The sequence below is a fragment of the Mustela nigripes genome, chromosome X (assembly GCF_022355385.1).
Source record: "Mustela nigripes isolate SB6536 chromosome X, MUSNIG.SB6536, whole genome shotgun sequence".
NCBI lineage: Eukaryota > Metazoa > Chordata > Mammalia > Carnivora > Mustelidae > Mustela > Mustela nigripes.
Genome location: NC_081575.1, coordinates 76,337,954 through 76,410,042, shown reverse-complemented (window position 1 = coordinate 76,410,042; position 72,089 = coordinate 76,337,954). Strand labels below are relative to the sequence as shown.

The 72,089-nt window shown below is 37.4% G+C and overlaps 1 protein-coding gene across 2 annotated transcripts; it reads left to right on the top strand.

The window, feature by feature from the left end:
• Nucleotides 1–11,957: 11,957 nt before the first annotated feature.
• On the top strand, nucleotides 11,958–61,318 carry NBDY (negative regulator of P-body association). 2 transcript variants are annotated; one of them, XM_059386332.1, is made up of 3 exons: nucleotides 11,958–12,341; nucleotides 14,072–14,191; nucleotides 61,192–61,318. In XM_059386332.1, the coding sequence occupies exon 1, from the start codon at nucleotides 12,106–12,108 to the stop codon at nucleotides 12,310–12,312; it is 207 nt and encodes a 68-aa protein (XP_059242315.1). In that variant the 5' UTR covers nucleotides 11,958–12,105; the 3' UTR covers nucleotides 12,313–12,341; nucleotides 14,072–14,191; nucleotides 61,192–61,318. The 2 variants fall into 2 exon arrangements, with proteins under 2 accessions (XP_059242315.1, XP_059242313.1); XM_059386330.1 differs by lacking the exon at nucleotides 61,192–61,318 and adding an exon at nucleotides 14,845–15,733.
• The last annotated feature ends 10,771 nt before the right edge of the window (nucleotides 61,319–72,089 follow it).

The following is a 72,089-nucleotide window of genomic DNA, read 5'->3' as shown; positions in this document are numbered from 1 at the left end:
CCATTCTGATTAAAATTCCACCGCTACTTTTCAAGGAGCTGGAGCAAATAATCCTAAAATTTGTATGGAATCAGAAGAGACCACAAATCGCTAAGAAAATGTTGAAAAAAAGCAAAAATGGTGGCATCATGCTACCTGATTTCAAGCTTTACTACAAAGCTGTAAAAATCAAGACAGCATGGTACTGGCATAAAAACAGACACACAGACCAGTGGAACAGAGTAGAGAACCCAGATATGGACGCTCAACTTTATGGTCAAATAATCTTCAACAAAGCAGGAAAAAAAAATCTAGTGGAAAAAAGACAGTATCTTCAATAAATAGTGCTGGGAAAATTGGACAGCTATGTGTAGAAGAATGAAACTCGACCATTCTCTTACACCATACACAAAGATAAACTCGAAATGTATGAAAGACCTCAACGTGAATCAGGAATCCATTAGAATCCTAGAGGAGAACATGGGCAGTAACCTTTTCGATATCAGCCACAGCAACTTCTTTCAAGATATGTCTCCAAAGGCAAAGGAAACAAAAGCAAAAATGAATTTTGGGGACTTCATCAAGATCAAAAACTTCTGCAAAGCAGAGGAAACAGTCAACAAAACAAAGAGGGAACCCACCGATTGGGAGAAGATATTTGCAAATGACAGTACAGACAAAAAAAGCTGATATCCAGGATCTATAAAGAATTTCTCAGACTGAACACACACAAAACAGATAATCATGTCAAAAAATGGGCAGAAGACATGAACAGTCACTTCTCCAATGAAGACATACAAATGGCTATCAAACGCATGAAAAAATGTTCATCATCACTAGCCACCAGGGAGATTCAAATTAAAACCACATTGAGATACCACCTTATACCAGTTAAAATGGCCAAAATTAGCAAAACAGGAAACAACGTGTGTTGGAGAGGATGTGGAGAAAGGGGAACCCTCTTATGTTGTTGGTGGGAATGCAAGTTGGTGGAGCCACTTTGGAAAACAGTGTGGAGATTTCTTAAGAAATTAAAAATAGAACTTCCCTATGATCCTGCAATTGCACTACTGGGTATTTACCCCAGAGATACAGATGTAGTGAAAAGAAGGGACATCTGCACCCCAATGTTCATAGCAGCAATGGCCATGCTCACCAAACTGTGGAAAGAACCAAGATGCCCTTCAACGGATGAATGGATAAGGAAAATGTGGTCCATATACACTATGGAGTATAAGGCCTCCATCAGAAAGGATGAATACCCAACTTTTGTATCAACATTGATGGGACTGGAAGAGATTATGCTGAGTGAAATAAGTCAAGCAGAGAGAGTCAATTATCATATGGTTTCACTTATTTGTGGACCATAAGACATAACACGAAGGACATGGGGAGATGGAGAGGAGAAGGGAGCTGAGGGAAGTTGGAGGAGGAGATGAACCATGAGATACTATAGACTCTGAAAAACAATCTGAGGGTTTTGAAGGGGCAGGGGTGGGAGCTTGGGGGATTCTGGTGGTGGCTATTATGGAGGGCACATGGAACACTGGGTGTGATGCATAAACAATGAATTCTGTTACGCTGAAAAAAATTAAATTAAAGTAAAGAAAGAAAGAAAAAAGAAAAAGAAGAGCCATTGATATGCTGATTACAAGGGACTCATTTTAGACCCAAAGACACCTCCAGATTGAAAGTGAGTGAGTAGAGAGACATTTATCATGCTAATGGACATCAAAAGAAATCTAGGGTAGCCATATCCATATCAGACAAGTTAGATTTTTAAACCAGTCCTGTAATAAGAGATGAGGAAGACCTCTGTATCAAAAAAGGGGGCCTGTCCAACAGGAAGATCTAACACTTGTGAATATTTAAGCCCCTACCTTTGGAGCAGAAAATTAGATAAACTAATTAAGAACGAAATTAAAGAGACACATTGAAAATAATCCAATAATAGTTGGGACTTTAAAACCCCACTCACAGCAAGGGACAGATCATTTAAGCAGAAAATCAACAAGGAAACAAGGGCTTTGAATGACCCACTTGACCAGAAGGACTTAACAGATTATTCAGAGTGTTTCATCCTAAAGCAACAAAATCCACATTCTTCTTGAGTGCAGATGGAACATTCTCCATAATAGATCACATACTAGGTCACAAATAACGTCTAGCCAATACCAAATGATTGGGATCATTCCCTGCACATTTTCAGACCACAATGCTTTAAAACTTGAACTCAATTACAGGAGAATATTGGAAGGAACACCAATATATAAAGGTTAAAGAGCATCCTACTAAACAATGAATGGGACAACCAGGAAATTAAAGAAGAATTTGAAAAATTCATGGAAAGAAAATGAAAACACAAGAGTTCAGAACCTTTGGGATGGAGCAAAGGCAGTCCAAATAGGGAAGTATACAGCACTACAGGTCTTTCTCAAGAAACAAGAAAAGTCTCAAATACACAACATAATCTTACACCTAATGGAGCTGGAACAAAAACAGCAAATAAAACCTAAATCCTGCAGAAGAAGAGAAATGATAATGATTAGAGCAAAAATCAATGAAATACAAATTAAAAGAACAGTAGAACAGATCTACAAAACTAGGAGATGGTTCTTTGAAAGGGTAAGATTGATAAACCCCTAGGAAGATTTTGAAAAAGAAAAGAGAAAGAATCCAGACAAATAAAATCATAAATGAAATAGGATAAATCACAACAAACACCAAGGAAAAACAGAAAATTTTAAGAACATATTATGAGCAACTATATGCCAACAAATTAGGCAATTTAAAGAAATGGGTGCATTCTTAGAAATATATAAACAACCAAAACTGAAACAGGAAGAAATAGGAAATCTGAACAGGCTAATAAGCAGCAAAGAAATTGTAGCAGTTATCAAAAATATCCCAACAAAAAAGAGTCTGGGGCCAGATGGCCTCCCAGAAGAATTCAACCAAACATTTAAAGAAGAATTAATACCTATCTCTCTGAAGCAGTTTTTAAAAGAGAGAAATGAAAGGAAAACTCCAAACTCATTCTGTGAGACCAGCATTACCTTAATCCCCAAACCAGGCAAAGACTCCATCAAAAAGGAGAATTTCAGACCAATATCACTGATGAATATGGTTGCCAAAATTCTCAACAAGATCCTAGCTAATAGGATCCAACAGTGCATTAAAAGGATTATCCACCACAACCAGGTGGGATTTATCCCTGGGATGTAAGAGTCGTTCAACATCTGCAAATCAATTAACGTGATACACCACATTAAGAAAAGATATGAATCATATGATCCTCTCAATTGATGCAGAAAATGCATTTGACAAATTATAGCATCCTTTCTAGATTAAAACTCTGTGGAATGTAGAGACTGAGGGAACATAGCTCGATATCATAAAAGCCATAAACAAAAAACCTATAGCAAATATCATCTTCAACAGAATGAAACAGAGCTTTTCCCCTAAGGTCAGGAACACAGCAGGGACGTACACTCTCACCACTATCGTTCAACATACTACTGGAAGTCCTAGCCTCAGCAATCAGGCAACAAAAAGAAATACATGGCATCCAAATCAGCAAGCAAGAAGTCAAAGAGTCCACCAAAAGACCAAAAGAGTCCACTCCAAAACTGTTAGAATTCATACAGGAATTTGCAAAGTGTCAGGATATATGATCAATGCAGAGAAGTCAGTTGTATTTCTATACACTAACAATGAGAGAGAAGAAAGAAATGAAAGAATTGATCCCATTTATAATTGCACCCAAAACCTTACTATGCCTACAAATAAACCTAACCAAGTTAAAAGATCTGTACTCTGAAAACTATAGAATACTTATGAAAGAAATGGAGGAAGAGGGAATCCTGGGTGGCTCAGTCATTAAGCATCTGCCTTTGGCTCAGGTCATGATCCCACATCCTGGGATCAAGATCTTTGTTAGGTTCTCTTCTCAGCGGGGAACCTGCTTCTCCCTCTACCCCTCCCCACTTTCACTCTCTGTCTCTCTCTCTCAGATAAATAAATAAAATATTTTTAAAAAAGAAATGGAGGAAGACACAAAGAAATTGAAAAACATTCTATGCTCATGGAATGTAAGAACAAATGTTAAAATCTGTATGCTTCCCAGAACAATCTACACATTCAATGCAATACCTATCAAAATCTCATAAACATTTTTCACAGTGCTGAAAAAAATAATCTTAAAATTCCTATGGAGGGGTGCCTGGGTGACTCAGTGGGTTAGGCCTCTGCCTTCAGCTCAGGTCATGGTCTCAGGGTCCTGGAATCAAGCCCCACATCGGGCTCTCTGCTCAGCAGTGAGCCTGCTTCCTCCTCTCTCTGCCTGCCTCTCTGCCTACTTGAGATCTCTCTCTCTCTCTCTGTCAAATAAATAAATAAAATCTTTTTTAAAAAAATCGTATGGAACCAGAAAAGACCCCGAGTAGCCAAAGGAATGTTGAAAAAGAAAATTAAAAAACTGGGAACATCACAATTCCAGACTTCAAGTTGTATTATAAACTGTAGTGAGAAAGACAGGATGGTACTGGCACAAAAAAAGAGACATAGATCAATTGAACACAAAAAAGAACTCAGAAAAGGACCCTCAACTTTATGGTCAACTAATCTTTGGCAAAGCAAGAAAGAACATCCAATGGAAAATAGTTCTTGAAGAAATGGTGTTGAGAAAATTGGACAGCCACATGCAGAAGAATGAAACTGGACTATTTTTGTTACACTATACCCAAAAATAAAATCAAGATGGGTGAAAGACTTAAATGTGTGACAGGAATCCAACAAAATCCTAGAGGAGAACATAGGCAGCAACTTCTTTGACATTGGCTGCAGCAACTTCTTGATAGATCTCAAAGGCAATGGAAATGAAAGCAAAAGCGAATCACTGGAGCTTCATCAAGATAAAAAGCTTTTGCACAGCAAAGGAAACAGTGAACAAAACTAAAAGGCTACCTACACACTGGGAGAAGATATTTACAAATGTATTATCGGATAAAGGGCTAGTATCCAACATCTATAAAGAACTTATCAAACTCAACACCCCAAAAACAAATGAACCAGTCAAGAAATAGACAGAACACATGAGCAGACATTTTTCCAATGAAGACATGCAAATGACCAACAGACACATGAGAAAATGTTCTACATCCCTTTGTATCATGGAAATAGAAATCAAAACCACAATGACACACCACTGCTACATGAGTCAGAATAACTAAAATTAACAAGTCAGGAAACAGCAGATGTTGGTGAGGATGTGGATATAGAGGAAGCCTTTTATACTGTTGGTGTGAATGCAAACTGCTATCACCACTCTGGAAAACAATATGAAATAGAGTTACCATACAACCTAACAAATTTACTACTAGCTATTTATCCAAAAGATACAACATAGTGATTCAAAGGTACACATGCACCTCAATGTTTATACCAACAATGTAAACAATAGCCAAAATATGGAAAGAGCCCAGAAGTCCCTAGACAGATGAACGGATAAAGAAGGTGTGGTGTGTATATATATATACAATGGAATATTACTCAGCCACCAAAATAATGAAAACTTACCATTTGCAACAACACGGGTGGAACTAGAGGGTAATAGGCTAAGAGAAGTATGTTAGAGAAAGAAAAGTGCCATGTAATTTCAGTCGTATGAGGAATTTAAGAAACAAAACAGCATAGGGGATGGGAAGGAAAAATAAAATATAGGTGAAATTGAAGTAGGATTAAAAACCATAAAAAAACTCTTAACTATAGGAAATAAACTGAAGATTTCTGGTGGGAAAGTGGGTAGGCAGATGGGGTACGTGGGTAATGGGCATTACGGAGGGCACTTGATGCAGTAAACATTGGGCGTTACATGCAATTGATGAATCACTTAATTTTACCTCTGAAGCTAGTAGTACATTGTATTTTAATTAATTGATTTTAAATTTTAAAAAAGCAATTTAAATAAATTTAAAGAACTTGAAACTAACTAGCTAACTAAAGTCAGTCAGTCACTCAGTCAGTCCTGGGTACATAATGTATTACTTGTCGACTATACTTTAATGCTGTAGTACCAATTTGAGTATTGTTAAATGGAGTAAATCTCAGTTCTCATGACAAAAAAAATTAATTCTCTAAATATTTATGGGGATATTTTTAAATTTCTTAAGATTTATTTATTTATTTGACAGAGAGAGAGAGAGAGAGCACATGTGTACAAGCAAGCAGGGGGAGCGGCAGGCAAAGGGAGGAGCAAGCAGAGGGAGAGGGAGAACCAGGCACAGTGAGAGGGAGAACCAGGATCTCTGCTGAGCAAGGAGCCCGATGTGGGAATTGATCCCAGGACTGTGGGATCATGACTGATGTTTAACTGACCGAACTACACAGGCACCCTAATCGTGCTTCATTTTTCAAAAATGATTGTGAAGAAACAGCAAAAAAAGATGCATATCAAATAATAATAAATAAAAATATAATAATAATAATAATAATAATTAATCCTTGGCAAGGTGATATTGCCCTGGTGATATAGAAGCCCTTGTGCACTCGGTGAAAATGTCAAAAGGTGCAACCACTGTGGAAAATATTTTGGTGTTTCCTCAAAAAATTACATATTGAATTATTACTGCATGATCCATTAATTCCACTTCTGGGTCATATCCATAAAACTTGAAAGCAGGACCTTCGAGAGATATGTGTATACCCATGTTCTTGGAGGCATTATTCTCAATAGTCCAAACAAGGAAGAAACCCTAATGTAGAATAACAGGGGAATGGATGAATAAACTGTAGTATATACTTCCAATGGAATATTATTCAGCTTTTCAAAGGAAGGAAATCCTGGTACATATTCACCTTTTAAAGGGAAGATAATTCTGACACATGCTACAACATGAATGAACCTTGAGGGCATTATAAAAGCAAAATGAATCCTTCATAAGAAGACTAATATTGTATGATTCTATTTTAATGAGGTACTAGAGTAATTAAGCTTATAAAGACGGAAAGTAGAAAGGTGGTTGCTAGGGGTTAGGGGAAGTGGTGAGTGAGGAGTTGTTGCTTAATGGTTATAGCATTTCCATTTAGCAAGATGAAGACTTCTGGAGATCATTGCATAACACCTAATACTTCTGAGCTGTACACTTCAAAATTATTAAGATGATTAAGATTTTTCAAAATAAAAAATAAACTTTGTTATGTGCATGTACCATAATAATTTTTTAATTTTAAAAATGAAACACTGATTCATTGTACAAAATCATGAACCTGAAAAATATGCTTAGTGAAAGAATCCAAATGCATAAGACCATTTATCATATGATTCCATTCATATGAAATGTCCAGTATAGACACATCCATAGAGAGAGAAAATAAATTAGTAGTTTCCAGGGGCTGGGGTGGGGAGGATTAGAAGTGACCATTAAAATGTACATGTTTTCTTTTTGGATTGATGAAAATGCTCTTGAATTAAATAGTGGAGATAGATGCACAATTTTGTGAATATACTTAAACATGTCAAATTACATACTATAAAAAGGTGAATTTTATGGAATATGGATAAAAAATCAACGTAAGTGCATATAATGGGATTGTGTACAGCCATTAAAAAAATTTAACAATGAGAAGCAAGATTATGTGGAAAAAGCAGCAAACTATATGGTGAAGTTAAAAACACCAAAAACCTATGTTCAAAAGCTGTGATTATATGATCCCCTTTTTGAAATAAAAAAACAACACATATACAGGTACATACATCTCACACACATGCATCTGCATATGTCAACATATACAAATTTACACTCTGTTCATCTCCCCCCAAGCATTTAAGGAGGTTTTCTAGGCAAAGAGCTAAAAGATCTTTTTGCTTCATTATTTTTATTTTATAGAATACTTTAAAAAATTCTAGTTTAACATTATATTAAAAACATAAAATAAAACAAAATAAATCATATGTCTAGTCTCACTCCAAATCATTCTTATTTTCCATTTTATGAAAATCTTACAAAAACTCCATGGTTTTTTCCTGAGATTGGTACTTAAAAACAATTAAGAAATTGCACATGTAAGAGAAAACTTCTTGGCCTTAAGATGAAAGTTAATTTCCAAAAGAAATCAGAAAATGTCTATTAGGATCCTCTGTCCATTTTTTAATCAGATTTTTGTTTTTGCTATTGAGTCGTATGAGTTCTTTATACACTTATGGATATTGGCTCCTTATCAGATATACAATTTGCAAATATTTTCTTCCATTGAGTACATTGCCTTTTTATTTTGTTGATGGTTTCCTTCACTATGCAGAAGCTTCTTAGTTTGATGTAGTCCCATTTGTTTATTTTTGCTTTTGTTCTCATTGCCTTTGGAGCCAGATTTAAAAAAAAAAAAAAAAAAGGTATCACCAAGACTGATGTCAAGGAGCTTATAGCCTATGATTTCTTCAAGGAGCTTTATGGTTTATGGTCTTGCATTCAAGACTTTACTCTGTTTTGAGTAAATTTTTGAGTATGGTGTAACAGTGATCCAGTTTCATTCTTTTTTTAAGTTTATTTATTTTCAGAAAAACAGTATTAATTATTTTTTCACCACACCCAGTGCTCCATGCAATCCATGCCCTCTATAATACCCACCACCTGGTACCCCGACCTCCCACCCCCCCGCCACTTCAAACCCTTCAGATTGTTTTTCAGAGTCCATAGTCTCTCAAGATTCACCTCCCCTTCCAATTTACCCCAACTCCCTTCTCCTCTCTAACACCCCTTGTCCTCCATATTTGTTATGCTCCACAAATAAGTGAGACCATATGATAATTGACTCTCTCTGCTTGACTTATTTCACTCAGCATAATCTCTTCCAGTCCCGTCCATGTTGCTACAAAAGTTGGGTATTCATCCTTTCTGATGGAGGCATAATACTCCATAGTGTATATGGACCACATCTTCCTTATCCATTCGTCCATTGAAGGGCATCTTGGTTCTTTCCATAGTTTGGCGACCGTGGCCATTGCTGCTATAAACATTGGGGTACAGATGTCCCTTCTTTTCACTACATCTGTATCTTTGGGCTAAATACCCAGGAGTGCAATGGCAGGGTCATAGGGAAGTTCTATGTTTAATTTCTTGAGGAATCTCCACACTGTTCTCCAAAGAGGCTGCACCAACTTGCATTCCCACCCACAGTGGAAGAGGGTTCCCCTTTCTCCACATCCTCTCCAATACATGTTGTTTCCTGTTTTGTTAATTTTGGCCATTCTAACTGGTGTAAGGTGATATCTCAATGTGGTTTTAATTTGAATCTCCCTGAGGGCTAGTGATGATGAACATTTTTTCATGTGTCTGATAGACATTTGTATGTCTTGATGGGAGAAGTGTCTGTTCATATCTTCTTCCCATTTTTTTGATATGTTTGCCTGTTTCGTGTGTGTTGAGTTTGAGGAGTTCATTATAGATCCTGGATATCAACCTTTTGTCATTCTTTTTCATGTGGCTATCCGGTTTTCCATCACCATTTATAGAAAATACTCCCCTGTTGCACATCTGTTGTCATCTTTTGAGCACTTTAAATTATGAAAGAAATTCAGATCTGTAACACTTTTCAAATCTGGTATGCTAGCCCTTCAGCCTAAAGGTACCTCTTTTGGTTTTATGATTCACATTCACCTATTTCAACAATGTTTAAAAAAAAGTTTAACTTGGAAAAGCTGATGGGGAAAAATCCTTTTGAGACCTAGCTGTAAAAGGTTTTAGTTCTCCATTTTAGTATAACAAAAATAAACAAACAAAATCCAGTTGGGAATATAATGGTAGTAACCAAGGACTGGGAGAGGGGGAAAAGGAAGGCATTGTTTAATGAGTACGACAACATTCTGGAGATTGGTTTTACAACATTGTGAATATACTCAACTACTGAACTGTACACTTAAAAATGATTAAGATGGAAAATTTTATATTTTACTACAATTAAAAATAAAAATAAATAAATCCAGTTGAGATATAAATAATCCAGGTTGATGGCAGCAGCTTTACATTGGGACTGTTTTCACAAGTCAAATGTTTACCATAAATATAACACATCTGGATTTGATACAATTTTTAATTTTCATTATTTTACTAAAATAGGCAACATTTATCTTAATTTACTAAAGTAGTGGCTATAAAACAACTTAATTTCAACTTTTGCTCTTAAAGTCTCTAGTTTTACAGATTGAGAAGCAGATCTGAAAAGATTGCAAAAATGTTACTTAACTTACTTTGGAAAATAATGAAATAGTCTGCAGTATAAAGCATAGTAATAAGGTTTGACTTGTACAACTGGGTAGAAGGGATGACAGTCACTGAAATAAAGAAGACTAGAAAAGGAGCAAGCTTGGTAGATTAGGAATAGGCCAATGGCTCTTAGTGGGGATGACTTTGTCTCCCAGAGGACATTTGGCAGTGTCTGGAGACATTTTTCGTTTTAAAGGTGGTGAGGATGTGCTACTGCCCTACATTGGTACACTGCTAAACATTCTACAAAGCACAGGGCAGGCCCCTCCCACAGACAGGAATCTGGCCTCAAATGTCAGTAGTGCCAAAAGTGAGAAACACTAGGTTAGAGTCCTCTCCTTTGACTTTGGCTACTCTTTCTCAGTCTTTGCAGTAGACTACTCTTCCTCTGTCTATAATTACTCAATATTCTGTCTTTAGCCTGCTTCCTTTTTCTTTATGTTTGTGTAAAGGGCTGCACTGGTACTTAGAGGAAGGCAGTGATGGTGAAGATGAGAGGCGATGATGGTTAACAAGTATTTTAAATACATGAAGCTTGATTATGGCAACAGTTTTAAAAGGAAGAAATTAATATCTCCTGGAAATTATAGCTCTAAGTGTTTAATCGACTACTTAAATATCACAGAGCTTATAAATAACAGAGTATTTTACTTATTTTTATTTTTTTAAAGATTTCATTTATTTATTTGACAGAGAGAGATCACAAGTAGGCAAAAAGGCAGGCAGAGAGAGAGGGGGAAGCAGGCTCCCCGCTGAGCAGAGAGCCTGATGCAGAGCTGGATCCCTGGACCCTGAGACCAGGGCCTAAGTGAAGGCAGAGGCTTAGACCACTGGGCTACCCAGGCGTCCCTAACAGGGTATTTTAAAAGTCAGTTCTATTTTGACATTATAAAACACTAAGGACAATGATGTAAAATTGTGGTCTAGTTTGTGCATAGCCAAAGGTGGATGGACATGAATGAGAAAGGTCTAAGAAGTTCCAGTAGCCTTTTCTTCTAAACCACAGGGCACCCTTTTCTGATTACTTACCATATATCATAGAATATAATACACCGTATAATAAGATGAATTATAATTTTCCATAACTCTGGGAAACAGAACAAAAATATTGCCAATTAAAGTATGACATTCCATCAATTGAGACTGAGATTCATCAACTGAAATTTTGTAGATGTTGAAATATTTTAAAATATTAGACATTTTAAAAAGTAAGCCTTCAGATATTTCTAAATTGTTAAAATACAAAGGAATAAGTGACATTACATTCTATACATACGGTGAATTTATTTTACACATTCAATTACCATGGTCAATGCTGGTGTGCTATTTGGCACTTCAGTCAACTATCAGGTTTGCATATTGCTTTTTAAACTGTCCTAAATAGTTTCATGGCTCTGTGTTGCGCATGGGCAACTCTATAGTAAAGCCCTTAGGTTTTGAATAATTTCTTTGTTCTCCCCCTTCCCCCACACCTGCGCAACTTCCCTCCCCGCTCCGCGCTTTTCCACAATCTATGCAGAGTTTACCGTTTAGGAGTAAATCTAAATTTCTTTTAATCTTAAAATGGCATAGATTGTATAAAACAGAACATAGATTTAGTTACACTTGGGGGGGACGAGCAGAGGAAAAACATTAAATATTAAATATACGCCTCGTCTTAAGACCCTCCCCTGTAGAAACGTTAAAATAGGGTGGAGTAGAAAGGGGAGGGCGGAGGCGGAGAGGGGATATGCGTTTCAGGATACAGGAAATACGGTAAACGCGAAACCGGGAGGAAGCTCTGTGCCTGGAAGGGACTGGCCGCCATCTCAGGTCTCAGCCTCGCAGGGCCCACCAGAGAGAGCTGACGCCCAGTATTATAATCCTTATGGGGGACCAACCTTGCGCCTCCGGGACATCCACGCTCCCACCTGGAAATACGCGGGAAACCAGGCCTCCAAAAAAGCGCTGTCTCCTAGCTCCACGGTGGGATTATCCTGAAGGAACCCCCAACGGAGGTAGTAACCCTCTCCCCTCCGCACCCTCTTCTGCATCACCCGGCCTGAAATCGCACCCTCCTCCTCCGGAGAAGTAGTAGAATATACTTCTCCCACCCCAAACCAGGTCAGAATCTTTCTCATCTTAAACATCCAGGCTCCCTGCAACTTAATTATGCAATTTCCCAGATCTCCCCCCTCTTTCTCTATTCTTTCAACGATTTCAAAGTGGAAAAACAAAACAAACAACAACAAAAAAGGGGGCATTAAATAGCTCTTTCACGAAATATGTTTGGGTGAAATTATGGATATTTATTGACATTAAGTAGTTATTTTAATATATTAACTGTGGTAATTATTATATTTTTTAAGAACTAGATTTAAATCTTTTGATATGCTTAAAAGTAATTCAGTGGGGCCGAAGTGGGGGTTTACAAACAAAATGTTCATGATTTGATCATAACTGGGTGATTCATTATGCTGTTCCCACTATTTTTGTGTATATTTGAAACTTTCCCATTTAAAGATCAATTTCAAGATCAATAACATTTGGAAGGCCTCATTCATGTGCTAACAGACCTAATTCCTGTGGTGACAGAGAGTATTCTTAAAGTCTCAAGGAATGTATGTTGTCTCTGTGTGTGGCAGGAAAATTTACCAAGTTTAAAAAAAAAAAAAAAGTTAACACTGTGTAAACCCAAGTGCTTGTTTGGGGTATGCAGGGATCACTCAGGATGGACAAAGCCATTCTGCCTGGTGGTAATCATGACCCATCAATAAGGAAAGGGGAACTTTGGGTGGGCCTTAAAGGATGAGTGACATCTGTCTAGTGGAAAGCGAGAGAATGCTTTTCAGGCCTGGTGTTTCCAGTACAAAAGCCCCAAAGCAGCCTTCTGTGAAAAGCTTGGAGAAGCAAGAAGCAAGGAGAAAGACTTGGAGGTGCAACAGAGTGTTGCAGGACCTTTAATGTTATGCTAAAGAGTATGTAGTTTAATCCAAAAGTGGTGGTAACCGTTGAAGATTTTCAATCAAATGATGTATTTTAGGAGTCCAGTTTTTACTATCAGAAAAACAACCTTTTATTTAGATGACCTAGAATACAAAAAAGAAAACCAAATCTGACCCAAGCCTCACAGATTCTTGTAATCCAAGGAAACAGGGCATCCTTTCTTCATTCATGCAATAAACCTTTACGGAGCCCTTGAAAAGGACTAGGCATTGTGCGGGAAACTGTAGGGAATGGATGACAAGGCATAATGCCTGGTGAATAGTAGGAGTGAAACAGATATTTGAATAAAAAGGTCAATAAGTGCTAGGTTAACAGTGGAAACTAAGGAGGCTCTGGATTTAGGACTTAGAGATAGTGCATAGAAAAAAAATGAGCTCTGGTTTTGCTTGAAAGCATCATCCAGTCATTCATTCGTTTACACTCTGATTTGCCTCAACTCTACTTCAGTGTCCAAAAGGATAATGGTTGTAGGGGGTAGGACATAGGAATAACAGTGCTCAGATACAAAACAAAGGAGGTTGTGCAAGGCAAAAAGTTCAAGAGCTACATAATTTCCTCTAGTGATTCAAATCATTGAAAATAGTAATAATAGCACATATTTACTGAACATTTTTATGTGCTAGACCCTGTTCTAAAATGCTTCCAATATTTATGTTCTTAATTTACAATAGACCTCTCTTAATAATATCCATTTAACTGTTATACAGGAATATTATTATACAGAAATATAGAATAATATATCTATTATATAGAAATGAGAGCATGGTGGATAATAAGGACTTGAGGCCAGGGGAAAGAGATGGACCATAACAGAAGAAACCATTTTGCCTTACTTTATTATTTTTCAGTCTCTGAGGGATTGAGGAATGACTTCATTTCCTTGGTGCATTCATAAAATGCTTCATCTAGTGAAGAAAATGAAGATTATTGACACTGCTGCCCTGCTTTTTTCTGATGTCCTGCACCAGGTAATTGTGTTTTTTAAGGTTATTTGTTTACAAAAAAACTTAGTAATGGAGGAAGAGGACTAAGAGTTATAAAAAGAAATAGCCAAACAAACAACAAAGCTAGCACCAAATGGTAAAATAGAAACTTACTTTCTACATTATATGAAACCATATATACCATATAATAATAATGTAACTTATAAGCTCCTTTGTTAGATTCACTCCTAATTACCTTACAGTTTTTGTTGTTACTGGGAAATGTATAAATGTATTTAAAACCACATTTTCTGAGGTGCCTGGGTGGCTCAGTGGGTTAAGTCTCAGTCTTCTGCTGAGGTCATGATCTCAGGGTCCTGGGATCGAGCCCCCACCCCAGCCCCCACTCCATCGGGCTGTCTGCTCAGCAGGGAGTCTACTTCTACACTGGGGGGTGGGTGGCGTCTGCTTGTGATCTCTGTCTGTCAAATAAATAAGTAAAATCTTTTAAAAAAATTTTTAAACCCCACATTTTTTGATATTTGGCTGGTAAATGGGAATGATTGATATTTTTGCATATTGATTTTATATGCCACGATCTTTCTGAATTCTGTTTTTTTCTGATAATTTACCAATTTTCTGAGATTATCTATTATATTGTGAATAATGGCAATTTCTCATCAATATTTATTTTTTAGCTTGTCTTACTATGAAGCTAGGATCTTCACTACAATGAGAAAGAGTAACAGTGGTAGCAGATTTCCTTCTCTTGCTTTTGAATTTTCAACGGAATTACACAAATGTTTCACCATTTTTAGATTTGTTTCTTCAGGATAAGGAAGTTCATTTGTAGCCTTAGTATGCTGAGACTTTTTAATTATGAAGGAATATGGAGTTTTTCTCCATTAATTTGAGAGTGTGACCATATGATAAATTACAGTAATCAATTTTCTAATGTATTTTCTGATATTGGTTTCATCACCCTCACCATTGAATATGTTGTTTTTAAAATTTTTGCTTTAATCTTTATTATTTTCTTTATTGCATTATATTTGCTCTTTTTCAAACTTATCTTCTGGACTTTTAGCCCAGTAATCATCAAGTTCTTCTAAAATAAGAATTTATGACTATAAATCTTCCACTGCATATCATGTTAAAAGGATTTCACAGATTTTTATATGTAGTACTTTATTGTCATTCAATTGTAATTTCTCTCATGACTTCTTATTTGACTCATAAATTTGTTTAATTTGCAGACACATGGGGCTCTTTTGTAAAAATCAGACCATGAAATCATTAGTCCAATTATAATTAACTTCATCTTATTTTCCAAAAAAATCCTACAAAACTTCAACTTATTTTCTGCTTTAAAATATATTTTTAATCTTTCTGATAAGAAAAAGCAAAATTATATATGAGCTTCTCATTATAAAAGATTTTAGCCATATAAGTTATTTCTTTCATTAACTACATGGAAATGTATGTGCATGCTATTGAATGATGGAATTATTCTTGGTATTTATATTTGAGTTTTTAAACTTTTTGTATATTTTTTTGTTGTTCTTTTTTTAATCTTAAAAAAAATTAAATTTTATTTAAATTGATTTAATTTTTATTTAAATATATGTTATTTAACATACAGTAAAACATTAGTTTTAGGAAAAGAATTTAGTGATTCATCACTTACATATAATAATACCCAGTGCTCATCACAAGTGCCCTCATTAATACCCATCAACTATTTAGCCCATACCCCCAACCACCTCCCTCCATCAACCCTCAGATTATTCTCTATAGGTAAGAATCTCTTATGGTTTGCTTCCCTCTCTTTTTTTCCCCCCTTTCTATATGTTCATCTGTTTTCTTTCTTAAATTCTACATATTAGTGAAATCAATGGCTAATGGTATTTGTCTTTCTCTGACTTAATTCACTTAGCATAATATACTGTAGCTCCATCTACATCATTGCAAATGGCAATATTTTATTCTTTTTGATAGCTGAGTAATATTCCATTATATACATATATAGTATATGTGATATATATACATATACCACATCTTCTTTATCCATTCATCAGTAGATGGACATTTGGGCTTTTTCTGTAGTCTGGCTATTGTTGATAATGCTGCTATAAATATTGAGGAGCATGTGCCTCTTCGAATCTGTATTTTTGTATCCTGTGGTTAAATACCTAGTAGTGCAATTGCTGGATCATAGGGTAGATCTATTTTTAACTTTTTGAGGAACCTCTATACTAATTTCCACGGTGAATGCACTACTTTGCATTTCTATCTACAGTGTAGGAGGGTTCCCCTTGCTCCACATCCTCACCAATACCTCTTATTTTCTGTGTTGTTAATTTTAGCCATTCTGACAGTTGAGAGGTGGCATATCATCATGGTTGTGGTTTGTATTTCCCTGATGATGAATGATATTGAGCATCTTTTCATGTGTCTGTTAGCCACCTGTATGTCTTCTTTGGAGAAATATCTGTTCATGTCTTTTGCCCGTTTCTTAACTAATTATTTTTTGGGTGTTGAGTTTGATAAGTTCTTTATAGATTTTTGATAATAGTGCTTTATCTGATATGTCCTTTGCAAAAATCTTCTCCCATAACATACAATGCCTTTTAGTGTTTTTTTGGTTGTTTCATTTACTGTGCTGATGGTCTTTATCTCGATGAAGTTCCAGTAGTTCAATTTGCTTTTGTTTTCCTTGCCTTTGGGGATTTATCTAGCAAGAAGTTGCCATGGCCAAGGTCATGGAGGTTGCTGCCTGTGTTCTTCTCTAGGATTTTGATAGATTCCTGTCTCACATTGAGGTCTTTCATCCATTTTGAGTGTATCTTTGTGTATGGTGTGAGAAAATGGTCCAGTTTCATTCTTCTGCAATGTGGCTGTCCCATTTCCCCAGCACCATTTATTGAAGAGACTGTCTTTTTTCCATTGGATATTCTTTCCGGCTTTTTCTAAGATTAGTGGACTATAGAATTGAGGGCCCATTTCTAGGGTTTCTATTCTGTTCCATTGATGTATATGTCTGTGTTTGTGCCAGTACCATACTGTCTTGACTACAGCTTCATAAAACTCGAAGTCCAGAATTGTGATGTTTCCAGCTCTGCTTTTCTTTTTCAGGGTGTTGTGGGTATTCCGGGTCTTTTGTGGTTCCATAATTGTTCTGGCTCTGTGAAAAATGCTGGTGGTATTTTGATAGAGATTGCATTAAAATTGTAGGTTGTTTTGGGTAGTATAGACATTTTAACAATGTTTCTTTTGCTCTATGGGCATGGAATGTTTTTCCATTTATTTATGTCCTCTTCAATTTCTTACATAGGTGTTCTATACTTTTCAGAGTACAGAACATTTACCTCTTTGGTTAGGTTTATTCCTAGGCATCTTATGTTTTTTGGTGCAGTTGCAAATGGGATTGATGCCTTGATGTTGGTACATTTTTTATTACTGATATAATTTCTTTGCTGATTATGGGTCTATTCAAATTTTTAAATTCTCCCTATTTTAATTTTGGTAATTTGTATGTTTTTAGGAATTTTTACATATTTTCCAGATTGCCCATTTACTGCATATAGCTTTTTATAAATTCTCTTATAATTGTTTGTATTTCTGTGGTATTGGTTGTGATCTCTCCTCTTTCATTTGTGATTTTATTTATTTGTTCCTTTCTCTTTTTGATAAGTCTGGCTAGGGAGTTACCAATTTTCTTAATTCTTTTGAAGAACCAGCTCTTAGTTTCATCGATCTGTTCTACTGTGTTTTGTTTTTGTTTTTGTTTTTGTTTTCTGTTTCTGTATCATTTATTTATGCTCTAATCTTTATTATTTCTCTTCTTCTGTTGGCTTTAGGCTTTATTTCCTTCTCCTTTTGTAGTTCCTTTAGATGTAAGAATAGGTTATATATTTGAGACTTTTCTTGTTTGGTGAGGTAGGCCTGTATTATAACATACTTCTCTTAAGACTGCCTTTGCTGTGTGTTTTCATTTTCATTTGCTTCCGTGTACTTTTAAATTTCCTCTTTAATTTCCTAGTTAACCCATTTATTCTTATTAGGATGTTTTCTCACCTCCATGAATTTGTGGTCTTTCCAAATCTTTTCTTCTGGTTGACTCTAAATTTTGTAGCATTGTCGTCTATTATGCACAGTATGATCTCAATCTTTTTTGTACTTGTTGAGGCCTAATTTGTGACCCAGTATGCGATCTATTGTAGAGAGTGTTCTGTCTGCACTCAAAAGGAATGTGTATTCTGCTGCTTGTGGATGAAATGTTATGAATATCTTTGTTAAGTCCACTGGTCCGTGTGTCATTCAAAGCCATTGTTTACTTTTGATTTTCTGCCTAGATGATCTGTCCATTGTTCTAAGTAGGAGTATTAAAGTCCCCTAGTATTATTGTATTATTGTCACTGAGTTTCTTCATGTTGTTTGATTTACATATTTAGGTCCCAAGTTGGGGGCATAAATATTTACAATTGTTAGAAATTCTTGTTTGATAGGTCCCTTAATTATGATATAGTGCCCTTCTTCATCTCTTCTTACAGTCTTTGGTTTAAAGTCTAGTTTTCTTTTCTTTTCTTTTCTTTTCTTTTTAAAGGATTTTATTTATTTATTTGACAGAGAGAGAGATCACAAGTAAGCAGAGAGGCAGGCAGAGGGAGGGGGGAAACAAGCTCCCTGATGAACACAGAGCCTAATGTGGGGCTTGATCCCAGGACCCTGAGACCATGACCTGAGCCAAAGGCAGCAGCTTAACCCACTGAACCACCCAGATGCCCCTAAAATCTAGTTTTCTTATATAAGTATTGTCACTGTGGCCTTCTTTTGACAATGAACGGCTCTCCATTCTTTCACTTTCAATCTGTAGGTGTCTTTAGTTCTAAAGTGAGTCTCTGGTAAGCAGCATATAGATAGGTCGTGTTTTTTTTTTAATCCATTCTGCTGCCCTTTGTCTTTTGATTGAATAATTTAGTCCATTTACTTTCAGACTGATTATTGATAAATATGAATTTAGTGCCATTGTTTTAACTGTAAAGTTGGTATTTCTGGATATTTTCTCTGTTACTTTCTAGTTTTTGTTGCTTTTGGTCTTTTTTTTCTCTACTCAGGACCCCTTAAAATTTCTTTCACACCTGGCTTAATGGTCACAAACTCCTTTAGTTTTTGTTCGTCTTGGAAACTCTTTTTCTCTCCTTTTATTCTGAATGACAGCCTTACCAGGTAAAGAATTATTGGCTGCATATTTTTCCCATTCAGTACATTGAATATATCATGCCACTCTCCTCTGGTCTGCTAAGGTTCTGCGGATCTATCTGATGCAAACCTGATTTGTTTTCTCTTCTAGGTTAAGGAATTTTTCCCCATGTTGCTTACAAGATTCTTTCCTTATCTGTGTAGTTTGAAAATTTTACTATGCTGTGTCTTGGTGTTGGGTTGCTTTTGTTGATTTTGATGGGAGTTCTTTTTTTTTTTTTAAAGATTTTATTTATTTATTTGTCAGAGAGAGAGAGAGATCACAAGTAGGTAGAGAGGCAGGCAGAGGCAGAGGCAGAGGGAGAAGCAGGCTCCCTGCCAAGCAAGGAGCCTTATATGGGACTCGATCCCAGGACCCTGGGATCATGACTTGAGCTGAAGGCAGCTGCTTAACCAACTGAGCCACCCAAGCGTCCCTTGATGGGAGTTCTTTATGCCTCCTGGATTTCGATGTCTGCATCCTTCTCCAGATTAGGAAGTTTTCAGCTATAATACCCTCAAATAAACCTTCTGCCCCTTTCCCCTCTCCTCTTCTTCTGGGACTCTATGATACAAGTGTTATTACACTTTATGGAGTCGCTTAGTTCCCTAAGTCTACATTCGTGATCCAATATTTTTCTTTCCTTCTTCTTTTCAACTTTATTATTTTCCATAATTTTAACTTCTGTATGATTGATTTGCTCCTCAGCTTCTTCCATCCTTGTGGTCACTACATTCAGTCTGTTGTGCATCTTGGTTATAGCCTTTTTATTTCTGCCTGAGTAGTTTCTAGAATTTTATCTCTGCAGTAAGGTACTCCCTAGTGTATTCTGTGCTTTTCTCAAGTACAGCTAGCATCCCTTAGATTATGTTTTAAATTCTTGTTCAGGCATATTACTTATATTGTTTTGATTAGATCACTAGCCATTACCTCTTGGTGTTTCTTGTGGGATAGATTCCTCCAACTTGGCATTTTGCTTAGATCTCTGTCTTCTGCGTTTTCAGAAAATCTGTTACATTTCCTGTTCCTGAGAGTAATGGCTAAATTAAGAAAGATCATATACTGTCCAAAGTTTGGCATTTCAGGAAGTTTTTGGTGTATTTTATGTGTACTCTGCTGCTGTGTTTTGGCTGCTCCTTCCCTTAGGTCAGTCCTCTACAGAGTTTCTCCTTCCCGCAGTAGGGAGTGTTCAGACGTTGGACATTGTGTGGTGGGTTTTAACTTGGTACCTTTTGGTGTGCTTGTTAGAAAAGGCTAGATTCTATTTCATTTCCCCCAAAGCTGAAGTTTTCCAGTACTCTATGATCAGTAGACTTAGTTTGTGCATGGGGTTTATGCTGGTCTTCTGGGGAAGGGGCCTGCCGTGCTGGTTCTCAGGTCAACTTGGCCTAGTGGAGATGCATCTTTAAAGTATGGTGGGGTGAGGATTACTATCAGCAACTGTAGCCTCCACTATGGGTGCTGTGTTGTTCACTGAAGTCTGTCTATGCTGATGGATGGAAGGGAAATGGCCTCACTTTACTCTCATGTCCCTAAAGAGGGGAGTTTGTGCCTGCTCCTATTCAGGAAGCCCTCACAGAAGAATGAACAATCTCCCCCTCTGTGTCCCAGGATTCCTTCAGAACCCTGTCTGTGTCTGCACCATCTGTCTGCATGGTGGCACTGTGTTCCTGTGTTTTATTTCAGGGGTGCAGCTGGGTTTCAAAACTCCAAATTTTAGGAACCTCATAAGGTGCAAACCTACATTAATTCTCTGGAGAGGGTCTTGCTGCACTGTGGCTCATGTCAGTTTGTTCCAGAAAAGCAGTTGCATGACTGTGCAGGGATTCAGCATTTATGATAAACCTTAGACAAAAGCTGGCATCCGGGTAACCTGCCTTCAGCAGGTCCCTCTGCTGATTTGCTAATTAACAGTGCTGCTCTATAGTGCCCATTTTCTGTTTCATCTCCTCTCAGGATATGCCATCTCTCCCAAATTCACTCCAAAGAAGGGAACTGTCTCTCCCGGTACAACCAAGGGTATCCTCAGACCATGCTGTCCACTTCTGGGGCTCTGAACTCTTCCCTAGATGAACACAACTGTACCCACCTGACACAGCCCCAGCAATGGCACAGACTTCTTAAACATCAGACTTTGAGCTCCACTGCTTGTAAAAACATAAAATAGTCAGCCCCTCTCCTTTTCACAGTCCGTGGTTTTGGGGAAGTGTTTTTCTTGCATAATCCCCTGCATATTGGATTCCCTCTTTCTCTTCCTCTCTCAGTCTTCTCTGTGAGAAGGTCTCCTTCCCCTCTGAAGCATCTGCAGTTCTCTTCTCCCCCCAAATCACCTGTCTGCAGCTCCTACCTTCCATGATGTGGCTTTTCTCCCTTTAAATGTACAGTTTGTTCTCAGTCCTCAGATCAATTTCTTGGGTGTTCAGATATTAACCTATCTGTGTTCAAGGGACAAGGCAGGCATAGGGTTCCCCATGTACTCCACCATCTTAACTCATCCTCCTCTAAACTTTATTTTTATCTAATTTTACAATTCAAAGAAATTGTTAGACTATTACAAAGAACTCCCATACGCTCTACCCAGATTCACCAATTAACATTTTTCCATGTTTGCTTTTATATTCTCTATTTCTTTATCTCCCTCTTATACCCCTTCTCCCTCTACCAGCTCTTTTTTCCTTTCCTCCTCACTTATCCATTCTCCTCTTCTCTACCTTCCCCTTTTCCTTGGCCCTTTCCACTCTTCCTCTCTCTCTCTGAGCTGTTTAAGAGTCTCTAGCAGATATTATGCTCCTTTACTTGGAAATATTTCAGTACTGTAAGTACGTCAGTGCATACTTCCTCAGAAAGATGACTTTCTCTTAAATAATCTTACTACATGTGTCAAAATAGAAATTTTATATTGTTCTAGTTTTTGTTACCTAAAGTTTTATTTTCAAGATTATCCACTTATAATCACTGAAAAAGGGAAGTGTTTGGAAGAACATATATTTTAAATGGATGATGCAAGCTATATTAATAATTCTTTTTTGTCTAGATTTATTGAAATATATTTGGCATATAACATTGTTGCAAGCTTATGGTATACAATAAGGTGATTTGCTATATCTATATGTTACAAAATAATTACCACAAGTTTTCACAGTCATCTCACACAGTTATCTTTTTTTCTCTGTGGTGAGACTTTTTTTTTTTTTAATTATTTCTTGAGAGATAGAGAGCACATGAGCAGGAGGGGCAGAGAGAGAGGGAGAGAATTTTAAGCAGGATCCATGCTCTGCAAAGAGTCCAAAGCAGGGTTCAACCTCCTGACCCTGAGATCATGACCTGAATCGAAAACAAGAGTTGGACTTTTAACCGACTGAGCTAACCCAGTGACCCATGTGTGGCGAGAACTGTTAATATCTACTCTCAACAACTTTTAAGTATACAATATAGTATCATTAATTATAGTCAAACTATAGTTTTAATTATAACTATAATTGTATAAATACATATACTATAACTATATTATTAACTGTAATACAGTGTATATCATGCTATATATGTTGTAGATATCCAGAACTTAGTCATGTTAATAACTGAATATTTATGCCCTTTGAGCACTTTCACCAATTTCTCCCACCCTCCAACCTCAGGAAACTACCAACGTACTCTGTATTGATGAGTTTGTTTTCTTTTTAGTAAGATTCCATGTGTAAGTTCATGCAGTGTTTTTCTCTATCTAATGTCTTTGACTTAGTATAATGCCCTCAAGTTTTATCCATTGGGTTGGAAATGACAGGATTTCTTAAGGCTGAATAACACATCATTTTATATTTACATCGTATTTTTTTTTATCTTTTCATCTGTCAGTGGAGACCTAGATTGTTTCCATGTCTTGCTTATTGTAAATAATGATGCAGTGAACTGGGGGTGCAGACGTCTCTTCAAGATTAGTGATTTTATTTCTTTCAGATATATACCTAAAGGGACTTGCTGAATCATATAATACTTTTTTTCTCAAATTTTTATTTAAGTTCTAGTTAGTCAATGTATAGTGCAGTATTGGTCTCAGAAATACAATTCAGGGGCGCCTGGGTGGCTCAGTGGGTTAAAGCCCCTGCCTTCGGCTCAGGTCATGATCCCAGGGTCCTGGGATTGAGCCCCGCATCGGGCTCTCTGCTCAGCAGGGAGCCTGCTTCCTCCTCCCTCTCTCTCTGCCTGCCTCTCTGCCTGCTTGTGATTTGTCTGTCAAATAAATACATAAAATCTTTAAAAAAAAAAAAGTGATTCATAAGTGATTCAGTGATTCATCACTTATGTACAACACTCAATGCTCATCGTAAGTGCCCATACCCCACCCACCTCCTCCATCAACCCTCAGTTTGTTCTCTATCTTTAAGAGACTGTTATGGTTTGTTTCTTCTCCTTCTTTTTACTTTTTTATTGTCCCTCCCATATGTTCAGCTGTTTTGTTTCTTAAATTCCACATATGAGTGAAATCATGTTACTGATCTTTCTCTGACTGGCTTATTTTGTTTAGCATAATATACTCTACCTCCATCCATTTCATTGCAAATGGCAAGATTTCATGCTTTTGATGGATAAATAATATTCCATTGGAATAACATTCCATTCCAATGTAAATAACATTCCATTCCACCACATCTTCTTAACCCATTCATTAGTCAATGAACATTTGGACTCATTCTATCGTTTGACTATTGTTGATAATGCTGTTATCAACATCAGGGTACATGTGTCCCTTTGAATCTGTGTTTCTCTGTCCTTTGGTTAAACACCTAGTAGTGCAATTGCTGGATTATAGGGAAGTTCTATTTTCAACTATTTAAGGAACCTCCATACTGTTCTCTTGAATGACTGTACAACTTTGCATTCCTACCATCAGTGAAAGAGGGTTCCCCTTTATCCACAGCATTACCAACACCTGTTGTTTTTTGTTTTGTTAGTTTTAGCCATTCTGACAGGTGAGAGTTGCTATCTCATAGTGATTATTTGTATTTCCCTGATGATGAGTGATGCTGAGCATTTTTAATGTGTCTGTAGGCCATCTGGTTGTCTTCATTGGAAAAGTGTCTATTAGTGTCTTCTGCCCATGAAATATTTTTTGGGTATTGAGTTTGATAATTTCTTTATAGATTTTGGATACTAATGCTTTTTTTGTCTGTCATTTGAAAATATATTCTCCCACTCTGTAGGCTGCCATTTAATTTTCTTGATTTTTTTTTCCTTCTTGAAGAAGTCCCATTAGTTCATTTTTGCTATTATTTTCCTTGCTTCCTGTGACATGACTAGTAAGAATTTGCTATGGCCGAGGTCAAAGGATACTGCCTGTGTTCTCTAGGATTTTGTTGGGTTCCTGTCTCACATTTAGGTCTTTCATCTATTTTGATTATTTTTATGTATGATATGAGAGAGTGGCCCAGTTTTATTCTTCTGCATGTGGCTGTCCAATTTTCATAACGCAATTTTTTAAAGAGTCTATATTTTTTCCATTGAATATTCTTTCCTGTATCATCAAAGATTAGATAACCATAGAGTTGAGGTTCCATTTTGGGGTTTTCTGTTCTGTTCAGTTGATCTGTGTCTGTTTTTGTGCCAGTACCACACTGTTCTGATGGTTATGGCTGTATAATTCACCTGGAAGTCTGGAATTGATGCCTCTCACTTTGGCTTTCTTTTCAACATTCCTTTGGCTCTTCTGGGTCTTCTGTGGCTCCATACAAATTTTATGATTGTTTGTTCCAGCTCTATGAAAAATGCTGAGGGTATTTTGATAGGGATTGCATTGAATGTGTACATTGCTGTGGGAAGTATAGACTGACTGACTTTCTTTCTTTCTTTCTCTATTTGTCAGAAAGAGAGGCTGAAAGAGAGACAGAGAGAGAGCACAAGCAGAGGGAAGGGCAGAGGGAGAGGGAGAAGCAGACTCCCCGCTGAGCAGGAAACGTGAATCAAGGATCAGTCCCAGGACCCTGGGATCATGACCTGAGCCAAAGGCAGACCCTTAACCAACTGAGCCTCCCAGGCACCCTGGTACAGACATTTTAACAGTGTTTGTTCTTCCAGTCCATGAATGTGGAATGATTTCCCATTTTTTTGTGAACTCTCCAGTTTTTTCATTAGTGTTCTGTAGTTTCCAGAGTATAAATTCTTGAACTCTTTGGTTAAGTTTCATCCTACTTATCATATCATATGGTTTTTGGTGCAATTGTAAATGGGATTGATTCCCTGATTTCTTTTTCTGATTCTTCATTATTGTTGTATAGAAATACAACAGATTTCTGTTTTTTATTTCATAGCCTATGATTTTGCTGAATTTGTATACAAGATCTAGCAACTTTTTGGTGGAGTCTTTTGTGTTTTTTACATAGAATATCATGTTGTCTCAAATACTGAAAGTTTGACTTCTTCCTTATTGATTTGGATACCTTATTTCTTTTTCTTCTCTGATTGCTGAGGCTGAGTCTTCCAGTATGTTAAATATGGTGAGAGTAGAAATCTGTATCTTATTCCTGACCATAGATGAAACACTCTGTTTTTCCTCTTTGAGGATGATATTAACTGTGTCTTTCACATATGGCTTTTATGATGTTGAAGTATGTTCCTTCTATCCCTACTTTGTTGAGGGTTTTTATCAAAAATGGTGGCTGCTGTATTTTGTCTTGCTTTTTCTGGCTTTATTAACTGGATTATCTGGTTCTTATCTTTTTGTATATTAAGGTGTTGTATCATATTGATTGATTTATGAATATGAACTACCCCTGAAACCCAGAAATAAATTCCAGTTGATTGTGGTAAATAGTCCTTATAATGTACTGTTAGATTCAATTTGCTAGTATCTTCTTTTTTTAAAAATTTTATTTATTTATTTGACACTCAGAGATCACAAGTAGACAGAGAGGCAGGCAGAGAGAGAGGAGGAAGCAGGCTCCCCGATGAGCAGAGAGCTTGATGCGGGGCTTGATCCCAGGACCCTGGGATCATGACCTGAGCAAAGGCAGAGGCTTTAACCCACTAAGCCACCCAGGGTGCCCCATCTTCTTTATTTTTAACATCTTAATTTAATTTTATTTTTTTTCATGTTCCAAGATTCATTGTTTATGCACCACACCCAGTGATCTTCTTAAGAATTTTTGCATCTTCTTGAGAATTTTTGCATCCCTGTTCACCAGGGATAGTGGTCTGTAATTCTCCTTTTTACTGGAGTCTTTGTCTGGTTTTGGAATCAAGGTAATGCTAGCCTTGTAGAAGGAGTGTAGAAGTTTTCCTTTCATTTCTATTTTTTGGAAGAATTTGAGAGGTATAGGTATTATCTCTTCTTTAATGTCTGGTGGAGTTCCCCTGGGAAGCCATCTGTCCCTGGAGTTGTTTGTTGGAGATTTTTGATTACTTTCAAAATTTTCAGTGTTCTTTTGATTTCTTTCCTGGCTATGGGTCTTCATAAATTTTTTATTTCTTCCTGTTTCAGTTTTGGTAGTTTCTATATTTCTAGCAATTTGTCCATTTCTTCCAGATTGCCCATTTTGTTGGCATACAGTTTTTCATAATATAATCTATGATTATTTGTATTTTTGTGGTTTGGGGTACTATCTCTCCTTTTTCTTTCATGACTTTTTTCTATTTGGATCCTTTTATCTTTTTTTTTTAATTTTTTATTTTTTATAAACATATATTTTTATCCCCAGGGGTACAGGTCTGTGATTCACCAGGTTACACACTTCACAGCACTCACCAAAGCACATACCCTCCCCAATGTCCATAATCCCACCCCCTTCTCCCAAACCCCCTCCCCCCAGCAACCCTCAGTTTGTTTTGTGAGATTAAGAGTCACTTATGGTTTGTCTCCCTCCCAATCCCATCTTGTTTCATTTCTTCTTCTCCTACCCACTTAAGCCCCCATGTTGCATCACATTCACCCATTTAGCATGTTGAATGTTTCCTGCCACTATCTTCTGGCCTTCCAGGTTTCTCTGGCAGATCTGTTGTGAACTTGAGCTGTCTTTCCTTGTAGGTTAAGGGCTTTCTTTCCCTTGTTTTCAGGATTCTTTCCTTACCTGTGTATTTTGTGAATGTATTATATGCCTGGGTGATGTTGAGTATTTTAATTTAATGGGAGTTCTCTGTCCTTTTTGGATTTTGAGGTCTGCGTCCTTCCCCAGATGAGGGAGGTTTTTCAGCTACAATTTGAACAATCCTTCTCCCTATTTTTCTCTTTCTTCATCATCTGGGTCTCCTATGATAAAAATGTTACCAGCTTTTAATAAGTCACTGAGTTCCCTAAGTCTACCTTCATTGGCCTACCTTCATGGTAGGCTTTCTTTCCCTCTTCTTGTCAGTGTCATTATTTTCCATAATTTTATTTTCTGTATCACTGACTCCTTCCTCTGTTTCATCCTTCCTCACTTTCTTGGAATCCATTCTGGTTTGAACCTTAGTTATAACATTTATTTGGGGGAGTGACTAGATTTTAGTTCTTTTATCTCTGATGTAAAAGAGTCTTTATTGTCTTCTATGCTTTTTTGAAGCCCAGTTGCTATCCTTATAATTGATGTTTTAAATTCTAGTTCAGACATCTTCCTTATGTCTCTTGATTAAATCCCTGGACATGAGTTATACTTCCTGCTTTTCTTTGGTGAATTTCTCCATCTCCTCATTTTGTTCTGAAACGAAAAGAAAGAAAACCAAAGCAAAAATCAAAAAACATAAAAACTAGATCCTGGGTGTGTTGGTCTCATTGTTAAAAGATCCCCCCCCCGAAATTAATAAGATAAAATGAAAGTAAACAAAAAATTAAGGAAACATTTATATAATATATATAAATAAAATTTAAAAATAATAAAAAGAGAAGATATTGAAAAAATAAGAAATTAATGAAGAATTAATACAGAATAAAAGTAAAAAGGAAGCAAGATCTTATTTCCCTTTTAGCATGAGTACCTTTGCAGTACTCAGTGATCAGTAGATTTGGTGAGAAGAAGGTGTTTGTGTTTGTCCTTTGGGGAAGGTGCCTATTGTGCTGATCTTCAGGTGGACTTGACCTAGCAGAAATTTGCCTCCAGCGTAGCTGGGGGTTGGGGCTTTGTGCGGGTGATTCTGGCCTCCACTATGTGGTGTTGCCTTTCTTCATGAAGGCTTACAGTGCTGATGGGCAAGATGAAAATGGTGGTGTCCTGATGTCTAGCCTTGGAGCTGAATGTTTAAGCCTCCCACTCTTCAGTGAGCCTTCAAAGAAGAGCAGTCAGTCACCCCTCTGGTGTCTCCAGTTTTCGTCAGAACCCTGTGTTCACCCCATCTGTGTCCAAGTTTTTATTTAATCTCAGGTGCACGACTGAGTTTCAGAATTCCAAATTTTAGGGACACCTGTGTTGTGCACCTATCCTGTTCCTCCAGGGGAGGGTCTTGCTGCACTTTTGTTGTTTGCCAGTCAATCCAAGTATGTAGTCACACAACCACTCTGTGGTTTGTAGCTTATAGCAAAATAGCAGAAAGCCAGTACATAGACTGCCTAAGCAGGATTCACCTGTCCTGTTTCTGGGAACAGTGCAGTATGTTGGCATCACCTGTTCTTCTTGTGACCCAGGGGATCCTCAGACCACATTGTCACTGCTGGGATTCTGGCCTACTTCCCCACCTTAGCACCTTTAAGTGAACTTCTAAAGGTTAAGATTTTGCACTCTGTTGATTGTAATACTTTGCAGTTGCCCCTATAAACAGGGCTCCCTCCTTGCCATTGTATCCACAGCTATATCTCCCCCAGGTCAACCAAAGGTGGTCACTTTTCTACTTGAAGATTTGCAGTTTTTGTTCTCTCGGACCTCTGAGTGACATTGTGGGTGTTCATAATGATTTGATAAGTATCTAGCTATATTTTGAGGGAGGACACAAGCTTAGAGTCCCCCTACTCTTCCATCATCTTAACTCTTCCCTCCAAAATCCACTGGTTTTAGTATCCATTGGTAAATCTGGACTGAAACAGTTATTAGTATGATGGCTGCAGTATGATAATTTTGAAGCTCCATCATTTTTGCTACAGATATAAATTTGAATAATGCTTTAAGGAAGAGCTTTATTCTCTATTTGTTTACTTATTTACGTTAGTTTGGACACATTCATTTTGATTCTTTCATGAATATCTTACTGCTATCATTATTTATTTTAATGTTCAGATTATCTCAGATTTAACCAGTGGCAACCAATTCAAGCTGGCTTCTCTGTCCATTCAATCTACTCCCATCATTCTGATACATATTTTGACATCAACATTTCCTTCACTTCCTTACTTTCAGGCTTGTTTTTTATTCCCGCCTTATGGACCATTTCTGTGTGGAGCTGCAATTACTTTTAGTGGGAGGTGATATTTAGAAACCAAGGCATGGGTACATGGATATATTTTAGTTTCACATTTTGTTATTCTCGTTTAATTATACTTAGTACAGACACTATGATACTATTTATTTAGTATTGAGATTTTATTTATATTCTAGAGAACATGATCAATTTTTAAGTATTTAATATGTGCCTGAAAAGATTTTGTATATTCTACCTCTTGAATGTGGTGTTCTGTAAGTGCCCATTGAATTCATTGTATCATTTATCTGTCTTCTATATTTCTATTAATTTTGTTTGTTTGTTAGATCTGTCAGTTTCTGAAAGAGGTAAATTTAAAATACCCCACTATAATGGTGGATTTGTCAAATTATTGTAGTTCTCTAAATTTTTGCTTTTTATACATGGCACTTTGTTATGTCCATACAAGTCTAAAGTACATGCATCTTTTATCATTTCAATGACCCATTTTACCTCTTTTTGCACTTAAAGTCTATTTTGGTTGTTATACTTTTCTATGGATGGTATTTCTTTCTCAGTTCTTTTGATTACTCACTTTCTTTTTTTTCCTTTATTTTTCAGAATATATTCTATAAAAATAAAACAGTGGATGCATTGATTTATTTGTGAATTTATCAACAGATTTTATAATGAGCAATAAGGATAAGCTTTATATATGAAAACAAAAATGTTCTTCAGTTTTTTTTAATAAAATTTTTTTTAATAAAATTTCAACTCTTCAGAAAAGTCAAAAGACATCCTTCATGTAGATTCATCCATTTTTTATTTTGTTACATATAATTTCTTTGTTTATAAATGTATACATGTTTTTATGTTATATATTAATATTACATGTTATATATAATTATAAGTGTTGCTGAACCATTTGGAAGTAACATGCAGATACTATGACACTTCAGCCTTGAACACTTCACTTCGTTACTTCTCAAGAACAAGGGCATTACTTTCATCACATTTAGAGAAATTTAACACTGATACAATTCTGTTATCTAACATAACTGTCCCGATCAAAATTTTAAAATTGTCCTAAGAGTGTCCTTCAAAGCTTTTTATTTGTTTTGGTACAGGATCCAGTCAAGGATCATGTACTGTATTTGGTTGCCATTGCGCCTTTAATGTAAATCTAGAAAAGAACTAACTCATCTTTTCTTAAAAATTTTTCAAAATATTGGCAGCTCTGATGGGTCCAGGCAGTTGTCCTACATGTGTGTCACAATTTGAGCTTGTCTGTTTCCCCATGATTAATTTAAGCATTTTTAGCAAAGGACTACATAGGTGATGCTGTGTCCTTGCATCACATCGGAAAGCACAAAAGCCTGTTTTATCCCACTCATTATTGATGGTGCTAAGTTTGATCTTTTTAAAAGATTTTTTTAAGAGCTGTTTACATTCACAGCAAATTTGAGAACATATAGAGATTTCTCATATATCCCCACCCCTACACATGCATAGCCTTTCCTGTTAACATTCCCTATCAGAGTGGTACATTTTTCACAATTAATGAAACTGTACTGACATACAATAATCACCCAAAGTCCATAGTTACATTATTTCACTCTTACTGTTAAACATTTTGTGAGCTTAGAAAAATGAATAATGACATTTAATCTCATTATAGTATCATATAGAGTATTTCCACTGCTTCAAAAGACCTCTGTGTTCTGCCTATTTGCCCCTTCCTCCAAGCCTCTGGCAACCACTGGTCTTTTTACTGTGTCCATAGTTTTACCTTTTACAGAATGTTAATAATTGAAATCATACAGTATATGGCCTTTCAAATTTACTTATATCCATTAGTAATATGCATTTAGGGTTTCTCCGCATCTTTTAATGATTTGATAGCACATTTCATTTCAGAGTAACATTCCATTGTTTGTACCAGTTTATTTATCCATTCACCTACTGAAGGACACTGGTTGCATCTAAGATTTGGCAGTTATGAATAAAGTGCTATAAATACCTACATGCAGATTTTTGCATAGACATGTTTTCAACTCCTTTGGGTAAATATCAGGAAATATAATTGTTTATATTTGGTTTTTCATATTTATACTTATATATTTTTATGTACATATTGTATATGTGTATACATGTACATATTTTTTCTAAACAATTTGACAATAAGTTGCCTCATGAATCCTGTGTAATTCAGTATGTATTTCCTAAAACTGTATTCATTTTTCACCCATTATACCATTAAATGTCATTTATTTAAAAAAAGAGAAAAGAATCTGGTCCAGGGTCCAATCTATCTATAATCATGTCGCATTGAACTGTCATGTTTGCTTAGTTTCCTTCAATCTGCAGTAGTTTCTTAGATTTTCTTTATGTAGAAAAAATAGTTTTGAAGAAACAATAATTTTTTAGAATGTCCTTGAATTTCAGTTTGTTTGATGGTTTTTCATGATTACATTCAATTTATACACTTTTGTCAAGGATATGACTGAATTGATGTCTGTTTCTCAGTATATTGTGTAAGGAGGCACATGGTATCATTCTGTTCTATAACTTTTAGTTTCTTGTTACAGAATTTTGTTTAGGAGATTGAAGAATGTTAGGTTGTGTCCATTGGTGATGTCATGGATAGCTAGGCAGGTACTCTTCTCTTTTCCCATGGGAAACAATAGCTTTTTTTTTTTTAAAGAAGGTTTTTTTTTTTTTAAACTTTATGTATTTGTTTATTTATTTAGTTAGTTACATCATGTGAGTGGGAGTCGGATGAGGGGCAGAGAGAAAGGGAGAGAATCTCAAGAAGATTTTGTGTTCAGCACGAGCCTAACATGTGGCTTGATCTCATGACCCTGAGACTGTGACCTGAGCTGAAATCAAGAGGTGGATGCTGGGGCACCTAGGTGGCCCAGTCGTTAGGCGTCTGCCTTTGGCTTGGGTAATAATTCCAGCGTCCTGGGATTGAGCCCTGCATCATGCTCCCTGCTCAGTAAGGAGTCTGTTTCTCCCTCTCCCACTCCCCCTGCTTGTGTTCCCTCTCTTGCTATGTCTTAAATAAGTAAAATCTTTAAAAAAAAAAAAAAAACAACCAAAAAAGAGTTGGATGCTAAACCACCTGAACCACCAAGGAGCCCAAAACAGTCATGTTTTTATGGACATGTTATTATGATGGATTTAGGTTTTCCTAATAGGCAGCCTGTTTTTTTGTCTACTTTACCTGTTTATAGAAGTGCTTATCATTAAATAGAGTTGCCATGTCTATTCTACAATCATATTTTCTTGCCTTAGAGTATTTATTACTCTGCCTATTGGTCTGTTTCTCTCTCTCAGAAGAGTTTTTTCAGCAGCCTCACATGCACATTGTCCTTAGGCACATTTTTCTGTAAGGTTAGCCAGTTTTTTTCCCCTTACCATTCATTGCCTTCCTGTACTACTTTCTTATTTTATAATTATTTCAAAGACTTTATTCTGTGAAACCAATTCATCATATTCCTTATTTTATATTTTTTAAATTCCAGTATAATTAACATACAGTTTTATAGTTCTAGGTGTACAATATAATGATTGAACGATTCCATACATTATTCAGTGATGATCAGGATGAGTGTGCTTTTAATCACCCTCACCTGTTTGACCCATTCCCCTTCCACCTACCATCTGTCAACGTGTTTGTTTCTGTATAGTTACTCTAGATTTTGGTCTCCTTTTTCCTAGTTTATTTTATTTCTTAAATTGCATATATGATTGAAATCATATGGTACTTATCTTTCACTGACTTTTTTTTAATTTAGCATTATACTCTCTAGCTCCATCTGTGTTATTGCAAATGACAAGAGTTCATTCACTTTTATGGCTGAGTAATACAATGTGTATATAAACCACATCTTCTTAAATCAGAGAGAGAGAGACAAACCATGAGACTCTTGACTCTGGGAAACAAACTGAGGGTTGTGGAAGGGGAGGTGGGGGCAGAATGCCCCTTGTCCCACTCACATGATATAAATAAATAAATGCAGAAATAGATAAAATCTTAAAAACAACAACAACAACCCCGAGGAGGCAAGGTGGCGGAGAAGTAGGAGGCACTGTTTCAACCTGTCCCCTAAAGTGAGCTGATTATCTACCAAAGAACTCTGATTACCCATGAAATCAGCCTGAAATTAGAATTATACACTTCTGGATCTCTACGGGGGCAGATGACACCAGTGCCCAGGTAAAGCAGAGTGTGAACATGGGACTGATACCAGAAGATCAACAAAAGGGGGAGGGAGTCACCAGAAGACCCATTGGAAAATAATACCCCAATACGAGTTCCCTGTGATTGGGGACCAGCATTAACTTGGAGTCTGGTTGAAAGCACTCAAAAAGAGCAGAAGATCTTAAGGGGAAATTGGTGGAATCAGGTGGTTAGGGAGAGGGTCTTAAGCCCACAGACCCAGGACTACCACCGCTGGTGCTGAGCCAGAGACAGTGTGGCAAATAAGTCAGGTGTTGGTGCCTGAGCCGCTGGCGCTTGTGAAAGGGTCTGGGTGGTGGCATGCATGAGAGTCTGGTGTGGACCCCCACCGGCGCTCTCTAGAAGCACAGCCTTTTGCACTCTGCAGGTGCGCTGCACTACCAGGGTCTGAGTTGTGCTCCACATGCTCCTGTGAGAGAGAACCATGCAGGTGCGAGCCAGTACTCTCTAGGGCTGGGAGAATCTGACCACTCTCAGCCTGGGCCAGCATGAAAATCTCACTGTGCTCTCTCTGGTTGGGACCTCTCCAGCGGTCTGGACCTGCCCAGAAAGCCACAGAGGAGGCAGCCACTGGAAGCCAGCTCTCTGGACTAGTACTTCTCATGGTTTTGGTAATAGCGACCCCTGAGTCTGTGACTGGGGACGTGCTCTGCCGGCGGCAGAGGGCTTGTTTATGTGCTCTGGAGCACCCAGAGGGGAACAGGCTGGGGCTGCTCTCTGAGACGGAGGTCTGGGTACAGTTTGATTTCCTCTATACCTCCAAAGAACCACCAAAAATGGCCAAGGGGAGAGAAGAAAAAATGGGGGGGGGGGGCCTCCAGAGAACAAAAGCTTGAAAAGATGGTTTCCTCAGAGCCCAGCCTCTTGATAGGGGGCAGGAGGACTCTAGCAAGACTGTCTGAAAAACCATACAGTAGGCCCCTCTCCCAGAGAGCCAGCCAAACAAAAAACCAAAACCAAAACCAAAAAAAAACACAAAAGGACAACCACCACTACTTCATGCGTACTACTTTTATTTTTAATTTGTGCCCACTATTCTCATTCTTTGTAGTTTTCTTATAATTTTTTAACCTAGTTACCATCACAATGAGATGTTCAGTACAACAAATTCCATGATAACCTTTTAACTTGAACTTCTTTGACACATATACCTGTGTTTTTCTTTTTCTTTTCTATTTTTTTAATATTCATATAGAGATAAGCTTCAAGGTAATCCTCTTTCCCCAATCAATACTACCCCTATATATAAACCAGTATAAATGACCATTTATCTCAGGGAAGTTGAGTCCTTTAACAAAGAGAACAAGATACACCCAGGAAGAATCAAAATAACCTTCCTTGCCCACAATGAGAATTTATAACGACTCTCCTATCTTTTTTTTTTTCTGTCAGTATTTCTGTGTATTTGTTTTTGTTCTAGTAGTATCTAAATCTTACACTTGGGGTTCATTTTGGCTGGGTTCTTTTTATTTTTTTTCTTGTCATTTACTTCTGTTGGTCTTTTTGTTTGTTTTTTGTTTGTATACTTTATAAATCTTATATTTGGGTCCCATTCAGGGTGGGTCTTCTCTTTTATATTTTTTTCCTCTCTCTTTCTTTTTCTTTTTTCTTTCTTTTTGGTGGGAACTCCTGATTGCTCAGTAGCATTCCAGGGTGCACCTTCCCTGCATCATGGTTGATACATTCAGCTACACATCCCCTTAGCCATCTCTTACCAAAACGACTAGGAGGAGGAATGCCCAACAGAGGAAAAATTCAGAGACTGTGCCCTCTCCATCAGAGCTATTGGATGTGGAAATAAACAGTATGTTGGAAAGAGAATTCCAGGTAACACTTATCCAGGCAATGGCTAGATTGGAAAAAATCATTAATGCCAAAATGTAATTGATTAGGGCAGAAGTCAAAGTCACCAGGGAAGATGTTAACAATGCTCTCAATGAGTTCCAATCTAATCTAAATTCTCTAACAGCTAGTGTAACTGAGGCAGAAGATAGAATTAGTGATCTAGAGGACAAACTGACAGAGAAAAAGGATCAGGAGGAGGCCTGGAACAAACAGCTTAGAAGGCATGAAAACAGAATTAAAGAAATAAATGACTCCATGAAACGTTCCAATGCCAGAATTATGGGAATCCCTGAGGGGGAGGAGAAAGAAAGAAGACTAGAAGATATAGTTGAACAAATTTTCCATGGAACTTTTCCCAATCTGGTGAATGGAATGAGCATTTGTGTCCGAGAGGCAGAAAGGTCTCTCCCAAGATCACAGAATCTAGAAAGACCTCAAAACACCTGATTGTGAAAATGATGAATCATAATTTTAGACAGGAGCTCTTGAGAACAGCTGGGGGGAAGAGATTCCTTACATACAGAGGAAGGCTCATCAGAATAAGGGGAGACCTGTCCATAGAATCCGGGCAAGCCAGAAAGGGCTGGCAAGATGTATTCAGGGCACTAAATGAAAAGAACGTGCAGCCAAGAATATTTTATCCAGCAAGACTGACATTCAAAATGGATGGAGAGATATAGAGCTTCCAAGACGGGCAAGGTTTAAAAGAGTATGTAACCACCAAGCAGCACTACAAGAAATATTACGGGAGGTTCTATAAAAGAGGAAAAAAACCAAGAATATCATTGAACAGAAATTATGGAGACAATCTGTAGAAGCAAAGACTTCACAGATAACATGATGTCAATAAAAATGTATCTCTCAGTAATCACTCTCAACATGAATGGCATTAATGTGCCCATAAAATGGAACAGGGTTGCAGACTGGATAAAATGACAGGATCCATCCGTATGATGTCTACAATAGACCCATTTTGAACCTAAGGATACATCCAGACTGAAAGTGAAGGGATGGAGAAGCATCTTTCATGCCAATGGGCCTCAAAAGAAGGCTGGGGTAGTAATTCTCATATCAGGTAAATTAGATTTTAAAGTAAAGACTGTCATCAGAGATACAGAAGGACACTGCATCATTCTTAAGGGGACTATCCACCAAGAAGATCTAACAATTGTAAATACCTATGTCCGCGATATGGGAGCAGCTAACTGCTTAATACAACTGTCAATAAACAAAGAGTCATATTGATATGAGTACAGTAATAGTAGGGCATCTTAACACAATACTCTCAGCAGAAAATCAGTAAAGAAACAAGAGCATTGAATGACACATGGAACCAGATGGACCTCATAGATATATACAGAACATTCCACCCTAAAACAAAAGAATAATCATTCTTCCAGACTAGGCCACATACTGGGACAAAAATCAGGGCTCAACTGATACCAAAGGATTGAGATTATTCCTGAATATTCTCAGATCACAGTGCTTTGAAACTGGAGCTCAACCACAAGAAAAAGTTCGGAAGGAATTCAAACACCTGGAAGCTGAAGACCATCTTCCTTAAGAATTCTTGGATCAACCAGGAAATCAAAGAAAAATTTAAACAATGAGACATTGTGAAGACATTTCTGTCCAAAACTGTGGGATACAGCAAAGTTGGTCCTAAGATGGAAATACATAGTCATCCAAACCTCCCTCAAAAAAACCTGAAAAATCCAGAATACAACAGCTGTCTTTACACCTTAACAAACTGGAGAATCAACAACAAAGTAAGCCAATTCGACACACAAGAAGGGAACTAATCAAGTTTAGAGCAGGGATCAATGAGATAGAAACTAGAGGTACAGTAGAATGGATCAATGAAACTAGAAGCTGGTTTTTGGAAAAAACCAATAAGATCAATAAACCATTGGCCAAACTAATCCAAAAGAAAAGATAGAGGACCCAAATAATAAAATTATGAATGAAAACGGAGAGGTTACAACTAACACCAAAGAAAGAATAACAATCATCAGAAATTATCAACAGTTATGCCAATAAATTAAGCAACGTAGATGCAATGGATGCATTTTTTGAAAACTATAAACTTCCAAAACTGAATCAGGAAGAAATTGACAACCTGAATAGATCAATATCTAGTAACGAGATTGAAGCAGTGATCAAAAAACAAGAGCCCACTACCTGACGGATTCCCTGTGGAATTCTATCAGACTTTCAAAGAAGAAATAATACCTATTCTCCTGAAGCTGTTTCAGAAAATTGAAGCAGAAGGAAAACTTCCAGACTCTTTTTAGGAAGCCAGCATTATCCTGATCCCCAAACCAGGCAATGACCCCACCAAAAAGGAGAATTTCAGACCAATATCCCTGATGAATATGGTTGCTAAGATTCTCAACATGATCCTAGCTCACAGGATCTAACAGCACATTAAAAAGATTATACACCGTGATGAGGTGGGATTTATCCCTGGGTTGCAAGGGTGGTTCAACATTCACAAATCAATTAATGTGATAGAACAAATCAATAAGAGAAGAGAGAAGAGCCACATGGTCCTCTCAATGGATGCAGAAAAAGCACTGGATAAGAAACAGCATCCATTCCTGATGAAAACATTTCAAAGTATAGGGATAGAAGGAACATTTCTCAACTTCATAAAATATACCTCTGAAAAACCCACAGCAAATATCATTCTCAATGGGGAAAAGCTGACAGCCTTCCCTTTGAGATCAGTAACACAACAAGGATGCCCACTCTTGCCACTTTTGTTCAACATAGTACTTGAAGCCCTACTCACAGCAATCAGACACCAAAGAGAAATAAGATGTATTCAGATATCCAAGATCTATAATGAACTCCTTAAACTGAACACACATACAATGGATAATCATGTCAAAAAATGGGCAGAAGACATGAACAGACACTTCTCCAATGAAGACATGCAAATGGCTAACAGACATATGAAAAAATAAATGTTCATTATCTTTAGCCATCAGGGAGATTCAAATCAAAACCACATTGAGATACCACCTTGCACTAGTTAGTATGGCCAAAATTAACAAGACAGTAAACAACGTGTGTTGGAGAGGATGTGAAGAAAGGGAAACCCTATTACACTGTTGGTGGGAATACAAGTTGGTGAAGGCACTTTGGAAAACAGTGTGGAGATTCCTCAAGAAATTAAAAATAGAGCTTCCCTATGACCCTGCAATGGCACTACTGGGTATTTACCCCAAAGATACAGATGTAGTGAAAAGAAGGGCCATCTGTACCCCAATGTTCATAGCAGCAATGGCCACAGTCCCCACACTGTTGAAAGAATGAAGAAGCCCTTCAATGGACAAATGGATAAGGAAGATGTAGTCCTTATATACTATGGAGTATTATGCCCCCATCAGAAAGAATGAATACCTAACTTTTTGTCAACACGGACCGGACTGTAGGAGATTATGCTGAGTGAAATAAGTCAAGCAGAGAGAGTCAATTATATGGTTTAGCTTATTTGTGGAGTATAAGGAATAACACGGAGGACATGTGGAGATGGAGAGGAAAAGGGAGTTGGAGGAAATTGGAGGGGGAGATGAACCATGAGAGACTGTGAACTCTGAAAAACAATCTGAAGGTTTTGGAGGTGTTGGGGGTGGGAGGTTGGGTGACCCTGGTGGTGCGTATTATGGAGGGCGTGTATTGCATGGAGCACTGGGTGTGGTGCATAAACAATGAATTCTGTTATGCTGAAAAGAAATTTAAAAAAAAATCGGTGGGGGCACCTAGGTAACTCAGTGAGGTAAGCCTCTGCCTTTGGCTCCGGCCATGATCCCAGGGTAGTGGGATCAAGCCCCACATCAGGCTCTCTGCTCAGTGGGGAGCCTGCTACCACCCCCCATCCCCGCCTGCCTCTCTGCCTACTTGTGATCTCTGTCAAGTAAATAAAACCTTTAAAAACAAAACAAAACAAAACAAACAAACAAAAATCCCACTATTTTTTCTTGTGGGAAAAGAGAAAAGTACCTGCCCAGCTATCCACGACATCACCAAAGGACAAAGCCTTACATTCTTCAATCTCCTAAACAAAATTCCTAACAAGAAATTAAAAGTTTAAGTTCTAGAAAAAATTGATACCATGTACTTCCTGACACAGTATACTGAGAAACAAACATCACTTCAGTCATATCCTTGACAAACATGTATATACTGAATGTAATTTGGTGATAGGCATTAAGGAGGGCATGTGATGTGAAGAGCACTGGGTGTTAAACACAATTGATGAATCATTGAACATTATATCTGAAACTAATGATGTACTATGTGTGGGTTCATTTAAGTTAAAAAAAAAAGAATTAAAAAAATAAACCACATATTGTTTATCCACTCATCAGTTGATACACACTTGGGTTGCTTTCATATCGTGCTGCTGTAAATACTGTATTTTGCGATAAATCTAGGGGTGCAATATATCTTTTTCAAAATAATGTAATAACATACGGGTGCATTTTTTTCCAAAATAATGTTTTCATATTCTATCAGTAAATACCCAAAGGAGAAATTATTGAATCATATGACAATATTATTTTTAATTTTTGGAGAAACCTCTACTGTATCCAGAGTGGATGCACCAGTGTGCATTCCCACCAACAGTGCCTTAGTGTTCCATTTTCTGAATATACTTGCCAGCAATTCTTTCTGTTTTTGTTTTGGCCATTCTGACAGATCTAATATTTCATTGTGGTTTTGATTTGCACTTCCCTGATGATGAGGGATATTGAGCATCTTTCCATTTGTCTCTTGACTATCAGTATGTCTTCTTTGGAGAAATGTATTTTCATTTCTTCTGTCCATGATTTATTTGGATTATTTATTTTTTGGGTACTCATAAGTTTTTTAGATATTTTGGAGAGTAACACTTTATCAGATGTGTCATTTTATTTTTCTGATTGTTTCCTTCATTGTACAGAAGCTTTTTATTTTGATGAAGTCCCAGTGGTTTATATTGGTTTTTGTTTCCCTTGCCTCAGGAGACATATATAGAAAGAAGTTGGAGATAGTCAATGTCAAAGAGATGACTGCTGGTATCTACTCTAGGGTATTTATGGTTTTATGTCTCACATTTAGGTCTTTAATACATTTTGAATTTATGTCTGTCTTTGTTGTAAGAAAGCGGTTAGTTTCATTGTTTTGCATGTTTCTGTCTGGTTTTCCCAGTCCCATTTGTTGAAGAGACTGTCCTTTTCCCACTAGTTATTCTTTCTTGCTTTGATGAAGATTAATTGACCATATAATTGTGGGTTCATTTCTGGGTATTCTATTCTCTTCCATTGATTTATGAGTCAATTTTGTGCCACTACAATACCGTTTTGATCGCTAGAGCATTTGCAATATATCTTGAAGTCCAGAAATGTGATGCCGCCAGCTTTCATCTTCTTTTTCAAGATTATTTTGGCTTTTGTGGTTTCATACAAATTTTAGGATCATTTGTTCTAGCTCTTTGCAGAATGCTTTTGGTATTTTATAGGGATCAAATTAAATATGTGTATTGCTTTGGGTAATACAGGTATTTTAACAATATTTGTACTTCAGATCCATGCACATGGAATGTCTTTCCTTTTTTGTGTGTCATCTTCAATTTCTTTCTTCAGTGTTATGTACTTTTCAGAGGACAGGTCTTTGACCTCTTTCATTAGGTCTATTACTAGGTATCTTACTGTTTTGCTGCAGTTATAAATGGGATAGATCCTTTGACTTTCTGTTGCATAATTACTGATCTATAGAAATTCAAAAAATTTTTGTAGGTTGATTTTGTATCCTGCATTTTTACTGATTCATATATCAGTTCTAGAAATTTTTTTGTAGAGTCTGTCAGGTTTTCTACATAGATTACCATGACATTTGTAAATAGTAAAATTTTCACTTCTTCCTTGCTGAATGAATGAATGCTTTCTATTTCCTTTTCTTGTCCAATTGCAAGGCTAAGACTTCCAGTACTATATTAAATAGTAATGGTAAGAGTGGACATCCCTATCTTCTTCCTGACCATAAAGAAAATGCTCTCAGTTTTTCCCCATTGAGGATGATACTAGCTATGGGTCTTTCATATATGGCCTTTATCAAGTAGAGATATGTCCTTTCTATCCATACTTTATTGATGGTTTTTGTCATGAATGGATACTGTACTTTATTAACTGAGTTTTCTGCATCTATTGAGAAGATCATATGGTTCTTGTTTCATTTACTAATGTGGTGTAACACATTGATTGATTTGTGAATATTGAACCACCCTTGTAATGCAGGAATAAATCCCACTTGGTTATGGTGATTAATTTTTCTAATGATTTGTTGGATTCAATTTGCTATTAATTTATTGACAACTTTTGCATCTCTGTTCATTAGGAATATTGGTCCTTAGTTCTGTTTTTCAGTGGAGGTTTTATCTGTTCCTGATATGAGGGTGATGCTGGCTTCATAGAATGAATATGGAAGTTTTCCTTCCCTTTTTATTTTATTGGAATAGTTTGAGAAGTTTAATTCTTCTTTAAATGTTTGCAAAAATGTACTTGTGAAGCCATCTGTTCCTGAATTTCTGTGTCTGAAGAGATTGTTGATTACTAATTCAGTTTTCTTGCTGGTTATCATGCTGTTTAAGTTTTCTGTTTCTTCCTGTTTCCGCTTTTGTAGATTATGTTTCTAGGAATTAATTCGTGTCTTCCAGGTTGTCCAATGTGTAGCCATATAGGTTTTCATAATCTCTTATACCTTTATTTCTCTGATATTGATTGTTATTTCTTTTCTCTTATTTGTGATTTTATTTATTTGGGTCCTTTCTCTTTTCTTTTTCAATAGTTTGGCTAGGTGATTAATTTCATTAATTTTTTTCAAAGAAACATCTGATTCCACTGACCTGTTCTAATGTATTTTTTGTTTGTTTGTTTTAGTTTCTATTTCATTATCATTTTATTTCTACTCTTAATATTATTTCCCTCCTTTAGCTGCTGTGAGGCTACTTTTATTGTTCTGTTTCTAGCTTCTTTAGGTGTAGGCTAAGGGTGTTTATTTGAGATTTTTCTTGGCTCTTGGGACTGTTTCGCTACGTACTTCCCACTTAGAAAAACTTTTGCTGTCTCCCAATGGTTTTGGACCATTGTGTGTTCACTTTTTTTGGTTCCATGTTTTTTTAAAATTTCTTCCTTGATACTGTGTTTTACACATTCATTGTTTTGTAGCATGTTGTTTAAACTCCATGCATTTGCTTCCAAATTTTTTTCTTGCATTTGACTTCTATTTTCATAACATTATATTCAGAAAAGCTGCATGGTATGATTTCAATTTTTATATTTGTTAAAACCTGTTTAATACATGACCTAAATATTTTTTAAAAGACATTTATTTGAGAGAGAGAAAGCATGAATAGAGGGAAAGAGCAGAGGGAGAGAGAAGCAGGCTCCCAACTGAGGAGGGACCACAATATGGGACTTGATCTCAGGACACTGGGATGGTGACCTGAACCAAAGGCAGATACTTAACTGAGGCACTTTCTCTCTCCATCTGTTCATAGCTGAGAACTTCCTTAATCTGGGGAAGGGAACAAGCATTCATGTCCAAGAGACAGAGAGGACCCTCCCAAAATCAATGAAAATTGATCAATACCCCAATATATAATAGTGAAGCTTGCAAATCATAGAGCTAAGGATGCTACCTAAGAGCAGCAAGAAGGAAGAAATTTCTTATGTACAGAGGAAGGAACATCAGAATAACATCAGACCTGTCCAGAGAGACCTGGTAAGCCAGAAAGGACTGGCAAGACATATTCAAGGTACGAGATGAAAAGAACATGCAGCCAAGAATACTTTGTCCATCAAAGCTGTGACTCAGAAGAGTTGGAGAGAGAAAGTACTTTCAGGAAAAACAAAAGCTGCAAATATGTGAACCCAAGCTAACCCTGCAAGAATTATAAAGCAGGGTTATTTAAGTGAAGAGATCTAAAGAGTCACATAGACCAGGTATTAACAGAAACTACATGAACAGGGACTTTATAGGCAATACAATGGCACTAAATTCATATCTTTCTGTAGTTACTCTGAATGTAAACAAGTTAAATGGAGCCACAAAAAGACAAAGGGTTTCAGATTGGATTAAAAAAAAAAAGTAGGACCCATTTATATGTTGTCTACAAGAGATGCATTTTGAATTTAAAGACACTGCCAGATTGAAAGTGAGGGGATGACGATACATTACCATGCTAATGAACCTCAAAAGAAAGCTAGAGTAGAAATCCTTTTAACAGACAAATTACTTTTTATTTTTATTTTTTAAATTTATTTTATTTTCAGCATAACAGTATTCATTATTTTTGCACCACACCCAGTGCTCCATGCAATCTGTGCCCTCTATAATACCCACCAGCTGGTTCCCCCAACCTCCACCCCCTACCACTTCAAAGCCCTCAGATTGTTTTTCAGAGTCCATAGTCTCTCATGGTTTGTCTCCCCTTCCAATTTTCCCCAACTCCCTTCTCCTCTCTAACACCCCATGTCCTCCATGCTACTTGTTATGCTCCACAAATAAGTGAAATCATATGATAATTGACTCTCTCTGCTTTACTTATTTACTCAGCATAATCTCTTCCAGTCCCGTCCATGTTACTACAAAAGTTGGGTATTCATCCTTTCTGATGGAGGCATAATACTCCATAGTGTATATATGGACCACATCTTCCTTATCCATTCGTCCGTTGAAGGGCATCTTGGTTCTTTCCACAGTTTGGCAACCATGGCCATTGCTACTATAAACATTGGGCTACAAATGGCCCTTCTTTTCACTACATCTGTATCTTTGGGGTAAATACCCAGGAGTGCAATTGCAGGGTCATAGGGAAGTTCTGTTTTTAATTTCTTGAGGAATCCACACTGTTCTCCAAAGAGGCTGCACCAACTTGCATTCCCACCAACAGTGGAAGAGGGTTCCCCTTTCTCCACATCCCCTCCGACACAAGCTGTTTCCTGTCTTGCTAATTTTGGCCATTCTAACTGGTGTAAGGTGATATCTCAATGTGGTTTTAATTTGAATCTCCCTGAGGGCTAGTGATGATGAACATTTTTTCATGTGTCTGATAGCCATTTGTATGTCTTCATTGGAGAAGTGTCTGTTCATATCCTCTGCCCATTTTTTGATATGATTATCTGTTTTGTGTGTATTGAGTTTGAGGAGTTCTTTATAGATCCTGGATATCAACCTTTTGTCTGTGCTGTCATTTGCAAATATCTTCTCCCATTCCGTGGGTTGCCTCTTTGTTTTCTTGATTGTTTCCTTTGCTGTGCAGAAGCTTTTGATTTTGATGAAGTCCCAAAAGTTTAATTTCGCTTTTGTTTCATTTGCCTTTGGAGACATATCTTGAAAGAAGTTGCTGTGGCTGATATTGAAGAGATTACTGCCTATGTTCTCCTCTAGGATTCTGATGGATTCCTGTCTCACATTGAGGTCTTTTATCCATTTTGAGTTTCTCTTTGTGTATGGTGTAAGAGAATGGTCCAGTTTCATTCTTCTACATGTAGCTGTCCAGTTTTACCAGCACCATTTTTTGAAGAGACTGTCTTTTTTCCACTGTATATTTTTTCCTATTTTGTTGAAGATTATTTGACCATAGAGTTGAGGGTCCATATATGGGCTCTATACTCTGTTCACTGGTCTATGTGTCTGTTTTTATGCCAGTACCATGCTGTCTTGGTGATCGCAGATTTGTAGTAAAGCTTGAAATTAGGTAACGTGATGCCCCCAATTTTATTTTTGTTTTTGAACATTTCCTTAGCAATTCGGGGTCTCTTCAGATTCCATACAAATTTTTGGATTATTAGCTCCAGCTCTTCAGAGAATACTGGTTGAATTTTGACTGGAATGGCATTAAAAGTATAGATTGCTCTAGGCAGTATAGACATTTTAACAATGTTTATTCTTCCGATCCAAGAGCATGGAATGGTCTTCCATCATTTTGTGTCTTCTTCAGTTTCTTTCATGAGTGTTCTGTAGTTCCTCGAGTACAGATCTTTACCTCTTTGGTTAGGTTTATTCCCAGGTATCTTATGGTTCTTGGTGCTATAGTAAATGGAATCGATTTTCTAAATTCCCTTTCTGCATTTTCATTGTTAGTGTATAAGAAGGCCATTGATTTCTGTACATTGACTTTGTAACCTGCCATGTTGGTGAATTGATGTATAAGTTCTAGTAGTTTGGGGGTGGAGTCTTTTGTGTTTTCCATATAAAGAATCATGTCATCTGCGAAGAGACAGAGTTTTACTTCTTCATTGCCAATTTGGATACATTTTATTTCTCATTGTTGTCTGACTGCTGTTGCTAGGACTTCTACTCCTATGTTGAACAAGAGTGGTGAGAGCGGGCATCCTTGTCATGTACCTGATCTCAGCGGGAAGGCTGCAAGCTTTTTCCCATTGAGGATGATATTTGCTGTGGGTCGTTCATAGATAGATTTGATGAAGTTCAGGAATGTTCCCTCTATCCCTATACTTTGAAGCATTTTAATCAGGAACGGATGCTGGAATTTGTCAAATGCTTTTTCTGCATCAATTGAGAGGACCATGTGGTTCTTCTCTCTTCTCATATTAATTTGTTGTATCACATTGATTGATTTGCAAATGTTGAACCATCCTTGTAGCCCAGGAATGAATCCCACCTGTCATGGTAGATAATCTTTTTAATGTGCTGTTGGATTCTGTTCGCTAGGATCTTGTTAAGAATCTTAGCAACCATATTCATCAGTGATATTGGTCTGAAATTCTCCTTTTTGGTAGGGTCTTTGCCTGGTTTGGGGATCAGGGTAATGCTGGCTTCATAGAAAGAGTCTGGAAGCTTTCCTTCTGTTTCAGTTTTCTGAAACAGCTTCAGGAGAATAGGTGTTATTTCTTCTTTGAAAGTTTGGTAGAGTTTCCCAGGGAATCTGTCAGGTCCTGGGCTCTTGTCTTTTGGGAGGTTTTTGATCACTGCTTCAATCTCGTTACTATATATCGGTCTATTCAGGTTGTCGATTTCTTCCTGGTTTAATTTTGGGAGTTTTTAGTTTTCCAGGAATGCATCCATTTCATCTAGGTTGCTTAGCTTATTGGCATATAACTGTTGATAATAACTTCTGATGATTGTTTCTATTTCCTTGGTGTTTGTTGTGATTTCTCCCTTTTCATTCATAATTTTATGAATTTGGGCTTTCTCTCTTTTCTTTTGGATTAGTGTGGCCAGTGGTTTATCGATCTTATTGATTCTTTCACAAAACCAGCTTCTAGTTTCATTGATACATTCTACTGTATCTCTGGTTTCTACCTCATTTATCTCAGCTCTAATCTTGATGATTTCCCTTCTTATGTGTGGAGTTGGTTTGATTTGTTGCTGATTCTCCAGTTCCTTAAGGTGTAGAGACAGCTGCTGTGTTCTGGATTTTTCAGTTTTTTTGAGGGAGGCTTGGATGGCTATGTATTTCCCCCTTAGGATCGCCTTTGCTGTATCCCATAGGTTTTGGACTGAAGTATCTTCATTCTCATTGGTTTCCATGAATTGTTTCAGTTCTTCTTTGATCTCCTGGTTGATCCAAGCATTCTTAAGCAAGGTGGCCTTTAGCTTCCAGGTGTTTGAGTTCCTTCTGAACTTTTCCTCGTGATTGAGCTCCAATTTCAAAGCACTGATCTAAGAATATGCAAGGAATAATCTCAGTCTTTTGGTATCGGTTGCGTCCTGATTTGTGACCCAATATGTTGTCTATTCTTGAGAAGGTTCCATATGCACTTGAGAAAAATGAGTATTCTGTTTTTTAGGGTGGAATGTTTTGTATATATCTATTAGGTCCATCTGGTCCAATGTATTATTCAATGCTCTTGTTTCTTTATTGAATTTCTGCTAAGAGAGGTGTGTTAAGATCTCCTACTATTAATGTATTCATATCAATATGACTCTTTATCTTGATTAACAGTTTTCTTATGTAATTGGTTGCTCCCGTATTGGGGGCATAGATATTTACAATTGTTAGATCATCTTGGTGAATAGTCCCTTTAAGAATGATGTAGTGTCCTTCTGTATCTCTGACTACAGTCTTTAGTTTAAAATCTATTTTATCTGATATGAGAATCACTACCCCGGCCTTCTTTGGAGCCCCATTGGCATGAAAGATGTTTCTCCATCCCTTCACTTTCAGTCTGGGTGTATCTTTAGATTCAAAATGGGTCTCTTGTAGACAACATATGGATGGGTCCTGTCATTTTATCCAATCTGCAACCCCGTGCCGTTTCATGGGCGCATTTAGGCCATTCACATTGACAGTGATTATTGATAGATACGTTTTTATTGACATCGTGTTACCTTTGAAGTCTTTCTTTCTGTAGATTGTCTCTATATTTCTGTTCAGTGCTACTCTTAGGACTGTTCCTCTTTTATAGAACCGCCCTTAATATTTCCTGCAGTGTTGGCTTGGTGGTTGCACAGTCTTTTAAGCCTTGCCGGTCTTGGAAACTCTTTATCTCTCCATCCATTTTGAATGTCAATCTTGCGGGATAAAATATTCCTGGCTGCATGTTCTTCTCATTCAGTGCCCTGAATATATATTGCCAGCCCTTTCTGGCTTGCCAGGTCTTTGTGGACGGGTCTGACGTTATTCTGATGGGCTTTCCTCTGTAAGTAAGCAGCCTCTTTGTCCTAGCGGCTTTCAAGAGATTATACCTACAATTATGATTCCTCAATTTGACTGTCAGTTGCCTTGATGTTTTTTTGGAATCTGTAATCTTGGGTGGAGACCGTTCGGCCTCTAGTACATGAACACTGGTTCCAGTTTTGAGATTGGGAAAATTTTCATGAAGAACTTGTTCCTCTATATCTTCTAGACTTCTTTCTTTCTCCTCCCCTTCAGGGATTCCAATAATCCTGACGTTGGAACGCTTCATGGCATCATTTATTTCCCTGATTCTGTTTTCGTGGCTTCTAAGCTGTTTGTTCCAGGCTTCTTCCTGATCCTTTCTCTCTATCTGTTTGTCTTCCAGATCACTAATTCTATCTTCTTTCTCAGTTACCCTAGCTTTGAGAGAATTTAGATTAGATTGGAACTCATTGAGAGCATTGTGAACCTCATCCCTGGTAGCTTTCAGCTCTTCCCTAACACTGAAAACATGATCTCTAGTCATTTTCAGTTCAGCCCTAATCAATTCCGATTGGTCATCCATGCCTTTCTCCAACCTAGCTATTGCCTGGATAATTGTTAGCCTGAATTCTCTTTACGACATATTGCCTATGTTGATAGCCATTAGCTCTGTTGCAGAAGGTCCATCCTCTGTATTTTTCTACTGTTGGGCATCCCTCCGCCTAGTCATTTTGGTGAAAGATTACTGAACAGATGTAGCTGGATGTATCGACCGTGGTGCAGTCAAGGTGCACCCTGGAACACTTCTTAGCAATCAGGATTCCCCACCCAAACGAGAGAAAAAAGAAAAAAAGAGAGAGAGAGAGACAGGAAAGAAAGGGAAGATAAAAGAGAAGGTTCAGCTCAAATGGGCCCCAAGGTAAGATTTATGAAGTATACACACAAAAACAGACAAACAAAAAGACTGATAAAAGTATATGACAAGAGAAAAAATATATATATGTGCAAATATAGGAAGAACCTCGTCAAAAAGAACCCCAAGTGTAAGATTTATATAATATCAGGACAAACACAAAAACACAGAAACAGTGGTGGAAGAAAAAGATTGGAGAGTGGTTATACGTTCTCAGTGTGGGCAAGGAAGGTTGTTTTGATTCTTCCTGGATGTATCTTGATATCTTTGTTAAAGGACTCAACTTTCCTAAGATAAAGGGGGATTAAAAATTGTTTTACCTATAGGGGCAGTATTGATTGGTGAAGGGGGATTACTTTGAAGTTTAAGTCTATATGAATATTAGAAAATAAAAATGAAATATGAATAAACTAGACTAACCTAAACTAAAATTTAAAAAATAGAAATGCAAAAGAAAAACACAGGTGTATGTATCAAAAAGTTCAGGTTAGAAGGTTATTATGGAATTTGATGTACTGCACAGCTCACTGTGATGGTAAATAGGCTAAAAAATTATCTATATATAAAAAAAAGGAGCCAGAATAGTGGGAAAAAATTAAAAATAAAAGTTGTCTTATGAAGTAGTGGTAGTGGTTCTCTTGTAGTCTTTTTTTTTTTTTCTTTCCTGGTTGGTTTTCTGGTGGAGGGGCCTGCGACGTGGGTTTTCAATCAATGATGTTCCCTGAGTTAAGTCCTTCAGTCCCGCTCAAGGGTTTGGGCTCTGAGAAAACCATTTTTTTCAGGCTTTTGTTCTCTGGAGGTTTTTATGATTGTTCCCTTTTTTTTTCCTTTTGCCTTGACTGCTTTTGATGGTTTTTGTAGGTTTAGAGGAAAGCAAACTGCACCCTGACCTCCCTCTCAGAGAGAAGCCTCAGTCTGTTCTTCTGTGGGTGTTGCAGAGCCCATATAAATTTCCCCTTGGCTGCTGGCAGAGCAGGTTCCGAGTTGCGGCCCTTTGGGACACAGGATCTTCTGCTTGTCCCCAAAACCATGGCAGCAGTAGCTGTCTGGGCAGCTCCAGACTGCCATAGAGGTTCCAAGCAGCGATCGCACACTGAGATTTTCCTGCTGGCCCAGGCTGGGAGTGCCTGGTCTTTATGGGTCTCAGAGCACCTGGATTGCACACACCTCTCTCAGTGGAGGCCTGCGGGTCACGTGCGCATCTCAGGCTCTGAGAGTGGGGCACAGGTCCAAAAGTACCAGGCTGGGCCTTCACACACCTCTCTCCAGGGAGGGTTTGGGGCGCATGTCTTAGGCTCTGAAACAATGGCGTGCGTCTAAGAGTGCCAGCTGGGCCTTTGTGTACCTCTCTTAGGGGAGGAGGAGAGGCACGCACATCTCAGGCTTTGTAGCAGTGCTCCCGCCTTCTGCTGTCTGGTGTGGATCCTATCCCCTCACAGGAGCCAGACCCCACACAATCTCGGGCGCTCTCGTGGCTCAGGGACCAAGACCTGGTTTCTCTGCTGCATTCTCTCTGGCTCAGTGCCAGGGGAGGCTGTCCTGGGGCCGGGGACTTAACCCTTAAGCTAGCCCCAGGGTCCCTAGCCACCCTGATTCCCACAATTCCCCCCGCCCCCCGCCACAATCCTTTGCTCTTTTGGAGTGCTTTCAACCAGTCTCCAAGTTAATGCTGGTCCCCAGATGCAGGGCATTCTCGCTCGTATTAGGTGTATTACTTTCCAAGCCGTCGCCTCTGGTGGCTCCCTCCCCCTTTTGTTTATCTTCCGATATCAGTCCGCCATTCCCCCGCCGCTTTACCTGCCCACTGGCATCTTCTGCCCCTGTAGAGATCCAGACATGTATAATTCTGATCTCAGGCTAATTTCATGGGTGATCGGAGTTCTTTGGTAGGTAATCAGCTCACTTTAGGTTACAGGTTGAAAAGGCGCCTTCTCCTACTTCCCCGCCATCTTGTCCCCCCAACAAATTACTTTTTAAACCAAAACTGTAGTAAGAGATGTAGATGTAGATGTATCATACTTAAAGGGTCTATTCAACAAGAAGATCTAAGAGTTGTATGTATCTATGCACCTAACATGGGAGCACCCAGTTGTATAAACCAATTAATCACCAATGTAAAGATACATCAATAATAGTACATTAATAGCAAAGACCTCAACACTCCATTCACAACAATGGACGGATAACTAAGCAGAAGATCAACAAAAAAACCACCACTTTGAGTAAAACATTGGGCCAGATGGACTTTGCAGAAATATACAGAACATTACATCCTAAAACAGAATATTATTTCTTCTCAAATACACATGGAACTCTCTCCAGAATAGATCACATAACTAGATCACAAATCAGGTCTTAACTGATATCAAAAGATTGGGATTATTCCCTGCATATTTTCAGACCAAAATGCCCTGAACTGGAAATCAATCACAGGAAGAAGTTTGGAAGGAACTCAATCACTTGGAAGTTAAAGAGCATCCTGCTAAAGACTGATTCTATTAACCAGGAAATTAAAGAAAAAAAGAAAAAAAAACACAAGTCATTGAAACTAATGAGAATGAAAACACACTGGGCCAAAACCAGTGGGATACTGCGAAGGAGTTCCTAAGAGGGAAATACATAGCCATTCAAGTCTCTCAAAAAACTAGAAAAATCTCAAGTGCACAAGCTAACCTTACACCTAATGGACCTGGAGAAATAACGTCAAATCATGCCAAAAGCAAGCAGTAGCACATGAATAATAAAGATTAGAGCAGAAATCAATGAAATAGAAACCAGAAAAATAGTAGAACAGAACAACGAAACTAGAAGCTGGTTCTCTTAAAGAATTAACAAGCTCTATAAACCTCTCACCAGACTTATTTAAAAGAAAAGGGAAAGGACACAAATTAGTTAAGTCTTGAATGAAAGTGGAGCGATCAGGACTGACACCAAGGAAATAGAAACAAGTATTAGAAATTATTACCAGCAACTATATGCCAAGAAATTAAGCTATCTAGAAGAAATGGATGCATTCCCAGAAACTTAAAAACTACTAAGAATGGAACAGGAAGAAACAATCTGAACAGACTCATAAGCAGGAAGGAAATTGAGGCAGTAACCATAAAACCCCCAAAACACAAGAGTCCAGGACCACATGGCTTCCCAGGGGAATTCTACTAAACTTTTTTTTCAAATTATTTATTTATTTATTTTAATTTTTATTATGTTATGTTAGACACCATGGAGTACACCATTAGTTCTTGATACAGTGCTCCATGATTCATTGTTTGCATATAAAACCCAGAGTGCCATGCAATCCATGCCTTTCTTAATACCCAACACCAGGCTCATTCATCCCCCCCACTGCCCTCCCTTCATAATCCTCAGTTGGTTTCCCAGAGTCCATAGTTTCTCATGGTTCATCTCCTACTCCAATTATCCCCCTTTCATTTTTCCTTTCCTTCTCCTAATGTCTTCCATACTATTCCTTATGTTCCACAAATAAGTGAAACCATATGATAATTTACTCTCTCAGCTTGATTTATTTAACTCAGTATAATCTCCAACAGTCCAATCCATGTTGATGCAAATGTTGGGTATTCATCGTTTCTGATGGGTGAGTAATATACTATTGTGTATATGGCCCACATCTTCTTTATCCATTCATCTGTTGAAGGGCATCTCGTCTTCTTCTCAGTTTGGCTATTGTGGACATTGCTGCTACGAACATGGGGGTGCATATGACCCTTGTTTTCATGACCTCTGTCTTATTGGGGGAAATACCCAATAGTGCAATAACCAGGTCATAAGGTAGCTCTATTTTTTTTTAATTTTAACTTATTATTTATTTTTTAAATTTCTTTTCAGTGTTACAAAGTTCATTGTTTATGTACCATGCAATACGTGCCCTCCCTAATATCCACCACCAGACGCACCCAACCTCCCACCCTTGCCTCTTCAGAACCCTCAGATTGTTTTTCAGAGTCCACAGTTTCTCATGGTTTGTTTTGATGAATCTCCACAGTTTTCCACAGTGGCTGCACCAACTTGCATTCCCACCAACAGTGTAAGAGGGTTCCCAACCTTTCTCCACATCCTTTCTGACATTTGTTGTTTCTTGCCTTGTTAATTTTTTTCCATTCTAACTGGTGTAAGGTGGTATCTCAATGTGGTTTTGATTTGAATTTCCCTGACAGCTAATGATGAAGATCATTTTTGTTATGTCTGCTAGCCATTTATATGTGTTCATTGGAGAAGTGTCTGTTCATTTCTTGTGCCCATTTTTTTTCACTTGATTATCGGTTTTTTGGGTGTTGAATATGAGAAGCTCTTTGTAGATCTTGAATATCAGCCCTTGGTCAGTAAACCTCTCCCCAGACTTATCCAAAAGAAAAGAGAAAGGACCCAAATCAATAAAACCATGAATGAAAGGGAAAAGATCCCAACTAACACCAAGAAAATAAAAACAATTTTTAGAAATTATTACCAGCAACTATATGCTAACGAATTAAGAATCTGGGAGAAATGGATGTATTCCTGGAAACATATAAACTGCCAAGACTTGAAACAATCTGGGTAGACCAGTAACCAGCAAGGAAACTGAAATAGTAATCAAAAACAAAAACAAAAAAACAATGGTCCAGGTCAGCTTCCCAGGGGAATTCTACCAAACACTTAGAGAAGAAATCATACCTATTCTACTGAAGATGTTTCACAAAAATAGAAATAGAAGGACAACTTCCAAACTCTATGAGGCCAGCATTACCCTGATACCCAAACTGGACAAAGACCCCATTACAAAGGAGAATTAAGGACCAATCTTCCTGTGAATTTGGATTCCAAAATACTCAAGAAGTTCTTAGCCAAGAGGACTCAACAGTGCATTGAAAGGATTATTCACCACGACTAGGTGGAAGTTAATTTTGGGATGAAATGGTAGTGGTTCAACATTCACAAATCAATCATTGTGATAGAGCACATTGATAAAATAAAAGATAAGAATTATATGATCCTCTCAGTTGTTGTAGAAAATGTATTTGACAAAATATATCATCTTTTCCTGATTAAAATTCCTCAGGATGTAGTAGTAGAGGGAACATACCTCAATATTATAAAACCCATCTATGAAAAGGCCATAGTTAATATCATTCTCAGTGGGGAAAAATTTAGAGCCTTTCCTTTAAGGTCAGGAACACAACAGGGATACCCACTCTTCACCATTATTGTTCAACATAGTACTAGAAGTCCTAACCTCAGCAACCAGACAACAAAGATAAATCAAAGGCATTCAAATTGGTAAAGAAGAAGTCAAAATCTCTCTTCTCACAGATGATATCTTACTTTATGTGGAAAACCCAAAAGACTCCACCCCCAAATTACTACAACTCCTACATCAATCAGTAATGTGGCAAGATACACAATCAATGCACAGAAGTCAGTGGCATTTCAATACACTAACAATGTAATTGAGGAAAAAGAAATTAAGGAATCAGCTCCTTTTACAATAGCACCAAAACCCATAAAATACCTAGGAATAAACCTAACCAAAGAGGTCAAGGATATATATAAATTGCAGAACACCTATGAAAGAAATTGAGAAGACAAAAAGAGACGGAAAAACTTTCCATGCTCATGGCTTGGAACAGTAAACACTATTAAAATGTCTCTGTTGCCCAGAGTAATCTACACACCCAGTGCAATCCTCATCAAAATACCATCAACATTTTTCACAGAGCTGGAACAAACAATCCTAAAATTAGTATGGAACCAGAAAAGACCCCAAATCACCAGGAGCATGTTGAAAAAGAAAACCAAAGCTTAGGGCATTATGATGCCTGATTTCAAGCTATATTACAAATTTGTGATCATTAAGAAAGCATGGTATTGGCAAAAGAAGTAACAGACTTATTTATTAGTGTAACAGAATAGAGATCCCAGATATGGACCCTTAACTCTATGGTCAAACTCTCTTCGACAAATCAGGAATGAACATCCCATTGATAAAAGGCAGTCTCTTCAATAAATGGTGCTAGGAAACCTGGACAGCCACATGCGGAAGAATGAAACTGAACCATTTTCTTACATCATACATAGAGATAAATTCAAAATGGTTGAAAGACCTCAATGTAAGACAGGAATCCATCAAACTCCTAGAGGAGAACATAGGCAGTAACCTATTTGACATCGACTGCATTCACTTCTTTCAAGACATGTCTCCAAAGGCGAGGGAAACAAAAACAAAAATAAACTATTAGGACCACATCAAGATAAAAAGCTTCTTCGCAGCAATAGAAACAGTCAACAAAACAAAGAGGCAACCCACAGAATAGGAGAAGATATTTGCAAATGACATTCCAGACAAAAGGCTGGTATTTAAAATCTATAATTTTCTCAAACTCAACACCCCAAAAACAAATAATCCAGTCAAAAAACTGTCAGAAGACATGAATACATACTTCTCCAAAGAAGACATACAGTATCCGTAGTATAGTGGTTATCATATTTGCCTGACAAAGAAGACATACAAATGGCTAATAGGCTCATGAAAAAATGTTACATATCAGTAGCCATCAGGGAAATTCAAATCAAAGCCTCAGTGAGATACCATCTTGCACCAGTTAGAATACCTAAAATTTGCAAGACCGTTAACAACAAATGTTGATGAGAATGTGGAGAAAGAGGAACCCTCTTACACTGTTGGTGAAAATGCAAGCTGGTGCAGCCACTCTGGAAAAGAGTATAAAGGTTCCTCAAGACATTATGACCCAGCAATTGCAGTACTAGATATTTAGCTAAAGATATAGATGTAGTGAAGAAGGGGCACCTGAACCCCAGAATTCATAGCAGCAATGTCCACTATAGCCAAACTGTGGAAGGAGCCTAGATGTCATTCAACAGATGAATGGAGTAAGAAGATGTGATTCATGTGAAATATTGCTCAGCCATCAGAAAAGATGAATACCTACCATTTACATCTACATGGATGTAACTGAAGGGGATTATGATAAATGAAATAAGTCAAGCAGAGAAAGACATATTGTCATATGGTTTCACTCTTCTGTGGAACAGAAGGAAGAGTGTGGAGGACCACAGGGGAAGGGAGGAGAAACTGAATGGGAAGAAATCAGAGAAGGAGACAAACCATGAAAGACTCTGGACTCCTGAAACCAAACTGAGGGGTACAGAATGGAGTAGTATGCAGGGTTGGGGTAAGTAGGTGGTGACTATTGAGGTGGTCTTGTGTTGTGAAGACCAGTGGATGTTACACACAACTAATGAATCATTGAACACACCATCAAAAACTAATGATGTAGTAAATGTTGGCTAACTGAACATAATAAAAAACAATAGAAAACAAAGTCAAAAAAGAATAAGAACAAGAACAAGAACAGACGGCAATAAGCATTCCTCCACCTCAAAGAATAAACCCCCTCATTTGTGGACACCAAAAACAAAAACAAAACAGACAAACACAAAAATAGAAGTTGGTAAATTTAAGAATGTAGTTAAAACCAGTAAAAAAGGTAAAGAGAGAAAGAGAGAGAAAGAAATGAAAAATTTTATCCTGAAGGTAAACGGGTCATGAGGAAACCCTGGGGTTCAATATACTATTTTACCATGGCGCTGGAGTTTTACCGTATTGTGGTATCCATAAAGCTTTTCATTCACCTGTTCTTCCAGTCAGTCTTCTGGGGAAGGAGCTTGCGGTGCTGGCTCTCAGAATCTTTGCCTGGGCATACTTGTCCCACCCTTTGTCAGAGGGATGTGCTCAATTTAAGCTGGTCATTTGTAAGGTTTTTTTCCCCTGGAGGCTTTCCATGCCTCTTCAGAATCAGAGCAAACATGGCCAGCCCAGAGCCATAAGATCGCAGTGCCCCCTCTTCAATAAACCCTCCAGGTCAAAGGGTCTCCACTTCTGTGTGGCACAAACTCCTCAGACTCTTGGGGTTCATGCCCACTGCAATCCTCCTGGTGGGGGGAGGGGAGCAGGGACCTACTGTTGTTACCATGCTTTGCATCTTTGCGACTTTGAGTGGTTGTGGGCTCACACACATACCCTGCTCTTCAAGGTCATGGCTGGGTGCTGCTCTGTGGTGCTTTCGGGGCCACCAGTGCCCTGAGAGCTGTTGCCCAGTCCTGGGTGCAGCCATTTTGTCCCTCCCAGGGGATGGTAAATGGCCTGCAGGTTCCAGTCCTTTTCAGGGTGCTCAGGCAAACAGCAGTCTCCCTATTGTCTGTCTCACAATTTATGGCAGCCTGAGCTGAAAGTCCCTCCTAGGCTCAGTGACCATAATAATTTTTTCCTCTCCGCTGCTTGGGCACTGTATCAGTTCCAGCCCTCCCATTCTTTCTGCATCTCCTTGGATCCTGAGACCACAATGATCCACCTAGATTTCTGCCCTTTTCATCCCCTGACCCCCTTTCAGAAAGGGATGTCTCTCACTGGAGCAGATTTCTTAGGGTTCCGATTTTGCACTCTGGTGTTATAGCACTTTCTGGTAGCCAGCTTATATAGCCTCCCTGCCCCCTTGTGTTTATCTTCTGATATTTCCCCATAGATTCATGACTCTGCACCACCAACCTTGCAAAAAGCAATTGTTTTTCTGCTTGTAGAGTTCCAGATAAATTTTCTTGCCATTTCAGGCTGAATTCATGGGTGTTTGGAATGGTTTGCTAGATATCCACCTAAATTCGAGGGACCAGATTAAAGAAACCAGGTCCCTTACTGCTCTGCCATCTTGCCTCCCTTCTCATTCAATGTAATTATTGATGGATGTATATTTATTGCCATTCTATTACTTGTTTTCTCATTTCTGGAGGTTTTCTCTCACCTTATCTTTGTCACATTGGTGACAAATTGTTACCTTTGCACCCAAAGTGCCTTCTCTAATATTTCTTGCAGGACTGGTTTAGTGGTCACAATTTCCTTTAGATTTAGATTTTGTTTGTCTGGTAAACTGTTTCTCTCTCTTTCTATTCTGAATGACAGCCTTGGTGGATAGAGTATCCTTGGCTGTGGATCTTTCCCATTCAGCACTTTGAATATATTCTACTCCATTCTTATTTGGAAAGTTTCTTTGGGAAATCTCCAACTAAATTTATGAGTTTTTCGTTGTAAGTTAAGGGCTTCTATGCCTTGCTGCTTTTAAGATTTTTTTCTTTATCACTAAATTTTCAAATCTAATTGCAATATGTCTTGGTGTTGGCCTGCTTTTGTTGATTATGATAGGAGTTGTCTGTGCCCCCCAGATCTAGATTTTTGTTTCCTCCTCCAGATCAGGGACATTTTCAGTTGTTATTTCTTCAAATAAATTCTCTCTTTTTCTTTCTCTTCTTCTGGGACTCTTATTATACAAATGTCATTACATTTGATGGTCAGTGACTTCCATGTGTCTGTTCTCATACTGCATAATTCTTCTGTCTTTCCTCTTTAGTGTCATTACTTTCCTTTGTCTGTCTTCTTGGTCACTAATTCATTCTGCTTCTTCCAGCCTGGTGTTCATTGCACGAAGCCTGTTTATGAATCTTGTTTATTGAACTCTTCATCTCTAATCAATTCTTTTATCTATTTTCTGTGTTAAGGGTCTGACTAATGTCTTCTTTTCTTTTCTCAAGCCCACTGAGTATCCTTATGGTTGTCATTTTAAATTCTCCATCAGTTGTTTATATCAGCATTATCAACAATAGCCAAATTATGAAAGAGTCCAAATGACTTATGAATTGATAAAGATGATGTACTATACATATATGTGTGTATACACATATGTGTGTGTTGTATACATTGGAATATTACTCAGCCTTCAAAAAGAATGAAACTTTGCCGCTGCTGACATTGTGGGTGGATCTAGAGAGTATTATGCTAAGTGAAATAAGTTAGTCAGAGAGATAAATACCATGACTTCACTCATATGTGGAATTTCAGAAACAAAAGAGATGAATATAGTTGGATGACAGAGAGGCAAATTATGAAACAAATGCTTAACTACAGAGAGCAAACAGGATTACTGGAAAGGACATTCATGGGGGATGTGTTAAATAGGTGATGGATATTAAGGAGGACATTTGTGATGAGCACTCTTTAGTTTATGTAAGTGATGAATTACCAAATTCTATACATAAAGCTAATATTACACTGTATGTTAACTGACTGGAATTTAGTTAAGAAGTTGAAGGAATAAAAATTCTCCATCAGGTATGTTATTTTTCTCTCTTTTGCTTATATCTCTGCCTATGGCCTTGTTTTTTTCATTTGGGATAAATTCTTTCTTTGCGTTTTGTCAAAGTCTCTGTATTTTTCTCTGAGCTATGTTAAGGCAGATATGCCTCCTGCTTCTGAAAGTAAGGCCTTGTGAAGAAAAAGCCATGTAGTGCCCAGACCATGGTGCTTCAGGGAGTTTCTCTGATGTGTGCCGCATGTTTACTGCTTTTGTGTTTTGGCTGCTTTATCCTTTAGGGCAGTTGGCAGAGGTTCTCTGTGCCTGCTGTGAGCAGTGTTTGGACTCTGGCCTGAACATGGTTTGTTTTAACTAGGTGTGTTGTGTTCTGCTAATCAAATGAGTTTTGCCATCACCTCCGCCAGAGCTGAGGCACTGCAGAACTCTCTGTTTGGGAGACATGGCATGGGTGGGGGTTATGCTGTCTTGTGGGGGATGGGCCGACCATGCTGGGACTGAGGCAAGTTTGAGAAGTGCAGTCACACCAGAGTGGAGGGTGGTGGAGACTGGTGTATGCAAGCTATGCAGCCAGTTTGGGCACTGCTCTGCTTTTCCCAAGTGGCTCTGTGTTTATGCTGAGGGGTCGGTTGGGAAATGGTGCCGGTCAGCTCCTGTGTTTCTGAAGAGGTGTCCTTGTGAACAGTGCCTCTTACAGACATGCTCCAAGAAGAAGAAATAATGTCCCCACTGTGTGCCTCAGGTGCTCTTCAGATTGTGTCCATGCTCTCTGCCCCTGTGTTGTTTGCTTGCCTTCTCTTCAAGCACAGCCTACTGCCCTCTGGGCTTTATTCCATCCAAACCCACTAACATTTAAACTTCAGGCTTTAAGCCCATCTGGTTGCAAGAACTCACCAAATTTAGCCCCTCTCTTTTTCCAAGCCAGTGGCTTTAGGGAAACATTCTTGTTGTGAGTTCCCCTGTGTGCCCCCCTACCCCACCATATCATCCTTCTCTGTGACTGTATATCCTTCCCTTCTACATCCCCCATGATCTGTTTCTCCCTTAAACCATATATCCACACTTTCTACCTGCTTTGATGTGGCCTCTTATCTCTCTTTAGTTTTGGAGTTTGTTCTGTCAGAATTTAGATCAACTTCTGGAGTATTTAGAATGATTTGATAGTTATCTAAGTGTGTTCATGGGGCGAGGGAAGCATAGGGTTCTCCTACTGTGCCACCATCTATCTCTCCAAGCTTATTGTAGTATATTTTTAATTTTAGTTACTGAGTTTTTCACTGCTGATTGATTTTTTTTTATCTTTTCTATCTCTTTTTGAGGATCTCACTGAGATCCTCCACTCTTCTTAAGTCCAGTGAATATCTTTATGACCATTACTTCAAATTCTCCATCAAACATATTGCCTATCTAGATTTCATTTAGCTCTCTTGGTGTGTTTTTTTCTTGTTCTTTCATTTGGGCCACATTCCTCTGCCTCCTCTTTTTATGTAACTCTCTGCATCTGTTTCTTTGTTTTAAGAAAGTCTTCTTATGTGCTTGTGTTCCCTGCTTTTCAAAATAGTAGCTTTATGAAGAAGTCCTGTAGTACCCTATAGCACAATATCCACTGTTCACTAGGACCTGATGATTTAGGAGTATCTCCTATGTGTGTTGCTGCACTCTACTTTTGTAGATTAGCTGTGTTTGCCTTCAGACCCGTGTTTCACAGGGGCTCTGTTTGCCTGCTGATTTATTCCCAGGTATATTGTATGGAGCCAGCCTAGGGACCTCTTGGGCTTGAATTTGTTCCAGCCAGATGTTTGCCAGAGTTGTGGTTGCAGCAAACTACAGGGTGCTCTTCCTGTGTTGTTCCCTGAGAGGCTTTCACTGATGGGTGAGGACTGCAGTCAATCCAGGTAACTATCCCCAGTCCACTGCTGGGGCTTCTCTCTTTAGAGTGTTGCTTGGCACCTTTGGGGCTGTTTGCAGAATGCGACACTTGTGGTGTGGCTTTGGATAAACCCTAAATTTATTATGCTAAGTAGAGTGGGTTGAGTGAGGTATATCCAAAGGAGAATGCTAGGGTATGTTGCACTCTTAGGAAATTTTGCCCTTGTCTGCTTATGGGTGGTGACCTGGTGCTGCTTCGGAGAACACCTGTGGAGAGCAGGTTGGATGAAGCAGGTCAGTATGAGAGCATAGAGGTATAGAACATTGCTAGCAGGCAAGTTGGAGAGTGTTTGTACTGGTTCCTCCAGGTGTCTGTGCATCTAGGCTGGGTGTTGGTGGAAAAAATGGCTCCTGCCAGTGCTTTCCTTTTGGAGAAGTCTCTAAAGACTCCTGCCTCTCCTACACATGTTCTGAGATTAGTAAACAAATCTCCTTCCCATATACTATGCAGGTATTTTTCCAAACTAATGCTTCTATACTTTATGTTAGTGGGATTGTTTGTTATATTATTTCTTTAAGGGTGGGGACTCAGTTTCTTATTCTCCTCATGTTCTCCCAGAGCTGACCCTACTGATTTTTAAAGTTTCTGTAAAATTCCTGGTGTTAAGCTTCATTGACTATAAAAACTCTCAAAGTTAAGCCCCTCTGGTTTTCAAAGCCAAATGTTATACTGATTTGTCTTCCCAGCTGGGGGGTGCCTGGTGTGGGGTCTTCTCCTTTCCCTTCTCTGTACTTGCACTGCTCCTCTTTCCCCTGGTCAGTCTCACAGGTCACTTTGTTTCATGACCAGTTCTGTGCCCTTCCTATTATTTTTGATGTGGCTTCTCTACAATTAGCTGTGGAGAATCTGTTCTTGCAGTCTTCAGGTTGTGTTCTGAGTTACTTAAACTGATGTGGGTGTTACATAGGTGGATCTGTGGGGTGAGTTAAGTTTAGGATCCTCCTACTCTGCCATCCTCCCCAGAAGTCCTTCCTATACTACTTTAGATTGATCATTTTTAAAAGGAACATATGATACACTCAAGTTCTTGGTAATCTTCCTTCCTGATGTGTTATCACTTCATTTCAGTGTTTTGTTTTTCTTGGAAGTGCACCAACTTTTCTTGCATTGATTTCATGTAAGTTTTCTACTATTGCCTTAACAAATTTATCACACGTGTAGGGGCTTAAAACAATACCTGCACTGTTTTACCATTGTGTATGTCAGAAATCTGGTACAGGTCTCATTGGATGAAAATCAAGGTATTGGCAAGCTGCATTCCTTTCTAGAGGGTCTGGGGAAAATTCATGACTTACTCATTTGGTTATTGGCAGAACTCAATTTCTTATTACTGTAAGTCTAGAATTTCTCTTTCCTTGCTAGCCATAAACCTTCATTCTTTGGTTCATTGCATCTTTTTTCCATCATCAGAATGAAGAACAGATCTCCTTTTACCATAGAATTTCTCTACTTTCTTTTTTCTTATTTCTGAGAGATACTTTGGAAATTTATATCACCTAGGATATATGTGTATGTTTGAAAAACATCGCACAAATATATATATATAATATATATTTACACTATATGTATACGCATACTATATATATACTATATATATACTATATATATATACTTTATATATACTAAAAGAATGTGAAGTTATTTTTCTTTTTAAAATAATGGTTATATGACTCAGTTTTGAGGGAAAAAATAGGGAACATAGGCATTTTGATGTTGTTAAAAGACAATTTTTTCTGAAATCACAGAATCTGTGTTCAAATGTGATTTCTTCATTTTCTGACTATAACACCTGAGGCAAGTCATTGAACTTTTGAGTCCAATTTTTACTTCTATAAATGAGGATAATGAATACCTGTCACAGTTGATTTATAGGTTATGACTATTAAGTGACATAAATAATTTTTTATAAAGCTATGTGCATGTAATGATATATTAAAATGAACCCATTACAATTTTAATTTTGGCAGAGGTCCCAAAATGATACATCATCTCCTCTAAGCTACCAAAGTCAGCCATGACACCATCACACTTGACCTGCAAAAAAGTGAAAGAAAAAATTTTTCTATTATCCTCAACTGCAAAGATATATAAAATTATTCTCATGAAAATAAATAAATGAAATAAATAAGTAAATAAATAGTGTCCTCATGGATAATAGATGCAAAGATTTTTCTACATATGGAATGTATGTACCCCACACCCTCTAATAAGGATGGGTATTGATGGTGTTTTTAATCCTCATCTCACAATTTTTTTCATCTTTATTGGTGTTTAATTGACAAATAAAATTATAAGATATTTAAATTGTACCTTATGGTGATTTGGTATACATATACATTTTGAAAAGATTTCCACCATCTTGTTAATTAAGACACCCATCACCTCCCATATATTTATTGGGTCTTTTTGGTGAGAACATTTAAGTTCAACTCTCTTAGCAAATTTCAATTATACAGTACATTGTTATCAACTATAATCCTCATGTTTTACATTTAATCTTCAGACCTTGTTCATCTTATAGTTCAAAGGTTGTACCCTTTGGCCCACCTCTTCCTATTTCCCCCAGTTACCAATCCCTGGCAACTAATTTTATAATTTTTGTTTCTAGGAGTTTGACTTTTTTTTTTTTTTTTTAGATTCCACATATAAATGACAACAGGCAGTATTTGTCTTTGTCTGGCTTATTTCACTTAGCATAATGCCCTCAAGGTTCATCCACATTGTCAAAATGGCAAAGTTTTTTTCTTTCTCATGGCTAAATATTTATATGTATGTATATTTATGTACGTGTGTATGTATTATGTCTTCTTTAGCCTTTTGACTGATTGACACTTGTTATTTCTGTATCTTGGCTATGATGAATAATGCTGCAGTGAACACTGGAGTGCAGCTGTCCCTTCAGTATTCTGTTTTCACTACCTTTGGATATGTACCTGTAAGTTTTCATTTTCTTTTCTCTTTTCTTTTTGTCTTTACATCTCTCTCTGACTCAGCTGGGGAAAAAATCCTCTGCTTTTAAGGAATTATGCTGTTACTCTGTGTGCAGCCAGGTAATCCAGAATAATCTCCCCCATCTCAAGTCCCTTTTCTTAATCACATCATCAAAGTTCTTTTTTCCATTTAAGGAACATAGTAGTTGTAGGTTCTGGGAATTAGGGTGTGGCCATTTTTGGGTAGTCATCATTATGCTTACCTTTGGGTAGTCATCATTCAGCCTTTTCTTGTTGAAGGATGAAGATGGTTGGTGAGCAGATCTACACATCATATGATTTTCCTAGATCAGAGAGATGAAGCTAGATAAGCAAGTTGGAGCTTGAACCTTGTATGCCATGCTAGGTAGGTTTGAAATAAATCTAGGAAATGGAAAGTCATTGAAGATTTTTTTTTAAGGAGGGTAGTATATTCACATTCATGTTTTATATAGATTATACTAGTGAGCCTATGGAAAATGGTGTAGAAGGTGTTTGGGGTAAGAAGACCATTTACGATGTTTTTGTAATAATCTTGACAAGTAATGATGAAAGCCTGAAGTCAGTCATAATTGGGATGTATCACAGAGGAATGGATTTGAGAATGTTTAAGGAAATATTACTGATTAGTTGATATAATCAACCAGGGATCAACTAGAGAAACAGAACTAGTAGGAGCTAGATATTAAAAATGTTTCAAGGAATTGGCTTATGTCATTGTAGGGACTGACTAGGCAAGTCTGAAATACATAGAACAGTCTCTCAGGAATGCAGACTGAAATTTTTCAGCATGGCCTGAAGCTAGTTTTCAGAGATAAAGTTTCTTCAAGGAAGCCCCATTTTGCTCTTAAGACCTATCAGCTGATTGAATTAGTTCCACCACAATATATAGGATAATTTCCTTTACTTAAGTGATATCACAGACATTAATTACATGTACCAAATGGCTTTACAGCAGCAGCTAGATGAGTGCTTGATTGAATAACTGGGGTATCTAGTCTAGCCAAGTTTACTTATAAAAGACCGTCACTGATGGGATGGAGGCCAATGGGGACAGAATAATAGGGAATGACTCAAGTATCTGGCATGAGTATTAAGTGATATCACTAATATAGATAGAGAATACAAGAGAAGGAGCAGGTTTTCAACACTTTTAGTAAACTTTTAGTAAAGTTTAATTAAAAAAAAAACTTTTAGTAAAGTTTTGAGATTGCAAGAAAGGTTTCAACCAGATAAATACATTTAGAAGCCATCAGATAAAAGTGATAGTTGAACCAGGGGACTAAATTAAATAATCTACAAGAGGACATATATAGGGAAAAGTTATGAGGAGGAAATTCTGAGGACCACCAACATTTAAGAATTATCTAGAAAAAAATTTAGAAAAATAGGATGAAGAGAGAACCCAGAAGTGTTTGATGCCCAGTTCTAAGAAAAATGTAGTGAACAGCAGCATTATAGATACTAGAAGGTTCAATAAGTTCAGCTCAATGAGAAAAAATCCATTAATTTGTGAATTAAGTTCATTAGTGAATTTAGCATGAACAGTTTCAGTGTTGTTAGAACAGAAGCAATACTGCAGTGGGTTGAAGAATGACTAGAAGGGGGTGTCTGGGTGGCTCAGTCATTAAGTATCTGCCTTTGGCTCGGGTCATGATCCCAGGGTCCTCGGATCAAGGGAGCCTGCTTCTCTCTCTCCCACTCCCCCTGCTTGTGTCCCTTCTTTCGCTGTGTCTTTCTCTGTCAAACAAATAAATTTTTAAAATCTTTAAAAAAAAGAATGACTAGAAGGTGTCAAATTGAAGCCAATATAGATCACCCAGAGATGTGTAGATAAGGAGGAAAGATACAAATTGAATGATTTAAGAAAATGGATAATAATTATAAGAGGATTAAGTGCCAAGGAAGGATGTTAAAAATGGCACAAACTTGAGAAAGTTTATTGGCAAACAGTAACAAGAAAGGAGGGAGAGGTTGGTGTTCTAGAAGAGAAGAAAATTCCTAATAACTGAGAAAGAAAATAAATAACCCAGTTATTAAACAGGGATGTAATACTAAGGAAAGTCTTGTCTTCTTCTTTGCATGAGAATAAAGTAGGGGCTGTCAATTATGGTAGTATAAACCCAAGGAGATGGTTTGAAAGTTTGTGAGAGGTTTTGTAGACCATCGTAATGACTGGAGAACTTCCTTGCCTATTATGAACAGGGTTTTGTGTCAGGATAGGCTTCACAGAAAAAAAAAATAATTTTTCTATATCTCCTATAACTTTTGATTATCCCATTGGTTGTCTATATAGATAAAAAAAGCCTGTTTGTATTGATCTAAGCCTTGAATCAAACTTCCATTTTATATACAAAGAAGAAAGTTTTAGTATACAGACTTCTCCAGGAATGCATCTACCATGTAAATCAACATACAACCTTACTTTGTTTTGTTCAGAATGTTACAAAGAATGTTCATCATTTTGGAAAATCATTTTACCTACAAAAATACTGCTCTTGGTTATTTGAAATAATAGTAATAACAGACCTGTACCAGTCAGCATTCATAGATATTATATTTATAAGCATTCTCTGTATACTTGTCTACATATCTTTTAGTTTTGTCATGCCCCAGCATTTCCATGTTGAAATGCATTTTGATTCATCATAAACTACTTCCTTTGTATTTCTCTTTCATGTTATATGTATCATATATTTGGCATTATGTGTATTTTATTTCAGCATAGTAAAATAGGTATTAAAATGTTTAAGAAATAGGGTCAGATAGACTTGAGAACCACTAGCTTAGAGGAAAGAAGATAGGAATGGGCAAAAATGCTGAAAATTTTCATGTAGAGATGCAGGAACTTGTTAGAATGGCTATGCATTATGCTTTATGGTAGAGGTTACCATAGCTCTGATTGCCAGATTTTTAGCTTTTATCATGACTCTATAGTATTTAAAATTCTCTCCTCTTTTTCTTTCTATGACATCCTTCTTCTTCAGTTCTTCTCTTACATATCTGGGCCTCATTTCTGACTCTTTCTCTGAGTACTCCTCTGCCTGGATCTTTAGATTTGGTGATTCCTAAAGCTCCCTGTTTGAATTCTCAGTTCTGCTTGGCAGTCTCACTCATACCTTGGATCTAATTAAACATACATATGTAGATGATTCCCAAATCTGTACTGCCAGCACAAGTCTTTATGCCAGGTTTCAGACTCATGAAGCCAACTGCCTGCTGATTTTTTTCTTTGTGGATGCCTTATCAGCACCTCAAACTGAATATAGCCAAAACTGAACTCTTCATTACTCCACCAGCAACACCATAAACCTCTTTCTTATTATTTTTGGTACTAATATTCCCAAGGTAAATGACTAGGGCATAATGTCATATTTTTCCTTTTTTACCTCCACTTTTTAGTCTGATGCAAAATCATAATGATCATTCCTTCAGAATATCTCATGAATTTGTCTTCTTTTCCATTTTCTAAACTCCATTCCAATATAGTTTAGACCCTTACCATTTCACTTGATAACGATAGTAATCTAACTAAATCTGCTACCTCCACTAATTCCTGATGACTTTTGGTACAGTTTCTAGAATAAATATCTAACCATATTTTTTTCTACTTAAAACCCTTTAATGACTTTCTATTTCCAATGATAAAGTCTTACTGTGACCTAAAACATTCTCTGTGGCATCTCTTACTCAAACTTGTCTGTTACTGCTAATCCCTATATCCTACCCCAAATTTATATAATCCTTTTCTTGTAATTTATGTTTCACCGGGGTTTTCTTGAACCTACTATGTTTGTCTCCCATTTGTTTGGACATTTGTTTTCCTCTAATATCTTTATACGCTTTACCTCAGGAACTTCATTTTTCAAGTCCTGCTCAGTTGTCTTAACCTTAACAAAATTTTCTTTTATTTCCTGTTATTTGTTCCTAGAGGCAATTACTTCCTCTCTGCTATTTCTCTGCCTGGTATTTATATATTATTGTACATATCATATACAGGCTTAGTAGATGCACATTGATACATATTGAAATCTCAGTATATCATCTTTCTATCTTGTTGATTAGGAATGTAAAAAATAAAATATGCAACAGAAGTTCATAGGTTTGTTTCTTTTGTATTGCTTATTAATTGATATATAACACATAGTAAAGCATATAAATCTTAAGTATATAGCTCTGGTAATTTTATACCCATATTTATATGTTCATGTAACCACCACCTAGATCAAAACATAGAACATTTTAGTAACCCAGAAGATTCATTTGTACCATTTCCAAGTCAGTACCCTTAAGAAGTAACCATTATGGGGCACCTGAGTGGCTCAGTGTGTTAACGCCTCTGCCTTTGGTTCAGCTCATGATCCCAGGGTCCTGGGATCGAGCCCCACATCGGGCTCTCTGCTCAGCAGGGAGCCTGCTTCCCTCTCACTCTGCCTGCCTCTCTGCCTACTTGTGATCTCTGTCAAATAAATACATAAAATCTTTAAAAAAAAAAAAAAGAAGTAACCATTATTCTGACTTCTGTCGCCATCTATTAGTTTTCCTTGTGCTTCAACTTTATATACATGGAATCACAGAGTATGTGTTCTCTGGTCAAGCAGGTTTGTATAAAAACCTTGGAACTTTGGTGCATTCTAATGTTGTCAATGAGGAAAGAGATTCTGAAAGCCTGTGAGAGGATGTTCCAAGAATGAGGCAAGGCATCAACCACTCCTGAGTCACAAAAATTAGAAAAGTCTATGAACATTTGGATGGGTGCCCTCATTGTAAAATAAAATATTGTTACACATATATATTAACAAGAACAAGAAAAAATGAAATCTCAAGAATTTTGAAGAAACTGTAGAGGGAAGAGATCCTTAAAATTTTCTAGAAAAGAAAAGATGTTAATTTGAAACTAAGTCAGTTCTATTCAACCAGCACTTACTGAGAACGTCTGTGTATCAGGCACACAGAGTACTAAACTATGCACCTGCCATTGAAGACTACAGACTCTAGTGCTAGAAACAGAATCATCTTCTAAGGAAGAATTGAATTAAACATACGCTATAAGTGGGAGACACTCAAGAAAGTTGAAGAGGTACATTTCATTTTCAGCCATGATTAATCTGAGATTCCTGTGGAACATTTAAGTGTAGATGTTCTTTAGAATGTCAAAATTATAGATCAGGGATGCAGATTTGGATATTACCAGCATATAGATGGGAATTCAGATTACATAAATAGGAACTGAAGTCATGAGGAGTGTATTCTGTGAGACAAGACAGTGAAAATGGAATTCTGAAGGCTTCGACAACTCCTGAGTCACAAAGGATAGAAAGGAAAGTCTATGAAAATTTGCCCTCACTGCAAAATAAAATGTAGCACATATATATTAACAAGACCTGGGGAAAATGAAATCTCAAGAATTTTGAAGAAACTGTAGAGGGTCCTGAAAATGAAACTGCATAACCAAAGATGTAAGGAAGGAGTATAGGACATGAAGTGTCCTTAAAAAAAAAAAAAAAAGTGCCCTAGGTTACTAAGGGAAAAGAGTATCTCAAGAGGCGGTAATGAACAGTGTCAACAGGTTTTTGTTTTTGTAAAAGACTTTAAAGTGTCCATTGGTGTTGGGAATGGAAGGGAGAGAACAATCATTGAATCTGTCAAAGAAGGTCCTTGATTTGGCATGTAAGAAATAAAAAAAAAAAATGTTGTGGTTTGAGTGTATGGAAGGAGAGTGGGGAAGTGGTCAAAGAGAGTACAGACTGTTTTCAAGAAACTGAGCTATGATACCTAGGAAGAAGGAGAAGAGATTTATAATGAAGGGAATATAAGGTTAAATCAAACTTTATTTTGAAGGAAAAGACTTGAGAATATTAAAATATTTATGGGAATGTCAAATAGGAAGCTGAAGGGACAGGAAAAAGTGGTTATAATTAATGGTTTGAAGGAGGTGAGATCAAGTGCAGAGATGGAAGGATATGCCTTAGGAAAGGAGAAAACTAAAGGGAGAAATACTCCACTCTCAATTATGGGTAGAATATGTAGACAGATCAATAAAGAAATAGCAGATTTACTCACAGATTGAAAGTGAGATAGAGAAGCATTTATCATAGACCTCAAAAGAAAGTGGGGTTAAGGGGCACCTGGGTGGCTCAGTTGGTTAAGCGGCTGCCTTCAGCTCAGCTCATGATTCCAGGGTCCTGGGATGGAGCCCTGCAGCAGGCACCCTGCTCAGCAGAGCCTGATTGTCTTTCTCCTTCTGCCTGCCGCTCTGCTTACTTGTGTTCTCACTCAATCTGTCTAACAAATAAATAAAATCTTAAAAAAAAAAAAAAAGAAGGTGGGGTTAACAGTATTTATATTTTAAGCCAAAAACTGTAATACATGAAGAAGACTACTATATCATAATAAAGGAAACTATCTAACAAGATATAACAATTTTAAATATTTATGTACCCAACATAGGAACATCCAAATATATAATATAGTTAATAATAAACATGATGGAACTCATTAATAATAATGCACTAATATTAAGCAACAATAACAGTCCACATTAATCAGTGGGTGGATCATCTAAACAGAAAATCAACAAGGAAACAGTGGCTTTGAATGATTCACTGGACCAGAGGGACTTAACAGTTATATTCAGATCATTCTATCCCCAAACTGCAAAATATGCATTCTTGTCAAGTTCACATGGGATATGCTCCACACTCAATCTCATATTAGGTCACAGATCACACCTCAACAAGTACAAAAAGATTGAGATCAAACCACGCATATTTTCTGACCATAATGCTATGAAACTTGAAGTCAACCACAAGAAAAAAAATTTAGAAATACCAAAAATACAGTTAAACAGCATTCTGTGAAACAATGAATGGGTCAATCAGTAAATAAATACAAGGAAATAAATGAAAATGAAACACAATGGTCCAAAATAATTGGAATGTAGCTAAAGCAGTCATAAGAGGAAAGTATATTGTAATGCAGGCCTACTTCAAGAAGCAAGAAAAATCTCAAATAAACTACCTAACTTTCTACCTAAAGGAGTTAGAAAAAGAACAACAAATGAAGCCTAAAGCCAGCAGAAGAATAGAAATAATAAAGATTAGGGAGAAAAAAAATGACATAGAAACTAAACAAACAAACAAAAAACCCCTCAGAACAGATCAATAGATTCAGAATGTGATCCTTTGAAAAAATAAATAAAATTGATAAACCTCCAGCCAGACTTATCAAAAAGAAAAGACAAAGGACCCAAAATAAAATCATAAATGAGAGAGCAGAAATAACAAGCAACATTACAGAAATATATACGGCTATAAGATAATATGATGAAAAACTATATGCCAACAAATTGGGCAACATGGAAGAAATGGATAAATTCTTAGAAACATGTAAGCTACTAAAACTGAAACAGGAGGAAATAGAAAACTTGAACAGACTGATAACCAGCAAAGAAATTGAATCAACAATCAAAAATTTCCCAAGAAACAAAGTCAAGGACCAGATGGCTTCACAGGTGAATTCAAGAAAACATTAAAAGAGGAGTTAATATCTATATTTCTAAAACTATTGCAAAAAAATAGAAATGGAAGTATAACCTAATTTAATTCTATGAGGCCAGCATTACCCTTATAATAAAACCAGACAGACTCAACTAAAAAAGAGAATTGTATAGGCCAGTACCCTTGATGAACATGGATGCAAAAATTCTCAATAAATTACTAGTTGATCGAATCCAACA

Bases quoted from the DNA above. Each gene is read 5' to 3' on its own strand.
- NBDY (XM_059386332.1), top strand. From the start codon at position 12,106: ATGGGGGACCAACCTTGCGCCTCCGGGACATCCACGCTCCCACCTGGA.